General features: G+C 38.1%; 1 protein-coding gene across 3 annotated transcripts; it reads right to left on the minus strand.

The window, feature by feature from the left end:
• Positions 1–21,212: 21,212 nt before the first annotated feature.
• On the minus strand, positions 21,213–48,640 carry UBXN2B (UBX domain protein 2B). Of its 3 annotated transcripts, XM_046023908.1 has the most exons (8): positions 48,528–48,640; positions 42,571–42,674; positions 38,566–38,716; positions 35,803–35,886; positions 34,663–34,772; positions 31,253–31,390; positions 26,329–26,490; positions 21,213–25,328 (listed from the first exon to the last, which is right to left on the minus strand). In XM_046023908.1, the coding sequence occupies exons 1-8, from the start codon at positions 48,606–48,608 to the stop codon at positions 25,166–25,168; spliced, it is 993 nt and encodes a 330-aa protein (XP_045879864.1). In that variant the 5' UTR covers positions 48,609–48,640; the 3' UTR covers positions 21,213–25,165. The 3 variants fall into 3 exon arrangements, with proteins under 3 accessions (XP_045879864.1, XP_045879873.1, XP_045879880.1); XM_046023917.1 differs by lacking the exon at positions 31,253–31,390; XM_046023924.1 differs by lacking the exons at positions 21,213–25,328; positions 26,329–26,490; positions 31,253–31,390 and adding an exon at positions 34,310–34,367.
• Positions 48,641–72,089: the final 23,449 nt, after the last annotated feature.

Consider the following 72,089-nt stretch of genomic DNA (forward strand, 5'->3'; position numbering starts at 1 on the left):
TTTTTCCTCATTTTCCTATGTCCATCTTTGACTCACAAAAGAGTCAAGAGTTGCTGAGAGTTCAGCCTGCCTGGACATGGTGCCAGGAATGGTAATTTATGGAGAAGAAAGACCTAATCGTGCCTTCAAAGAGTTCAGAGTTGAGCTCAATTGTTTCAGAAGTCCAGACAGATCAAATTTCAACATCACATATACCTAAGAGTGGGTTTAAATAACATGATATATTTTTTTGGGGGAGGAGCAGGTATTTAAAATGTAACTTCTAATTTCCAAGCAAACGGACTCCATCCTATATCAGAGGATTTCAAGTGGCAGATGGATGAGGCTGTCTTCCTAAGGCCCGGCAGTCAGGCCTGGAGACAAATGTCCTTTGGAGGCTGACCCTGTTTCAGGGACACGAAAGTTGCCTCTTCTATTTGACTGCTCACTTACAAAACAAGCCTTTTGCTTTATTCATCAAAAAATTGTTTGCCCTTATCAACCCTCATGTGCCATATAAATCCTGTAAAGCAACCCTAGGCCCTCAGTGCTCCAAACTAACAACTTTCACTGGACGTCTTCCAATGCTGTCTCATGGTGTTTGAAATTTTGGCAGGAGATGTAGGGTCAACAGTTGCTTGCGAAGTATTCACCTTGGTTACTCTTGGTGAAATGATGTAACCATCGCTCTATCTTTGGTACATCGGCTTTTTTTTTTTTTTTTTTTTGTAAGTAGGCTCCACACTGGGCGTGAACTCATGACCCTGAGATCAAGATCTGAGCTAAGATCAAGAGTCTAACACCTAATCCACTGAGCTACTCAGGCAACCCTTGGTAAATCAGCTTTTGAATCTAAAGTCATTTGAGGGCAGTGGCAAGGCTGATGGGTAAGAACGTAAAAAACTGAAGCCCTGCCCCAATAAGGCATGGTTAACACACATGTGCACACATATACAATTTAATTAAACTTTTGCATCTTCTATTTAAAAAGAGCAACGAAAAAGAATTTCCATAGAATGAACAATCTCCAGGCTAGATGGCAAACTAAACATGATCCAAGCCAAAGGACTTTGAGGATAAACAAGAAAACAACAAAACCAAACAGGTTAACTGGCCCCTTGGTATTCAGAGATGTTTCTAAGACCACATCCACTTATAAATACCACTGCCACATAGGATTCCTCTATAAAATATGCCTGCTGCAAAGCATTAAGATATTGATGTTGGGCTGATGTTCAGGTGTTCACCACTAGGTAAATGCCTTGCTCCTGCACAGAATATCAGTTGGCATAACCACAATTACTAAATGTTCTGGATGGTGGAGGGGCCGTCCTGGATGTCCAAAATTGTGATGGTAAATTCTCAAAGGAGGGGATTCTCTCATGATTATGGGGCAAAGACTGAAGGAACGGAGGCTGATAACTCATGGTTCATATACATCCTTGGCTTCTATTGATAAATACGTTAAAGAGTTTCTTAGCTCAAATTCATTAACAATATGTACAAATCAGATGGACAAGACCATAATAGTCCCTCACCATTTCTAAGCTAACCTGATAAATACAAAAAAATTTAATGAACCTGAATGAAAATCATTTGATCATTTTGTAGGAATTTAGGGGAAATTTTCAGGTCAGAATATGTTCATTGTACCAGATGAGAAGATTATAAATAGATATCCTGTACACAGTCACACACACAGATTCACTCACTCAGACACACACAGATGAAAAAGAAAAAAGAAAGTGATAAATGAAACAAGATGGGATTGGGAGGGAGACAAACCATAAATGACTCTTAATCTCACAAAACAAACTGGGGGTTGCTGGGGGGAGGTGGGATTGGGAGAGGGGGAGCGGGCTATGGACATTGGGGAGGGGAGGCGAACCATAAGAGACTATGGACTCTGAAAAACAACCTGAGGGTTTTGAAGGGTCAGGGGTGGGAGGTTGGGGGAACAGGTGGTGGGTAATGGGGAGGGCACGTTTTGCATGGAGCACTGGGTGTTGTGCAAAAAGAATGAATACTGTTACGCTGAAAAAATAAATAAAATGGAAAAAAAAAAAAAGAAAAAAAAAAAAAAGAAAGTGAAAAAAAAAAAAAAAAAAGACACTGAAAACACCAGATGGGAAAGGCCAGGCTGGGTCCCCCTACGGGTGATTCTTCCTACTACACAATCTCATGGAGCCTCTACCATCCTCAGTAACCAAAAGTTGTCCACAGAATCCCAGTGAGGTAGGCATGACAAATGGGTTTCTTTGAGAGAGGAATTCAATATCAGGAAGCAGTGAAGAAATTTAGAATTTCAGAGTCTTTGATACATTTAAAAAAAATCAATCATGAAGTTGTTACAGAAGTAATTCTGCTTAAATAGGAACAAAAAAAGTTGCTTGGAATAAGCCATCAGTACAGGCACCACAAATAGCTAAGTGCTGCTGCTAACTACAGGCTTTTTTAAGAAAGGCAAATTCTCTTTGTGTATGAAGGAGGACACATGTTGCATGGAGCACTGGGTGTTATGCACAAAAAATAAATCATGGAACACTACATCAAAAACAAATGATGTACTGTATGGTGACTAACATAACACAATAAAAAAAATAAAAATTACAAAAGAAATACAAATTCTCATTGTAATATCTCGTATTATTTAAAATTACAAAACAAAACAAAAACCAGTATAGTTTAGCAGTTGTATTGTTGCAATATAGCAAACTACCCCCAAACTTAGTAGCTTACGATAACAAATATTAACTCACAGTTTCTACCGGCCAGGAGTCTAGACCTCTTAGTGGGGTACCTGCGGCTCAAGGTCTTCCCCAAGGTTGCATTCATCTCAAGGTCAGACTGGAGCTGAGGAATCTGCTGCCAGCCTCACTCCCATAGCTTGGCAGACTTTACTCCTGTGGGCTTCTTTACAGGGCTCTTGCTGCCATGGAGGCTGGCTTCCCCTGCGTGAGTCACCCAAGAGAGTGAGAAGGAGTGCCCCAAATGGAACCTGCCGTTGTTTTATATCCTAACCTCAGAAGTAATATCTCGTCACTTCTGTTGTTCTATTTATTAGAGGCAAGTCAAAATCTTCAGCTCCCACATAGGGGCATGAAGGTCAGAAGGCAGGGATCATTGGGGCCATATTAGGGGCTAAAACAGGGGCTAGCAGTCTGATTCTGGAACCAGGATACCTGCCTTTGCTTCTCAGCTTTTCCACTTACTAGCCTCATGATCTCAATATCTCTGTGGCTCAATTTCCTTACCTTTGAAAAGGGGATAACAAAGCAGCCACCTCATAGAGGTGCCATGAGTCGTCAGTGAGTACTTAAAGCACTGCACCGCAGCCCTAAATGAGCCTTACAGAAATCGAGATTATAATTACAAGAGATTGCTTAATGCTCAAGGTTTCAGAATGTTATGGGAGATAAAAATGAGAACTTCCTGTATGGTTTTTACATAGTAGGTAATATATTTGTCATGTGCATTATCCACAGAGGGGTAGCAGTGAAAGAAAACCAAACTGGCAGAACTATAAATGGCTGCCCAGGGAGAGCATGGCCAGCGTTCCACTCTCATGGCAGAGGGCCTTGGATGGAGAGCGAGATGTGAATGGGATGAACCTAAAATCTTACTATGAAAGTACCACAAGTTGAAATTCTCAGAACCTGCAGAGCAGCAGCTTTGTCCTGTTTCTGATGGTCCTCTATCTCTATTCCTAAGAGGAGGACAGGGGATGGGGAACCTCTTGACTTTGCCCTTCAGAAAAAATATATTTGAGAACTGCCCAAGGTTACAGAATTCCAATAGAACTAAAGTCAAAGTAAACATATCTTTGCAAGTCATTATTGATTTTAGGGTACAGGTATGCCTCCCACCAGCCCTGAAAACCATGCAATTGCCAGCAGAGAAAACACTCTTGTGATTGACCTGTAAGGCTGGAAAGTGTAGGAACAAGAGAAATCAGAGGTCAACCTCCAACTTCTTAATAAGGGTCATCTCATAAGGCACAGAGGCACATCTCCTAGAATACATCTTTTTCAAGTCATAGCTGGAATGAGAACTCCAAAGACGTTCCAACCCTTTACTCCAACCCCCAACCCATGAGTATATCCAGGAGAATGGAATCACCTAGAAGTAATTACAATTCATGAAATTTAGTGACAGGAAGTGACATAGGAATTCTATTAAGATTTTCATAGATCACATCTCTTGATTTATTACGTCAGACTGAACTCTCCAGTGTCTAATTCCACCCAGTATTTTGAACTGGGACTACTCCTAATGGTAAATGGATAGCCTGCTTACTATGGATTAGACAGACACTGCACTGTGGGCTCTCAATGACTGCCTCACCTATCTCTCTCGATTGCTGCATGAGGTTTATATTGTTACTATCTTTTTTTTTTTTCTGGGTGAGGAAACTAGATTGAGAGAAATTAAGTGACTCATGGCCAGGAATGATCTGCACCCTGAAGGCCTCAGCGCAAAGCCCCAAAGACCTGCTACTGTTGGGGAGAAGGGAAAGGCAGATGAAGTTTAGGAACAGCTGTTTGTGGGATGGGAGTGTGCTGAGGATGGATGATTAATTTTGGATGTTCCAGCAGGGCCAGATCACAGCAGACCAGCACTCACATGCTAAGGATGTCGGGAAGCCACAAGCTACGTCTCAGCTCACTAGCCCTTGATTAGATGGCGAAGGAACGCTTTCTGAGGAAAGAAGGATCAGAGGCATGCCAGCTGGGTTTGACAAAACAGGTAAGGGAAGACAAGGTGGAGCACCCCTTTCCCTGCTGTCCCAGCCCTCTGTGAGCAGGAGGGAAGCAGGACAGGGGATGGAGATTGGGACAGGGGAATCAGATACATGGAGCTGTATCATTGGAGATACCGTGAGAAGATGAGACCACACAGAGTCACTGGGCTCTGCTTGTGTTATGTTCTGGCTGAGAACGTGGCAGGCTTGGTAACTGCAATAAAAACCCCCACTCAGAAAAAGAGGAAACCAAGCAGCCATTGCTTCTCTACAAAGATGGAATCTCTCAGGGCAGGGGCTGTAAGGATTGTGTGTCTGGTGGTGTGTATGCAGCCCCTCAAGAAGACCTTGATCATGTTCTCTGTGGAGAATCCCTTGTCTGTGTTCTCCAGGCCCTGGGATCCCACCATGACACGGTGTTCATTGTCCTCATGGTTATATCTGAAGTGGGCTCTGGGGAGTCTGGGTTCCCTGAAGGCTGCTAAAGCCAGTGAGGAGCTGAAGGTTGTTCAGTTATGTCCTGAAGTGACTTTACTTCCTGCCATGTGGAGAAGGCCAGGATACAGAAAGAGAGAAGGAAGAGGCTGGCAGACAAGAGAAAAGTAGGTATTCAAGAGAAAGTCTTGGTGCCATTTGACTTCCTGGTCCAGCTGCTCCTGCAGCTCAGATACATCCTTCCCTTTCTACTCCTTAGATTTTCTTTAGATTCTCTGAGATGTCCCGAGGCCTTGGCAACCAAGAGTCTTCTCTAATATAATCCTAGAATGAATCCAACCATCGAGGTATTCCAACCAATGTCATAGACACTCAACTTCTTTGGCCTGGACTAGAGTTCTAATAATTTTTGTCCCACTTTTATTAGATAATACCCATTAACATTACCAAGGCAAGAGCAAAAACAAACAAAAAAGTGCCCTCTCAGAAAAACCCCCAATATTGTGCAGTTGTATTTACTTAAGAGGGATAATAAATGACAATAAGTCATAATGCAATGGCTCTAGATACCCTGATCTTGCTCCAGAAGGTCAGGTAAATTTGTATCAATAATAAAAACATGCATAAAAGCATAGGTAGGTTAAACAAATGTGGTAGACACATATGATGGAATACACTCAATTTTTAAAAGGAAGGAAATTCTGACACATGCTACAACACATACGAATCTTGAGGACAATATGCTAAGTGAAATGAGCCAGTCACGAGAAAACAGATACTGTATAATCCCACTCACATGAAGTACTTCGAGAAGTCAAATTCAAATAAAGGCAGAAAAGAGAATTGTGGTTGCTAGGGACTGGGGGAGGGGGCCATAGGGAGTTGTTGTCTAAGGGACACAGAATTTTAGTTTTGTGACATGAAAAGAGTTCTGGAAATTGGTTGCCCAACAATATAAATGTACTTAACACTACCAACTGGGCACTTTAAAATGGCGAAGATGGTAAATTTTATTGTGTATTTTACCAAAATTAAAAAAAAAATCAACTGGTGAGACAAATGTTCTAGAACCTTGCTGTTGTTAGAAAACAAATACATGGGGTGCCTGGGTGGCTCAGTGGGTTAAAGCCTCTGCCTTTGGCCCAGGTCATGATCCCAGGGTCATGGGATCAAGCCCCTCATTGGGCTCTCTGCTCAGCAGGGACCCTACTTCCTCCCCTCTCTCTCTCTGCCTGCCTCTCTGCCTGCTTGTGATCTCTGTCAAATTAAAAAAAAAAAAGAAAAGAAAACAAATACATTTGTTGATAAATTAGTCTAGATATTAGACTAGGTGACCTTCTAACCTGGATGCTTAAAAATGTGATGATAGCTATTAGCCAGGCTGGTCATTCTTAATTTTTTTCCCTTAACATGGTACACATAGAAAAATTATTCTATTTTAGACACATGGGGGTAACTGGAAGGGCCTGCTTGAAGCTGGAGGTCATTGGTCGGGGAGTCGGGCTGAGGGCTCTAACTGTTCCAGCACTCTGCCAGCTTGCCCAGTCCTGTCTATCTTTGCACTCCAATTACCTATTCGTGGTACACCTGCTGGGCAGCTCCCATTTGTGGGGCCTGGTCACAGAACAATTACCTCTGTCAATGGCTAGATTCCAAAGGTGACAAATCAAGTTTGTGTAACCTGTAGCTCTGAAAAGATGGAACAGTTCTGCACTGGTTGTTGTTGTTTTATAGCCTGCTGATTTTATCTGCAAAGCCTTGAACATCAAAGCAATGTCCTCAGATGCTACTCTAGACTGAAAATAAGAAGGCACCTTAGTTGCTTATTAAAGTCAATAAAACACAACTACCAGACTCTGAGACATGATTTTTCACATTCAATGTGACTGTTGGATACAAACATAAACATTAGTTCTTTTTGGAAGAATTTTTATTTCTTCCCCCTATCCAACCACCCACAACATTGATGAAATAACTTATCCTAACCTGGAGTGGGAATTTTCTGAAGCCACATTAACAAGGAAAGTGGATCCTTAAAATAGGGCATTCACATTGTGCTATGTTATTTCACATTATATTACATTAGGGTATGGTTAACTCCAAAACAAAGATACAATTTCTCTGTATCTTAGATCAAATCCTGCCTGTGTTACTCTTCCAATCCATTATGGCTTTCTGAAATGTCATTTGAGGTAAAAAGGTTTGAGAGTGATGTTTCTGGAAAATGAACTTGTGGCCGACTAAAGATGATACTCTTTTCTTTGAGAGGTGGAGTCAGTTCCCCTCCCCTTGAGTCTGGGTGGGCCATGATTTGTTTGGCCAGAAGTGAAACTGGGTTATAAAATGCTGGGCTAGAAGCAGTGTTGCCCTCACAGAAAGCCTGCTTTCTGCATACAACAGGTTACGTCCATCTATGAGCTTGGATATGCCCAAACAGTTCTAAGATAACTCATTCAAAGAAAAATTCAAATAATTCTTTTTTTTAAAAAGATTTTATTTATTTATTTGACAGACAGAGATCACAAGTAGGCAGAGATAGAGTGGGGGAAGCAGGTTTCCTGCTGAGCAGAGAGCTGGATGTGGGGCTCGATCCCAGGACTCGAAGATCATGACCTGAGCCGAAGGCAGAGGCTTAACGCACTGAGCCACCCAGGCACCCCTCAAATAATTCTTAATTAAGGATATAAATGACTAACATGTTGTCTCTATATTTGTTTTCTCTCTTGCCATTATGATCACAATCCTCAAGAAATCATCAAAACATTCCAAAGTTGGAAGAATCCTCAGGAAGACTGATCTTCATAGATTTCCTATTTCAGGAGAAATCAGTAGGCTTCTAAGTCAGCATGTTATTATTATGGTCGAATGTTGACAGGAGCTTTGGAGATGACTCTAAGATCATGACAGTTATCAACAGAATAGCTTTATTTTTCATCGAATTCCACTTATTTAAAAAATACTAGACCCCTTAAGACGTAAACAAATTTTAGAAAAACTAAAAAGAATGATCCCTATTTCACAGAGAATGGTCAGGAAAGCAAGAAAGGCCTCAAGTCAATAGACAGCAGAGGCATAATCATTTCTTATGTTGCTTAACACTTTAGAGGGATGAAGTGATTTGCCCAGTGTCCCACTGATGGTGAGTGGTGGAAAAAAGACAAGGCTGCAGGTTATAGTCATTTCCTTCCCCTAAGCCATGCTGTGTCTATATACCACATTGCCTCTACAGAAACCCATATGAGAGGTGAACATTTGAGAAACAGATAACTTTAAATTTAAAACACATAACCCAACAAGCTCATTGCCATGGTGTTAATCTACCAAAACTTAATTGAAAAACTGGTTCAAGCATCTGAAGTCACAGGACATGCTATTTCTGTTGGTTGCTTAATTGAAATTCAAAGAAAGATAGCAAGAACTTTCTCCACACCCCAGCCTCCAGTTCACCTTGGGTTCACCTGATATTGGTCACACATTAGGTACTATGTGTTTAAAAAAATATCTCTCAAAGGAGGACCCAAAGGTGGTTTTATTGAGATGATATTATTTGAATTGATATTATTTCCCTCTCCTTGTTCTGTTCACCTTGAAATGGCATACTTTTCAAAGCTTATAAATAATAGACTTACACGGGGCGCCTGGGTGGCTCAGTGGTTTAAGCCGCTGCCTTCGGCTCAGGTCATGATCTCGGGGTCCTGGGATCGAGTCCCGCATCGGGCTCTCTGCTCGGCGGGGAGCCTGCTTCCCTCTCACTCTCTCTGCCTGCCTCTCTGCCTACTTGTGATCTCTCTCTGTCAAATAAATAAATAAAATCTTTAAAAAAAAATAATAGACTTACACAAAAGGGTAGTTAAACTCATAACTCTATCTCTTGGGACAAAGAATCAATAGAAGTAAAGCGGGCATTGTATGTATATTAGAAAATTTGGAAATGGCAAGCATTTTGTCACAGAAGGGGTATAAAGCTTCCAAAGTCAACATAAGCCAGGGGTTATATACATAGCCTGTTCAACTCTGGACCCAATAGCCAAGATCAAGGCCATTTACTGATAAGAGTAGACCTTGAACAGTATTTATCAAGGTCTCCTCTCCCTCTTTTTAAATCACTACAGCTATTTGGGAACATTGAAACCAAACTGCACTTGCACAAAACCTTGATCCCGTGTGTTCTACTTCTTGTGTTTATTTTGAGGTAGTTCTCTATTCTTAGGTCTATAAACTCTAGGTAAATGGCATTTTTAAAAAAAAACCTGATTCTGTAGCCACCCTTTCATTAAGAACTCAAACCCTTATGTAATGGATAGGGAAAATGCTATCTACAACTTCCAAGGAAAACAAATCCTATGGGATGAACTCCTCACCCTTTTCTACTAAGGACCTCAGTTGGCTTGGTGAAAGGGCTAAATATGTGATTAGACAAAGAAAAGAGGGAACTGGCTCTACCTGGAGAGAAAATTTGGAGTCGCAGGGAGTGCTAACTTCCTACCCAGAAGGAGAAAGCTGGCACGATGGCATAAGTCTGGAGGTGTAGCACGGGACAAGAGGGCCAAAGAACCTAGGGATGGATGGTGTAGGACTTGCTGAGTGCTCGACTGAAGTTGTTGCATTGCTGTGATATTTCTCTCCTCTCCCTCTGCAGTCCTCTTTTTATTCAAGTTGGCTGCCAAAGGAAAGGCTTGCATTCGGGGTTTTGTTTTCCCTGGGCTTTGGTTTTGGGTGAGGGTAGGGTGGGCGATGAAACCATGGCAAGTGTCCAAGTTCGACATCTGTGTCAATATCGTGTAGAATAGGAACCACTTATGAGGACCAGTGGGATGGCTGTTCATAAGTCGAACTGATTAATTAGAAGCAAGGAGCTTAGAGTAAGTATGCTCAAGAAGATAAAACCAATGTAGCAAAATGTCGGGAAGGGGTTTTGACTTCCATAGATGTGAAATAGAAGTTAGAACCAATCTCACGTAGAAGTTAGAAGGATGGGAAATCACAGTTACTCCTGGTAGAAGGACTTTACGTGTGTCTCTTGATTGCACTCTCTTTCTCTCTCTGAGAGGGGATGTTTAACGGATACATAACTATTTTTACATAACTTTTAATTATCTTACCCTTTGAGGGTACTATTCTACTATTCCCTTCTTTTTGATTTTACAGATGAAGATACTAGAGCTCTGAGTCTCTTTTCCGGGACCACTTAGGAAAAGCAGGAGTGCAAGGGATGAAGTTAACACCTGACCCCATGGGAATGGTGAGGGCACAGGGAACCAGAGCACAATAACACGCACCCCCACCCCAATCACTAAACAGCTGGAGGTAGGGAGATCTCTGGTGGCTTGTGATCTAAACAGCTCGGTTTGTCATGTATTAGTGACTCTAACTATATACTGATCTATATATTCAGATCCCTAAAGAAACAAGCAGGAGCTTTTAAAGGAATGAACTGCCTTTACCATAACATCATTTTCATTTAATCTCTCAAAGTGGGTTCTTCATCAGAATTGGTTTTCTTGGGTGAATGTGCTCCAGAAAATAGAATGTTTCTGTTCTTTGCACAGAAATTGAAGAACAGAAAAATAAGTGTGATGAAAGAATGGGAAGGAATTCCTCCTTTGCAAATGAGGGACAGGTGGGAGAGGGGGGCAAGTAGCTGCAACCAAATGAGATAGTTAAATACATCACTGGAAAAGCAAGCAAGCCAGTTATATGCAAACTAAGATCCATTCATCACAACCTTGAGAGACTGAAAAGCCTGAAAATTAGAGATCACAACAAGTATTTTGGATTTAGTTAAGAAAGGAGAGGTTGGGGCGCCTGGGTGGCTCAATCGGTTAAGTATCTGCCTTCAGCTCAGATCAAGATCCCAGGGTCCTGGACTGGAGCCCCTTACTGGGCTCCCTGCTTGGAGGGGAGTCTGCTTCTCTCCCTCTGCTGCTCCCCCTGCTTGCGTTCTGTTTTTCTCTGTCAAATAAATACATAAAATCTAAAGAAAGAGAAAAAGAAAAGGAAGAAAGAAAGAAAGAGAAAGGAAGGAAGGAAGAAAGAAGAGGTTAAGAAAGACCTTATCATGGCTGCTTCTGATCATTAAGGGTAACAAAAGTCAGGGCCCATGCTTGGGAGAGAATTGGAGAGTGGACAGCAAGGTAGTTCAAGGTTTACACAAAGCACGCTTGATTCAGTTTCTCCTGAAGAGCAAGATAAAGGAGTCAGGAAGACAAGAGAAGTATAGGAATGTTCCAGGAGAAAAACTGTTCTCCCTTACATCTCTTTCATGAGACAGAAAGAAACAGAATGAGAAACAGTGGGAGGGGGAGAAGGGGAGAGATTGAACAAATGGATGGGAATAAATCAGGCAGGACTATTTTAGGAAATAAACAGCTGAAGGACATTATGAAGAGTCAGTAAGAAAAACGATATTGTCCTAAATGAACAGTCACCAAGTGACACAGTGGCAGGGACTGTTGAATTCTTCAGTGACAAAAGGTCCTAAGAGAAGTGAGTGATTATGTAATCAGAGTACTCAATGGTGCAGAGATAACAAAAGATAATTTCAGAGTCCTCACAGTGCAGAGGGAACAAAAGAATCTGGAGTGGAAATCAGAATGAAGTCAAGTGTAAGCTTACAACAGGAACAAAGAAGAGATTTTTGAAAATTTAGGATAGAAAAATAGATCAACCATCAGGAAATTAATGGGGAAATTGCAGTAGATAGTTGTTAAACTATGCATCATCTCATCTCATATAATTGCCATTATAACATAACGAAGTAAGTCAGGCATAGAGTTTGCATGCCTTGACCAGCTGGTAAATGGTGAAGCCGGGATCAAACCAAAGCCTATACTCCGCTACCATTACCATTTTTGTAATTAATGAGCATTAACATTTTGAATACCTTAATATGGATTAAAAGTTTTTTCTTCATAGCTAAGAATATTAATCATATTTCATAAAACTAATCATAATTTTCAATATGCCCAGTCCATATTTCACAAGTTGCCCTCAAAATACCATTTAGAGTGGGTTTATCCAAATCAGAATCTACTCCAGTGCACATTACCATAGCTGTATACTTCACCCCTTCTTTACTCTAGAAGAATCTCTTCTTTTCATGATATGGATCTGTCATGTAATACTTTTCATCTTCTAGATTTGTCTGATTCCTTTATTTGGGACAACTTTTAACTTATTCTTTTATATATTTCCTGTTAAGTGAAAGTTACATATAAAGACTTGACAGATTCAAGTCAAATATTTTAGTTGATAGTACACCATGTGTAGACATATGTCTACACCACAGCCAACCCACTAGAAGATGTGTAGTTCCTAGTTGTTCCATGACTGGGGGCGCTAAATTTGGTCAATGAATTAGGGTGATGATGGCCTTATTCTCCATTGTACAATCATGGTTTCCCCCTTGTGATGAGAATATATTATTTTTTGATGTGCCCTGGGCAAACAACATAGATCAATCATTTGATAATTTTAATACCAGCTGATAATCCTTGTCTGAGATAGTCATTTCATTAGGGACTTCAATGTTAAAAAATTTTATATTTCTATCATTATCAACAGTTATTAGCTGGAATTCTTCTGTAAAGTACAGCTTTCACTTATTGCTAGGACTACTGGTTATTAGAAATAAAGGTCTATGTGAAAGGTAGAGTAAAAGTGTAATGTTTCCCTTTACTTACTTCCCTTTACTTCCTCAAACTGAGGAGTTGGTTTAATGGCTTCCTCAAATGGTGACAAAGAAGTTTTAATGGCTCACATGGTGGTCATGAAGGACATAGGAAATCTTTGTAGACCCAATGTCTTTTGGTTAACTAAAACTCCCCCACCCCTCTTTTTTAAAAGATTTTGTTTATTTATTTGACAGAGAGAGAGAGCACAAGCAGGGAGAGCTGCAGAGGGAGAGGGAGAAACAGACACAGGATTCAATCCCAGGACCCTGGGATCATGATCCAACCCAAAGGCAGATGCTTCACTGACTGAGCCACCCAGGTGTCCTCAGTTAACTAAAATCTTGATGCGATGTGGTGTCAGCGGGAATCGCATCAGCCTGGCTCTTAAATCCATTGGTCATTGAAAACTTCTTTATTTGTAGTCACAAGATACCCTGGACTCACCTTGTACTTCCCCTTTCCTGAACCTGGAACCAGCCATTTCTTGAAGGGGGCTCTGGTGACTTTTAGTGAGGAATAATATTAGAGACTAAAATTTGGATAAGAGATGAAAAGAAGTTTGTTTGTTTCTATTTCCTAAGTAAATCCTATGGTATTTCCTGTCATCCTATGGTAAATCTTTTCTAACTTGACATTATTCTTATCATGAATTGTTCCACATCATTAAATATTCTACATTTAAAAAATGACTGGTGTTTTATGAAGACACCATCATTCTTGTTGACTAGATCTGTACAGTTAGACACTAACACATTTTTTTTTAAAGCTATTAAACTAGAAACATTGTATTGACCTATAACATTATCTTTAACCTTTTGTTAACACTATACTTTACCAGCTGGTCTATCATATTACTAGACTAAAAATGCTTTTAGTAAGAATTCTCAAATTCTTTTACCAGTAGGGTAGTGCCAGAAAATCATTCCAAAAGGAAGAGGATAAACAACACATGCTATATTTTCTATGGATTTACTACTGGTTTCCACTGAGTTGTATCATTTGACCATCTTTACCTCCATGATACCATCTTTGTTGGTCAGCATGTTATGTTGGTCAGCACTTAATTCCATGGAAAGAATCAGAATTAAGAACTGGAGGATCACGTTCTACTCTCCCTGTTCTGGAGATAAGAAAATTGGGACTTAGAGAGTTGGTGGTGGAGGCAGGATGAGAAGTTTAGCACATCCAACTCTTAGACCAATCCTCTCCATTTTAATTTTACAATTCTGCCACTTTCTGTTTCTATTAGTGGGCTTGGTGATCATAAAGTTGCATGCACAATTCTGGAAGAACTGGTGACTGTAAGAATTGAAATTTAAGTAATCAGAATTTAGCCAAGGAAAACGGGAGGGAATATGATGTGGGTAAAAGAAAAAAAAAAAAAAAAAGGACAAAACTTGTAGGGCAATGCATTAAAATGGAAAATGCATTATCAAGGGAGCTATGACACTTGGGGCATTTTAAATACTTTCCAGGGAGGATGGCCTATGGACATATGATAAATTGTTGAACATCTGAGCACTATCACACTGAAAAAACCCCAAGACCTATTATATGACATTATCAATATTTTTCATTTCATATCATTACATTTCTGAAAATGTGAATTATATTTAGCCCTGTATTCCCTATGTATACTACAGGTCAGAAAAAGCAGTGCTACATGATATTGATGTCTGGGTAATTCCCAGTTCTTATTTTAACAAGTAAATTGTATATTACTCTGTCACTTTATTTGAACAGCTAAGGGAGAAAGAATGTTGTAAATTTCTTTCCAGGGCCTATACACCCTCTGGTGGAGACAATAAGTAACCAAATTCCCACATACTGATGTAGTATTAACTTGTCAAGAGTACTATAAGATACTGTTTTAACAGCAGCACTTTGATCACTGTGAAGATCAATGGGGACTGTGGCCTTAGAAATTTCTTTGTCAGACGATGACATAAGGAAAAAAAAATTCTTCACTCACTTTTCTACTTCACATGGCTCCTCCTCCAGACATATGTGTTGGTGGGTAGAAATACATTTCTTCCATCTTCCATGCTGAGTTTTTTGTAAGATTGGAGTCGTTTTGTGAAAGTTAAACTGTAATCAACAACAGCATTTTTTATTTTATTTTTTTTAAAGATTTTATTTACTTATTTGACAGAGAGAGATCACAAGTAGGCAGAGAGGCAGGCAGAGAGAGTGAGAGGGAAGCAGGCTCCCTGCCGAGCAGAGAGCCCGATCCGGGACTCAATCCCAGGACCCTGAGCGAGTCCCAGGACCCTGAGATCATGACCTGAGCAGAAGGCAGCGGCTTAAACCACTGAGCCACCCAGGCACCCCCATCCATGCTGAGTTTTTTGTAAGATTGGAGTCGTTTTGTGAAAGTTAAACTGTAATCAACAATAGCATTTTTGATATTGTTAGTTGCTGCCAGGCAATGATAGGTGCTATAGTAATCTCAATTCTTTTCTTATATAGAAGGTAACCATCTACCAGCACCCAGTCCCCACCTTCCTGTCATGTTTTTTGTTTTTGTTTTTTTTAGTACCTAAGATTTTTAAAAGCCTGTATGAAGAACTTTTCAGATTTCTAGGTTTATCAGCTTTTTGGCTTTCAAGATATTCTGGCTTACAGCTGAGTAAGGATACCAGTATTCATTCACTAGATCAACATAAAAAAGAATTTGACATTCTTATCTTCAGTTAAAAAAACAAACATATTCTTATAGTAATAGAGTCAGAGCCCTTCAAATACTCTGCTTTTCTGCCTTATGATTCTTTTTAAAAAGATTTTATTTACTTGTTTATTTATTTGTCAGAGAGAGAGCACAAGCACAAGGGGGAGCATCAGACAGAGGGAGAGGGAAAAGCAGGCTTTCTGCTGAGCAAGGAGCCTGATGCATGACTCGACCCCAAGACCCTGGGATCAGGATCTGAGCCAAAGGCAGATGCTTAACTGAGCCATCCAGGTGTCTCTATGCCTCATTGAGTCTTGATGAATAAAATTGCTAGGGAGACAGCAAGCACTGAGGAAAAATATAACAAAACTTTGAACTGTATTTGAATATTCCACACAAAAACTTACATTGCACAAAAATTACCAAATCATCATAGATTAACATTTTGTCTGAGGATGGTTTTGGTGGTGAAGTTAAGAGTTACCATATTTGCCGAGTATCTTTTAGAGTCTTACTTAACATGCTGAAAATTACTTCAAGTACTGAATAGTTGCCACATTTGCTAAATAGCCTTTAGAAAATGACGTAATCCTTTTATCAGTCATCTATAAAATGAGTGTCCTGCTATCTCTGTCTCTACACTGTAGATGATTAGTAAGAAATGAGGACGATGTTTCTTGTCGACACTGCTGGACATTGGAAACAGAAGCACACCAAGAGGAAGGAGACACTCACTGGCTTCATCTGTGCTCACAGTGTGATCTTCCCAAGTCATTTCACTTCTTTCCCCATGACGATGATGGGGATAACATTGATTCTGCTTGTCTCCCAGTGCTCATGAAGGCTTGCCCCAACTCATCTTCCCTGCACTTTTTTTTTTTTTTTAAGATCTTATTTATTTGACAGAGAGAGACACAGTGAGGGAGGGAACACAGCAGGGGGAGTGGGAAAGGGAGACGCGGGATGCCCGCTGAGTAGGGAGCCCGATGTGCGGCTCGATCCCAGGACCCTGGGATCATGACCTGAGCCGAAGGCAGAAAGTTAACCGACTGGGCTACCCAGGTGCCCATCTTCCCTGCACTTGACTCTTCTCCCATTTGAGGATGGAGAACTTCTTGCTCCAAGGAAGCTCCCAGTAAGTTAGAAAGTTTAGGAAGTAGTATTTCAAAGTATGTGGAGAAAAAAGAGAAAACCTGGTAAGAGAATGGCAAGAGAAATAAGAATGGAAGTGAAAATCTGTGTGTTGGTTGGAAAACACACACCACCATTATTCTCCACCTCCCCATATATTTAATATGAGAACTTTTTAGATGTTTTGGTAGATCCTCTGAGTCAAAGTAAGCATTGACTATTGTTTATAATAGGAAGAACAATGAGGAAAAAACCAAACATGCTTTTGCAATTAAATGCAGTTATTCTGGGGCGCCTGGGTGGCTCAGTGGGTTAAAGCCTCTGCCTTCGGCTCAGGTCATGATCTCAGGGTCCTGGGATCGAGCCGGACATCAGGCTCTCTGCTCGGCACGGAGCCTGCTTCCTCCTCCCTCTCTGCCTGCCTCTCTGCCTACTTGTGATCTCTCTCTGTCAAATAAATAAATAAAATCTTTAAAAAAATGCAGTTATTTGAATAAATATCTTAGCCTTGATTGGAGACCCATCCAGAAGTGGAATTAGGGGACATATCTGCAGGTATGAAATGAAAAACTTTGTCATAAACTTTACAACTTTTAAAAATGCAAACATCTTTCATAACTTTTTTCATTAATAGATTAAGGTAGATCATCTTATTCAAAATAATCATTTAGAGAAAGAAAAAAATAAATACAGTTTGTGAATCATCTAGTGGTCCTTCACATCTGAGGAGATAAGATCAAATGAATATATGCCACACACCCACTGAGTCATGTGTGTGACTTGGAATCAAATCTAGCCTCTTTGCTATTTTATTACATCTAAAACAAAATGATTAAGATTCCTAGGGATTCAATTCTATGTTACAAGTCATTTATTTCAAGGGCTGCACATAAAGAACCCTTGATCACTTATAACTATGAGCTCTAGTGCCATTTTAAACGTCAAACATACTTAAGATTTGTATTTATATTAGGTTAAAAATATGCCAATTAAATTAGTAGGTACTTTAATATACATAAAATGGTGCAACTAAAGAATATCAAAATTAGAATTTTAAACATCATTTTCTCTCTGAAAAATAATTTCAAGAACATTGAAACTCATACGTGTTTATTGATATACCTGTCTGTTTGTAAAGGTTATTTGGAAATTTGTAACTCCAGGTCATTTCTGCTTTCTTTACTTGCGTGGAAGATTGGGTAATGGGAGTTAATTTAGAGAACAAAAACAATATAAAGTGACTAGTGAGAATTTTTTTTTGCAAGTTCAGCCAAATTGAGAATCAAGCCAAAGTCAACAGTTCCTCAAACTAGTTTCATTTCAAAGGCACGAGGGATGTTTAAGTAAAGTCTCTAGTATCATCTGACTTTCTGCAACTTTTCAGTTAACTAGTTTACATGTATTTAAGCATACTCCCAGTTGATTGATTAAATTTCATTTAAATCAACCTCCTTCTTTGAGCTACCAGTATTAAAGTGACAAATGATGAGGTGTCACATTCTAAAATAAAACATTAATGGCTAAAATGTTTAAATAAATGATTTGAAGGTCATATGATTAAATAATAGCTACTATGAGGCTGGTGGTGTTTTTATCTCTGATAGAAAGATAAAATCCATAAAGGAAATCATATTATAAACATCAGATCACGTGACAAGTAAGCAGCATACCTTTCTGAGTAATAGAATAGAACATCATGGGTCGATGGCTCTCTACCATGTCTCTAGAACAACGTTCTTCCTCATCCTTAAATTTGTAGAATCACAACACCTAGTACTGGGATTCAGACAATCTTGGGTGTTTTTCATAGTTGGGAGGGCATTCTTTCCCTCTCTTTACCCCAGTTCTACCATGGGAACTATCAGGATCATTCACTTACAGGCATAGGTGTTACCACTCCTGGAAATGAATCAACTCTGCCTCTTATAGAACACTTTTTCTTCTCCCTCCTTTAAAACCCAAACAAGTATAAAAATGTTTTCTATCACCAGTATCAACCCTGTTAGCATTTTGGTATCTCTCAATTTTAAAACATTAACGCATACATTCTTCCAACATTCAGAGGGTCCCATTCTTAATTCACTGATTTATTAGTGATTTATTAACCAACCAAGGATCCAGCAGTGGATAAGAAAAATCTCTGCTCTCACAAATGCACAGTCTGAGGATCTGGGGTGTTAAAGTTAACTGATGGCTTGGGAGCCACAAAATGTAGGATGGCCCAGTGGCCTGGCCTGTCACAATCTGAAACCTTTATGGGAAGTACCTGTCAAGGAAACAACACGCACCAATCCCAATGCTCCAGCTCAGCTTTAGCTTGCTCACCTCACCCTGGGAAGCAGGCCCTGCTAGCCTGATAAGGAAACCCTTGTACCTCCTGGCAATCATGCACTTCCAAGTTGCCTCTTCTACCGGCTATAAAGCTTTCTTGCCCCAGATACCTTGGCATCAGTGCTCCAGTGCTCGTGAGGCACTGTATTCCCCCAATCCCTGGATTGTTTTCCTTGGATAAGGGACGTCAAGCTGTTACTAAATAGTTTTACTTTCATCATTTGACAGGGGGAACAGGAAAGACTGTCTCCATGTTAGATGTTGACAAAAGTCAAACAAATTCACAGGAAAGTATCAGGCATTGCTAACGCCGTAGTAAGCAGAGTAATGTGACGAAGAGACAAGGGCATGATTTTAGATTGAGGCCTCATGAAAGTCCTCTCTGAAGTCACACTTACACTGAGGTCAGGGTGACAAACTAACAAAGGGACGCTGACCGTGAGTAACATGCTGCCTATCAAGATAGGATCCTGCTCTTGATAAGCCCTCAATAAATGTTCAACCCAAGTAGTTAATTATCTAAGATACAGTCCTTATTACAAATTAATCACACACATGCTTAATTAAAGAATATAAAGTCAGATTCATTTGAGTTGCCATAGAATACCTATGTACACAATGTTTCAAACAGTAACATCTACTTACATTATGGACATTTATGTTTTCAAGGGGAAAAAAAGACCTAGCCTTCATGTCATCGTGTATTTTATTTTATTATTTTTTAAAGATTTTATTTACTTATTTGATAGAGAGAGATCACAAGTAGGCAGAGAGGCAGGCAGAGAGAGAGAAGGAAGCAGGCTCTCTGCTGAGCAGAGAGCCTGATGTGGGGCTCGATCCCAGGACCCTGGGATCATGACCTGAGTCAAAGGCAAAGGCTTTAACCTACTGAGCCACCCAGGCGCCCCATCACATATTTTATAATAGACATATATAGACCATTGATTTGCATATAATTTTACTGTATTAATAAAACCAACTCCCTCACCTCAGGGAATGTTAAATCTGACTGCACAGGATGAACATTTCTTTCTTTCTTTCTTTTTTTTTAAGATTTTATTTATTTGAGAGAGAGAACACAAGCAGATAGGGGCAGAGGGAGAAGCAGACTCCCCACTGAGCAGGAAGCCCAACGTGGGGCTCGATCCTGGGACTCCAGGATCATGACCTGAGCCGAAGGCAGATGCTTAACCAACTGAGCTGCCCAGAAGCCCTGAACATTTCTTTTTAAAAGGTGTTACTCCACCCTACTTCCTTATATGCTCAGAAGCTCAGAGCTGGCTAAAAATTCCAGGCTGCTGGGAACAAGACCTCTGCTCGTCGTACTCGACTACGTTCATGCTTTCACTATCAAGCCTATCAATGTTCTATTTGTAGTGTTTATAGTTGCTACTTTTTAATCAACATAGATTCTGAAAGAAAACTAAAAATCATATTTTTTTACCATTCCCGATCCTAGGGTTAAAAATGATAAAAAACTGTTAACATTAGAAGAAACAAGCCTTTCCCACAAAGACAAAAATGAAGAACAAAGACGGGAAGCTGTTAAATGTGGGAATGACATGGGACACTTCATAATTAACAATGTTCTAAAAAGTACAATGAAAGGTACACTACGTAGATAAGGGAAATACGAACCAAAAAGCAAATACAAAGGACACATACTCATTTTAAATACTGTTCTATTCCCAATCTTAAGGCAAGAAAAGTCACTGTCTTAAATATGATTATGTTGCTACCCATACTAATTTTTGTGTGCTATGTGGGGAGACACACACACACACACACACACACACACACACACACACTGTTATACATATGCACCGGTCTCCTTTTATAAATCATTTCCTTGGAGTTAAAAGACACTTTAACTTAAAATTGTACAGAAGATGACAGAAAGTATTTCTTAGCCTTTATGACAATGTTGGACACATACATGATATATTAATTTGTATCACTGAACGGGACAAAAAACTCTTTAAGGGGAAAATAATGACATACTTTACCAACACATGTTGAGACAAGGTTTTCAGAAATCCACTGTGGCAGTAAGTTAAGAAAAATTTGCACCTTTATTTTGGTGGAATTAAAAACAGCAAGAGTAACAGGAAATAGAGATAACATTGCTACAATTCAGTTCTTTTCAAAAAGATGCATCACAAGAAATTAAACCACAGGTAATGTTATTCATGCTTTAAAAGAATCCAGTAAGTCCTTGAAATAACACTGCAAATCAAGGAAATTTTGAGAAGGATTTTCAATGACTTTCAGTGAAAATGTTCTTTATTGGTAAAGCAGACACTTAAAACTTTTTGATTACATAGGTCATGCAAAACAATTGACCTCACACATGGTTGTCTACCTGCTCATTGTAACATAATCTTTTTGGGATGATTATAAATTTCATAAGTTACAGTGACTGCAATAGTAGAAAGAATTCAGGAAAATGACTCTAATGAAGGAAAACACTATGTAGTACACGTGAAAGTATTATTCTGAATGTTTAATTCTCCCTCCTAATATAAATCTCTACATTTGGAAGACTATCATATACAAAAACGGCAGTCACTTTTGTATGTGTGTCTATAGGCACTCCATCTAAATGATAAAAAGAAATTACAGGAGTAACATTTCAAATACTTTCACAGGGTGTGGTTAATCCCCTCACCACATTTTGTTAATCCAAAATAGGGCAGTGCCCTTTTATTTAAATTGTTCATTTGTTTGAATAGTGTATTTCCTAAGGAAGATGATTTTGCTTCTATGAAAATGTATTTTATCCCTGGTAACATTTATCCCTGGTAACATTTTAAACTGTTATTATTTATATAATCTCCAAGTTGTCAATTGGTGGAGAGGCGCATGGCATCCTGTTATTAGGAATAATCTCACTCTGCATTGTGACACTGAGATCAAGTTTCTCTGCCCTGGTGAGATCAACACTTTCATCCTGTGGAAGTCCTGAGAGCATTGCCAGTAGGAAAACCTCTACCACAGGTCAGTTCACCTCCTTGTAAGCAGAGCTCCCAGAGAAAGTAAATTCCAACTCTCCTATTGGCACATTCAAGTCAAGTGGCAGTGAATAGGCATAGTAGACTTTCCCAGATACCTGGATATGGGGTGCTGCTGGAACAAACACCTAAAAATGAGGGGATAGCTTTGGGATGAGACAGTGGGTAGAGGTTGGAAGAATTTTTAGGATGGAAGAAAGAGGCAGGATTGCCTTGAACACTGCCAGCAGATCTATGGATGTTAATGCTAGTGAGGGCTGGAGGAAGAAAGGAGCATGGTAGAGAGCACCTAAATTGCCACAGAGATTATGTAAATTGTCGTAAAGACTGTTAGAAGAAAATGGGACATTAAAGGTGCTGCCAACGAGGACTTGGTAGAAATGAGAACTTAGTCGGAAATGAGGAACATGCTGTTGGAAAGTGAAGGAAAAGAGACTCTGGTTATATAGTGGCAAGAAGCTTAGCTGCAATGTGTCTGCAGTTTTGTGGAAAGCAAGTTGTAAGGGATAAACTTAAGACATTCGGTTGAAGAGACTTCTAAGCAAAGTGTGCAAGGTGCAGACTCGTTGCTTCTTGCTGGTTATAGTACAACATGAGTAGAGATAGACAAATTGAGGAAAGAACTGTTAAATATAAAGAAAACAGGACTCGATGACTTGGAAATTCATGGCCTACCCAAAGGACAAAAGACTTTCCAATTCAGGGATTCACTGTCAGGGAAGTCGGCTCTAGGGAGAGATGAGGGTACAGCTTTACAACCTTTGGCTAACAACTGAGGAAGGCCTGAGTTTTCTGTCACACCACAGATCCTTGAAGAGATACAGGGTGTGACTCAAAGATCTTCCCCGCCTTCGCAGAAGAAGCCAAAAAGAGAGATGAGATTACCTATGAATGCTTTGCACTGGGGCCTCTGGTTTAAGAGCTGAATCCCCCTAATAGGCACACAAGATCCCCAAGTTTCTGGAGAATGTTAAACCAGCAGACCCTGCTACCTTAAATTGAAAAGGATGGAGATGGTTTGAAATGAAAGATAGCTGGACTTCCCACAATGCCATAGTTAAGAAACAAGCTGATAAAACTACTCAGCTGCGAACCACTGCTGCCTTTCATGAAAGAGGAAAGAGGACTCTGACAGGACATCAGAAGCCCAGGAGATAGTGCTCCGGACCACAGAGATGTGACACCTAATGGAGTGTGCATAGTTCCTTTTCTCATTCCATTGTTTGAACAGGAATGTCTATAAACCCCAGTTTATGTCTGTCCTACCACTATATTTGGGAGGAGATAACTGTTTTTCTAGGTTCACAGGTACAGAGATGGAGAGGAATTGTGTCCCAGGAATCATACTCAGACCCTCACTCATACTTGATTTAGATGATTTAAATGAGGTTTGGGACTTTTGAGCTGGTGAGATTCAGATAAGGTTTTGCACTTTGATGCTGTAATGGGTTGACACTTTGGAGCACCTTTGGATGCGGTGACCTTATGTCACTCTTTGGGGCAGCAGTGGACTGTGGTAGTCTGAATGGCCTCCAAAATATTCATGTTCTAATCACCATATCTGTAAATTTGTGACCTTACACAGGAAAAGGATTTTGCCAATGTGATTAAGTTAAGCATTTTGAGATGACATTTTTCTGGTAATTATCACAAGGGTCCTTGTAAGAAGAAGACAGGAGAGATACAGTTGGTAGTAAAAGATGTAAGGACAGAAGCAGAGATTGGAGGGATGAGCTAGAGTGAAGAGATGAGAAGAGCCTTGGAAGAGGCAAGGAACGGAGTCACCACCTGTGATATGTCACTTTGCATGGTAAAAGGGACATTAAAGAGGCAGCTAAGGTTACTACAGACCTGATGACAGGCAGATAATCTAGAACTAATGGTGGGGCCAATCCAAACACCAGTCCTTAAAAGCAGAGAACTTTCCCTGGCTGTTGTCAAAGAGATGTGATGACAGAGAAGGGTCAGAATGTAGTATTACTGCTTTGAAGATGGGAAGGGGGGCCACAGGGAGAGGAATGCAGGTGGCCCCTAGGAGCTGGAAACACGAGGAAATGATTCTTCCCTAGGGCCTCTCAGAGGGAATACAGCCTTGTCAATGCCTTATCTTAGCCAGTGAGACCCATGTTGGACATCCAACTTACAGAATTACAAAATAATAAGTTTCTGCTATTTTAAGCCACTAAGTTTATAGTAATTTGTTACAGCAGCTATAGAAAATCCACCAGGTGTGGTGACCAAAGATGAAATGGTATCTGGGAGAAAGAAAAAGCCTTCCTATCATTCTTGATAGAGCCTACTTCATATAGGAAATACCTGGCTTTGGCAGAAATGCAAATATTTTGGCTGGTAATTCTTTAGATCCAGTCTGGATGACAGAATTTACATTTCTGAATTTGTACACTCATTTTGCCCTGGAGTAGAATACATTCTGGACTGAACACTTAGAACAGTGTTCAGTATAAATAGTGGGTCCCTTAGAAAAATGTGTTGAATAAATAAATGAATGTGATCAAGGCAGGCTCTGGGATGGATTGTAATTACTCTATTTTAAAGTGCTCTTTAACGGATGTTCTCAAGAACTGCTGACCTTTCTGTCCTTGTTTCTGGCTTATGATGGTCATAGTTCTGTAAAATACAAGGCCAAACCGTATTTTTTGACACTAGTAATACAGCTAAATTAGTAAGTAAAAAGGACGCATACAATCTTAATAGGAGAAATAATTATACGATCAACATATTTCAGAATCAGAATATAGATACTTTTCGGCATATATCACAGAAAAAATTCCAATTTGATTAGAGGATTTCTTGATGGCTGTTGATCAATGCACCATCAAGAAACTTCAGTGCAAATTTTACCAAATGCATTTATCAAAACAGGGTTCTGTTCATTGCCTCTGCAAACAAATGTTGTTACAGTAACCCAGAGCATGTTAACAAATTGGTTTGCCTGAATATTTACAAGCTATCAACATAAACCAGCCCTGCAACTAAAAATTCAAACATATTTATCTCAAAATCTATTCCTGGTTCAAATTCATCTGGACTAAGGCTGGAAGACAGGATAAGAAAAAAACTCAAATTTATCTGTATAAATAATAAAAATAGTTTGTTTTCTTAATGCTCTAAGTATTTTCCTTATTATTATGGCACATTATCTTTCCTACATGGTATTGCATGGATAGGAGCAGTATTATTTTAGTTGCTGGAGTATCACAGTGTTAAGAATATCTGCTTCTTGTAGTGTCAGGCTTTCATCTGTTAGCTCTTTATTTGGAAATGAAGTCACAAGAATAAAGTCAAGAGTCGCAAATTCAGGACGGGACTGTATAATAAAGTCCCGGACATCCAGGATCCTGAAGAAATAAGATAAAAATAATTTGTGATATGAGAGTTTTATTTTCATGTAAGCTTTTAGCTAACATTAGATGATAGTAATATAAATCACAATTCTAATTCTTATTTAAATGTGTTGTAATTTCTTAAAATTTACATTATTTCAATGGATAGATTTATATTGGATTACAGATAAAATGTGAGCTTTAACTCTGGAATGTAGCTTATATTTGCTTTTTCTGTAAACAGAGACAATCTTTAGGTGAGTTATGCATAAAATAAATGACAACAATGTTATTATACTAAAAGTGCAGGTTCTACTTCTTTCAGAGTATAAAATATCTTAGCAGCAGGTGACCCAAAAGAAGGTACCCCAGATTGGCCTGTGTCAAGATCAGTTTATAACTATGAAAGGTTTAAGTCATAAGGACACTTTTTAAAAATTATCCTTGTTTAAAGACCTTCACATATGCCTAGCAATTCAACTAAGATTATAAAAATACATCCCTTAAGGAAAAAATAAAATTGGTACATTATTAGTACAACAAATGTATAAATGAATGTTAAAATGACATTTTAAAAAGTTTAAGTACCTGACAAAAAAAATACAGTACTTGACAATAGTATAATCATACTTTATCTACATTACAAATTTATATTGTGAAGAGTATGCTAAGGTAGAAAGTTAATTCCAATCGGAATTATCATAATTCTCAAATGATTAAAGTCCAAATAAGGTTTCACTATATTTACCGTATTAAGCCAAGTTTGATCCCACTTCACATGGTTTTAGCAACAGAGCAAAAGTGCAACTTTTAACAATCTTATTTTTGAATGATAACTGAATTTGCATTAGTATGTTCAAATGCTAAGTATTTCACACAGCTATTATGCCTTTGAAGTATTTTTCTTCTCTCAAAAACTTAAGAAGTGTATGTAAAGAATTTCTTATTCGTCATTACTCACTCACATAGTTTCATAAAGATAAGTGGCCATGTGCGAAATCACAAACGAGCTTACCTGTGTGTACTATTGAATCTTTGTATCAAACGACTCCCATCTGCTAATCTGATTTGAATTTTTGTTGTTGGCACAGAATCATCAATGAGAACAACTGCATTAAGTATTGATTTATCCTCTTCCTCTGGGGATGAAGGCGTACTGACTATTTCAGGGGTAAGGCTAAGAAAGAAGAACTGAAGAATTAGAACACGAATCTGAATACATCAGATGCATACATATCTGAATACATAAGATGCAACCAACTGAAGATGGTGGAGTAACCACTGAATCCATCACTGATTTTTAAGTGTTCCTGCCTATGACTTCTGGACCAGGAAAAACATGGCTTCCTTTGAGTCTCCCATACTTCTTCTAACATCTTTTGTTATATTAAATTTTTCTTTAAAGATTTTATTTATTCATTTGACAGAGAAAGACACAGCAAGAGAGGGAACACAAGCAGGGGGAGTGGGAGTGGGAAAAGCAGGCCCCCCGCTGAGCAGGGAGCCCAATGTGGGGCTCGATCCCAGGGTCCTGGGATCATGACCTGAGCTGAAGGCAGACGCTTAACAACTGAGCCACCCAGGTGCCCCTATATTAAAATTCTTTTGTAGCCTATGATTCTAGTTTAGCTTATTCAATCTCTTTCAAAAGCTTAACTTTGTATTCTTTCCTCCCTTATCCCTTTGAAATTCCATGAAGCTGTTTAGCACAACAATCTTTACTCAGAAATCTGAGCAACTCTGAGTTAATTTCAAAGAATGACTATGAGTACAGGCAGACTTGGTTTCAAATCCCAGCTATGTCAACTGCATAAACTTGAGGAAGTAAATTAATCTCTCTGAATTCCAATTTTATCATGTATAAAATGGGGAGGGGAAATAATATGATGTTATATAGGTTTCCTATTATCAGTAAGTCCCATAGTGCCTACAATATTTCAACAGGTGCTAGCTATTTTTGTACACATCAACACTAAACTATTGGCTTAAACTTACCTAATATTACTTAAAAACATCTGATTTATGTAGTTACTGCTTTATAAAAGAGAAGTAATTTCTATGTGCTAGTGAGGAATGAAGTTTTATATATAGTGACAGATTTATTTATTTTTTAAAAGGTTTTATCTTAGAGAGTGCGCACAAGTTGGAGGGTAAGGGAGGGACAAGCAGACTCTACAGTGAGCACAGAGTCCAACACAGGGCTTGATCCCAGGACCCTGAGATCACGACTTGAGCCAAAATCAAGAGCTGGATGCTTAACCAACTGAGTCAACTAGGTGCCCCTTCGGTGACTAATTTATCATGAAACTTATTTGATAGGACATCTTACCATTGGAACTTGATTACTAATGACCTTAGCACCACTTTATCTTGGTGACTTCTAATGCTAGCAGAATGAACTGTAATTGTAAACTGAAAGTCAGTGTCAAAAAAGAAATCCTTTTGGTTAAGAAAAGAGAACAAATTAAAAACAAATTTAGCCAAATTCTTCATAGACATTTGTCAAATCTTAATCTTCTCTAAGTTACCTAAAAGGGATTATTTAATAGTCTAAATGTCGGGGCGCCTGGGTGGCTCATGGGTTAAAGCCTTGGCCTTCGGCTCAGGTCATGATCCCAGGGTCCTGGGACGAGCCCAGCATCGGGTTCTCTGCTCAGCAGGGAGCCTGCTTCCTCCTCTCTCTCTGCCTGCCTCTCTGCCTGCTTGGGGTCTCTGTCTGTCAAATAAATAAAATCTTAAAAAAAAAATAGTCTTAATGTCTATTTTTTCAAATACCGAGTTTCAGATGGCACCCCACAAATTATTTTCTTTCGAAAAAAATTAAGAATATATTTATTAGCATATAAGTTCTAGGAGCATTCTTTGCTCATCTTGACTCTTATTCCCATCAAAGTTTATCAAAATATACAGTAAGGTAGAAAAATTAACTTGTACTTATTGCTAACACTTCCCCTTTCTTTAGCTTTTTCTTAATACATATTTTAGAATCAACTTGAGAATATATATGATAAAAACATAAAAAAGAAAATGATGATTTGCAATCATTGATCAGGTAGTCTTAAGGAATTTTCTTTCGAGTTTGGAACTGAGGACTTAAACAGTTGACCAGCAAGATGATTCACTATGCCAAGGGTCCGTGTCCCTTACATAGGGAGAGGTACAAAAACCAAAGGGAAGGGACACTAAATGCAAAGGACTTCTATCTTCCTCTGCCTCACTGAAAACTAGGTATATACATCATCATCGTCATCACCATCATCATCATCATCATCATCACTACCACCATCACAGCCACCACAGTGTTTGTCAGTTCATTTAAATCATGGTATGAATGAGGGAACTGTGACTTAATAATTAACAGCATGGATCCAGAAGCCCGATTCCAGGATTCTGACTCAGCCACTTGCTAGATGTGTGACCCTGGGCAAGTCACTTAACACTGAGTTTCTTCATTTGCAAAACAGACAACTTGGTAGCACAGTTGTAAAGATTAAGTTAATGAGGACATAGAAGCATTGCAAACAGTGCTTTTCTATAGTTGAAACTTCCTAAAAGGCAGCTATTAGCATTGTAATTCCTATCCTAACAACAACTAGGGAGGGAAAAGTTATCTCTATTAGATGAGATGAGGTCAGATGGTGGTTTATGTACTTTAATGCTTTCTATTTAAAACAGATTCTGACCAGATAAGCTTTCAAAATATAAAAAGAAAGTACCAAGTAAGGATACTAGGTAAGGAAAGCTCTTTCATGTGTTTCTTTATAAGATGTGTATATGTCAAAATGAAATTATATGGAATAATAACATTTGAGGACAGGAATGTATTTTCAAGATAGTTTAGGCCAACCATATCATTTTATAGGAAAACAACAGAGTCAGAGAGATTTAAAGACAAGCTCAGAGCCACAGAGATAGGCGGTTGAGCAAGTTGGTTAGCGACCAATGTATAAAAATACATTTTAAAAAGTTACAATAACTTTACTATTTAGCCTTCAAAGTTATACCTGCTTACTACTTAAAACTTTCTCCTTATTCAACTGATCAAAATACAATGACATTTTCAAAATACTGTTTGTATGTTTCAAGTATCATATTAAAATAATTTTTAAAAAGAAGGAATTGATAAAACAAACTTTCTAGGCAAATTGGAGGAAAAGAAGTAGGGTGGTTGTAAGAAGAGTGAGTCCCTTGACCAGGAAGATAAACATCTTCTAACTTAAGAGAGGGCAGTAAAGATGGATTTAATAAACTTCGAGGCTAAGAGGAATGTATTGGAAAAGTAATTCTTGTCAGGCTCCATTTTCTCAGGAAAGCTGGAAGCAAAAAAATCTGCTGAGATGAGGGCAGGGAACATTTGGGATCAGCCCTTCGAGAGTGGGAGAGGCACAGTTCGCATTCTTAGCGTGGGATGCGAACATCCCCAACAGCACTGAACAGCACAGAGGCAGACAAATCCAATGGCTGAACAGTAAGGCAAAGGGCTGCATTACTGCTGCAATAAGAAAATGAAGCAAATGCAAGAAGGAAGGAGTTGTTAGGCTTTAGAGAAGAGGACCCTTAAGGGTCCAGGGATCAAGATGAAGTCAAAACTCTGGCTTAGTGGCCAGAATGGGTGAGTGGCAAATGGAATCTTTTGGATTGCACAGTATGAGAAACGGGAAGCGACTGTTCTTAAACAGAGACACTTGCTTCCTCTCGCGATCTGTATCATCATATGCGAAAGCTCAAAAGCCTACAGCAACAGTCTACTTGTTAGCCCTGCTTATCAAAAATGATTCTGGGGGCGCCTGGGTGGCTCAGTGGGTTAAGCCTCTGCCTTCGGCTTGGGTCATGATCCCAGCGTCATGGGATCGAGCCCCATATCGGGCTCCCTGCGTGGCGGGGAGCCTGCTTCTCCCTCTCTCACTCCCTCTGCTTGTATTCCCTCTCTCGCTGTGTCTCTCTCTGTCAAATAAATAAATAAAATCTTTAAAAAAAAATGATTCTGTAATTTTCTAAATATGTTGGGCTCTATTCCAGCTCACTGTGCTAATTTTTATGCAGTCGTAACATTTATTGTGCCACTGTACATTTGCAGTTTTGTCCCTATGATTTGCTTGTTACTATGATACTATATGAAAGACCTGGGTAGAATTTTTGTTGCATTTAGGTTTACCCCACAATTATTTGTAATATTACAGTAAAAAATTAAGTTAGTTTCTATCTGTGTAATGTTCTGTTTGCAATAAGACTGCCAGCTATGGGAGAAAATGGAATTATTTCAATTTCTGTTCTGTTTGCTCCTTTTAAATTATTTTTCTATTCAGTAGTTGCCTAGAAATCTTGGTAAATGAGCCATTTCAGAAAGTTACTTTCTGAACACATGAAGGTTTTGTTAAGTGTTTTATGTGCTGGTTTTCCCTAACTTGAAGAAAGAGCTCGGCGGCTTACATATTCTGAAAACAACCAACTTTGCTCTTGCTGCAATTACTTATGACAGATAGGCATGCTTATAGCTGTGATCTAAGATGCCTATTGTTCAGTCTAATCAAGAAGCTTTTACAATTTCCCCCTTTGAACCCACGTAATCAGAAAGAGGCAGGATGGCACAATGGTAAAAAGCAGTGTGTGAGTCTGAATCCCACAAAGTAACTGCTCGTTAGTTCAATCACCTAGGGCACAGTACTGCGTTAGGGAATGAAGTAATCACAGGATCTACATCCAAGAGTTGTGAAGATTAAGTGAGTTAACGGCTGTTTAAAGTGCCTACAGGGCCAGGAATGTGATAACTGCTACTGAAGTATTCGGTACTATGTTATCACTAGATTTGCGTATCCAATTCCATCAGCAAGGTCTTCATGGTTTCTGTTTTAATCTTTCTAGGTTATTTTGCTTTTTTGATTCTCAAAGAAAAGTCACACTGAGCAAAGACAAGTATTTTTCTCACTTTAGGGTTTTACCTTCCAAGTTTTTGTCCTTCTCCACTAAAAGCCTTGAACCTCAATCTAGGTTTTATGTACTCTTGATCCTGATGGTCCTCCATATCCAAATTCACGTGGCCACCATGAACAAGCCGCTGTAGCTCCAAGGGAATCTCTCTTTTAAAAAGGGGAAACGTTTTTAGTTAATGTAAAAAAAATTAATCTACACTGTTGACATTACTATAATCAAGTTGTGAGCTATACGGGAAAACGGCAACTTTTGCTTAAATTATAATATGAAAATTTCCATGACGATTGATTAGTCCCTATAGATATTTTCTTCTTCAAGTTGCATCAAATTATGATACCTCTAACTTTTGCTTTCCTTTTTCAAAATTGCTTTGGCTATTTAAGGTCTTTCGTCATTCCATACAAATTCTAGGATTGTCTGCTGTAGTTCTGTGAAAAATGCTGTTGGTATTTTGATGGAGACTGCATGGTAGTATAGATATTTTCATGAAATTTGTTCTTCCAACCCATGAGCATAGAATGTCTTTCCATTTCTTTGTGTCATATGAGGTATCACCTCATACCTGTCTGAATGGCTAAAATCAAAAACACAGGAGACAAGTGTTGATGAGGATGTGGAGAAAAAGGAACCCTCTTGCATTGTTGGTAGGAATGCAAACACTCTAGAAAATAGTATGGAGGTTCCTCAAAAAGTTAAAGCTGGAACTACCTTATGATCCAGCAATTACACTCCTGGGTATTTACACAAAAAATACAAGAACACTAATGCAAAGGGATGACATGTATCCCTGTATTTATAGCACATTATTTACAATAGCCAAAATATGGAAGCAGCCCAAGTGTCTGTTTGATGAATGGAAAAGACGTGCCCCCCCACAGGAATATTATTCAGCCATAAAAAAGAATGAAATCTTTCCATTTGCAATGACATGGATGGAACCAGAGTATAATATTAAGCAAAATAAGTCAGTCAGTCAAAGAAAGACAAATACCATATGATTTCACTCATATGTGGAATTTAAGAAACAAAACAAATGAGCAAAGGAAAAAAAAGAGAGAGAAACCAAGAAACAGACTCTTAACTAAAGAGAACAAACTCATGGTTATCTTAGGGATGGGTGTGGGGGAATGGGTTAAATAGGTGAGGGGATTAAGGACTGCCCTTGTCCTGATGAGCACTTGGTGATGTATAGAATTACTGAATCACTACATTGTACATCTGAAACTTATATAACACTGTATGTTAACTATACTGGAATTAAAATTTTAAAAAAAGTTGCATCACCTTATTCCTAGTGATTCTCACTACAGTGACTTTTTGCTGTCACAATGATCTTGGGAGAGCTTCTAACATTTAGAAAGCCAAAGTGCAAGATAGCAATTTATACCTAAATAAGTACTAGAAAATTCCTATAAGGACATAACAGTTAATGCAGATATTTATTTCTAAATTCTGCGGAAGAAGTTTTGAAAATTGATAGGTGGTCTTTGATCGTCATGTGATTCATGAGTGCTGCTGTCATTCAGGGTTGGGATCCAGATACAAGAAGCACTGCCACTGGGATTCATCTTGCCTAATTAAGTCTTGTCTTGGGTTCCACAGAACCACCGAATGCCCTGCTAGAGTGTCTGTAATGTCTGATCCTAAAAATTAAAGCTTAGAGTCTGTATTCCAAAGAAGCAAAAAACCTTTTTTTGGTGGGGGGGGCATTTTATTAATACAATATAAAATTTTCAGGAATACGTGTACCATATAAACTGAGAGAAGACTGCACTTTGTTTTGTTTGGAACATTATCAAGTCCCTGACTGCAACACCACCAACAGTAATTACTTTGCCAACCTCACATACCTCATTATTCTGTTTTTATGTCTGTCACATTTTTCTTGAGAAATGCTAGACTGCACATAGGTGCAAACTATCTGATTACTTTTATTATGTTCTGGTGTGGTCAGACCAAAGCATTTATAAACTGAAATATATACAATTTTATGATAAATTATTTTATTTCAATATATTTAAGATAAAATTTTTATCTTTTTTTGGGAAAATAATATGCATGGACAGATTATATTATCAATGAGTTCTTCGAGGACAGTGAAGAGGGCGTTACTCAATATTTGTCATAAGTACAGAACAGTGATTCTACAGTTGACAACCACTATCTGACTTCAATCATTTTTTCAAGGAGTTTTTTCAAAAATTGTTCTTGATCATAATTTATACTCCAGGATATAGTAAAAAAAAAAAACCAAAAACCAAAAACAAAACCTTTTAGGACACCAGGACTGTTTGGACACTGCCCACAAAGCTTATGGCTTATTTTCATTTAAGAATAAATGAGTTTTGATCTACATTATAATACATCCATCATCAATATGCTCTTGTCTTCTAACATCTTGAAATAAGCATCAATTTCAACAGCAATGTTGATCTTCCCTTAGCAGATGAACAAACACCTCCCTTAACCAGTCACTCCCAGCTCTTCCCAGTGACTGCACGTTTCCAAGTCTACAACACCGACTTGACTTAAACTATTATTTCCTTATATTTACCACCACCACATACTGCCTCCTAGGACAGCTTCCCATCTTTCTCAAATGACTTCAGCGTACTGCTTACAGCATTTCTTGCCATTTTTTGGTATCTTGACCTTATCTTTGTAGAATTAAAATCCAGATTTTATGCTACTGTTTCACCTCCACTCCACTTCAGCTACTCTCCTTGGATATATTTGCATCACATGGAAAAGTCCCAGCTTCAGTTCCTGAATGGAGTATAACCTTCTATTCTGGTCCCTTCACTGCTTCTTAAATCTCCACTTCATCACCAACTTTCTGTTTGGTTGTATTTCTACTTAGGAATGATTGCATTGTCAGCCAGTGAAAGCATAATGCAGAAAAGCTTTATTATAATCCTAACAAAATCACTTGATTTTTCATCCTCTAGCAAGAAGAGCTGAGCTATGACGTTCTTTCCATCAGTCAGAGCACTGTATATGTGGTTGACTTTCACAAATAGTAACTTCAAACTAACCTGAAATCTTCTGCCAGCAATCATGCCACTTTAAAAGATTTCTAATATAATGTGCTGAATTTCAGGCACACACGCAATGAAAGGCATCCTGTTAACAGTGAGTGGGACAGTGGCTTAGTGGGCAGGCAGCTATAGGCTAATCAACTTTATTACATGAAGATGTTTCTTCTCAGAATGGACCATTGCTTGATCATATTTTAAAAGTGACCAGTGTCTACTGTCCCCTCCATCAAATTAAGAGCCAAACTTATGAATAGCAACATATCCTTTAGATACTTAAAAATACCCTTGCCCCCAACAATCACTTATAAAATATATTCCAGTATCTTAAGAAAAAAAGTCCCACCCTATGTAACGAATAGAATACAAGTAATATATCTTACCCTCTTTTAACAGACTCCAGAAATTGAGCATTTGGTGGGTCATTATAAGGTCTCAGTTCTCCATCATCTAAACTGAAACCATTGCTCCATAGTTTAAGCAAAATCTGAACCTTTTGAATATAGGAAAAAAGATAAAGAAATAAAAGAATCCACCTGCATCAAATAATTTTAAGCTTCAAATTTTATGTGGTATTTCACAACATATTCACAACATAAACCACTTACTTTATTTAAAATGCAGTGTTATTCATATTACTTTAGTTACTGTTAAAATAAAGACGTAAATGAAAGCAAGTGTATTTGCTCAGCAGATCTGTATGTGGCTTAACAAATGAACAATGGCTGAAATGCCAAAGCTAGATCCTGGCCTTGATGTACAATTATTCTGGTTCATTGAGAAAAATGAAAGCAATGAGAGCATCCAGCTGCTACTCCACATCCATTTTTCTCTTTCAACTGTACCTATATTCTTGTCTGCTACACAGGGCTTAAATATTTATGCCAAGGAGTAAGCCAGAATTTCTAGTGACCCCCCGCAAGGCTAAAGTAAACATGTTTAAATGAAATTATAACTCCAAATTTTAAAATGCAAAAACAAAGAATGACCTTAGGAGTTTCCTTGTTTATAACTCAGCTAATTTTCTGACAGTATACTACTTATAATAATTATTACTGCATGGAAATAAAGCTCATTCTGACAGTGAATCATATATTCTTTTAACATATAGAAAATATTTACAATTTAAGTGCAAGGCACAACTGAGATGCAAAATATAAAAGCTTACACATTAGTCATTTTAAAATACATATTTCAAAAAATAACAAAAATATATATAGATTATATTTATTTTATATCACTAATTTTTATTTTTTAAAAGGTTTTATTTATTTATTTGACAGACAGATCACAAGTAGGCAGAGAGGCAGGCAGAGAGAGAGAGGGGGAAGCAGGCTCCCTGTGAGCAGAGAGCCCGATGCAGGGCTTGATCCCAGGACCCTGAGATCATGACCTGAGCCGACGGCAGAGGTTTTAACCCACTGAGCCACCCAAGTGCGCCTATATCACTAATTTTTAAATTTAAAAACAGTAATAATTAGAGGCAAATATCTAAAGCTTTTCATTTTGGTTACTGTACCTACATCTTGCAATTGATTTTCTCCATAGATGTATTCAGAGCGCTTACAAAAGGAATTACCCAATCTGTATCCTCCACCTGTAAATGACTGAAATAAACAGCAAATGAGTTAAAAATTCACTATGGTTTATAGGGCAAAATGTTATGATAATGTGTGATACATTTGAAAACCAGATCAACTACAATTAGCCAAACTAGCTTATACTTTCCAGGAAAATTTTATATCAAAATGAAGGTTTTATGTTACAGAGGGGTATACTCAAGGAAGAAACTATGCTTCTCCCCATAAAAACATTAGTGACTCAGAAGTTGAAATAATTTAGGCCATTCTTAAATTAAAAAATACATTCATATACCAAAATATATAATTTAAAGTATAAAGAGATTTTAAAAAGCTACCACTAATATTTTATGATGTTTTATCATAAAAATTATGTTTAAAACATATTTCACAAAGTAAGTAACAGTTACACAGTGTAAAGGAAGAATTTTGTAAATAGGTATAAAGTACCCTGAAGAAATACTCCATAACTATTTTATAAGCTGGTTTTATTCAACTGGAACAATCAACCACGATTGTACTTTTTGTCTTACTATACTGATCACAAGGTCTTCTATTTTTCAGGAAGGTACCTCATGAGGTAAAAATGCCATTCCTTTTAATCACCATGCATATCATAAATGAGCTTTTAATGATCATACTGCTTTCTTTTCTATAGACTAACTATATCAACTAAAAATATATCAATATGTCAATTCCACATTTTTCTTACAGAATTGGAGAACCTGCAAGAACACAAATTACCTTAGACTTAACAGAAAGAGAATTGTAAGCTGTTAGTCAATAACAAGATGAAAACTAAAATTTATGTTTCATTAGAATAGTGATTCTCAGCAATGGTTCTCAACAGTTGGAGGTCTGTCACAATCACCAGACAGGATTTTTCAAAAGACACAAGCCTAGGCATACCAGAAACTTACTGAACCGTAATACCAGAGGCCATATGTTAAGTGATTATGATGCAGAAACTTGGGCTGAAAATGTTAATTTTAAGAATATTATGACAATTACACACAAAAAGACACTTGATGTCTTCATAGCTTCCTCAGTAAACCAGTACTATGTCAGTTGATAGTTATAAGAGCTGTATAAAAGATGTATATAATTTTATGAAGGCACAAAAGCAATTCAATGGAGGAAGGAGAGCCTGTTCAAAAAATGGTGATGTAGCAAGTAGACACCCATAAATAGAAAAACAAACCTTGATGTAAACCTTATGCAAAATTAACTCAAAATGGATCACAAGTTTAAGTGTAAAATGTAACACTATAAAACTTTTCAAGATAACAGGAGAAAACTTTGAGGCCTATGTTTAGATGAAGAGTTCTTAGGTAAGAGAACAAAAGAACAATCCATAAGGAAGAAAAAAGATAAACTGGACCGTATCAAAATTAAAAACTTTTGTTCTGTGACAAACCCTGGTAAGAGGATGAAAAAAACAAGCTACAATCTAGAAGAAAATATTTGTAATCCATATATTTGATAAAGGACCCAAAACTGTTAAAATATATAAAGAATTCTCAAAACTCAACAGAAACAATCCAATTTGAAAATAGGCCAAAGTCATTTTACTGAAAGGGGTAAGAAAGATAATGGCAAATAAACACAAGAAAAGATGTTCAATATCACTAGACATTAGGAACACGCAAATTAACATCACTGGCCATTAGGAAAATGCAAATTAAAACCGCAATGATTTATACCTACACACTTATCACAACAGCTAAAATTTAAAATAGACAATACCAAATGCTGGCAAGAATGGAGAAACTGGATCTGTCACTTACTACGGAAAAGAGTTTGGCAGTTTCTAAGAAACCGACGTATACTTAGCAAATGACCCAGCAACTGGACTCTTGGGCATTTACCCCAGAGAAATGAAAACTAATATCCATACAAGAACCTGTATACGGTTGCTCATAATAGCTTTATTTGTAAAAGTTCCAAACCAGAAACACCTCTAATATCCCTCAATAAGCAAATGGTTAAACCAGTTGTGTGGTTCATCCATACCAGGGAGTGCTATCAGGAATACAAAGAATGAACTACTGAGACACTCAGTAATTCTGATGACCTCCAGGGCATTAAGCTGAGTGAAAAAAGTCAATCCCAAAGGTCATATACTATATGATTCCATTTGTATAACATTCTTAATATTACAAAATCACAGAGATAGAGAACAGATTAGGATAGCAAGAGGTTAGAGATGGTGGGGGAGAGGGCTGAGGGTGTGACTAAAATGGGGTACACCATGAAGGAGATCTTTGTGATGACAGAACTGCATCTTGATTGAGTTGACAATTATATAAATCTATGGATATGAGAAAATGACAGAACTGTAAATATACACAGTAACAATGTCAAATCTTGGATTTGATACTGTACTACAATTATGTTAGCTATAACCGTTAGAGGAAACTGGGTGAAAAATACACAGGACCTGTGTTCTTTCTGCAATTTCACATGAATCTATAATTATTTAAAAAAAAAAAAGGTAAACAGAAAGGTTTCACAGAGATGTAAAAAATTGCTGCAACTTTCAATCATTAATAGAAATACTGTAATCTTATAAAAACAGAGTGAATGCTTAAAATAGATATATAGTTAGAAAAACAATGTCTGCAAATAATATAAAAATCAATAGAGAATAAATCTATATATCTATATCTATATATATAAAATTTAGCTTTAAAATTTAGCACTTACCTTAGATTTGTTATCACCGGAGGCCCTTGTGGCTTCATTCAGAGGGACAGCCCCATGTTCCCTTGCCTCTTTGAAAAGTTCATTGACAATTTTCCCAGTTGAAGGTCGAACTATATGTAATCCACTGTATTCATGTTCACTTGAATAGAACCTTTAAACATTAAAGTTCATGAACAGAAACTTAGAAAACAAACATAACTCCTTTAAAGTAAAAAGCTACAGTGTCTTAGGGGATAACTTTATTTAAAAAGAGCCGTATCTATGACTTCTGTGGAAATATTTAATTTTCAAAATGGGATTAAGGAATGGAATAGTAAATAGCTCATACACTTTCTCATGGAGTTTGTGGAAGTTATGGCAGTTAAGTTCAGCATTCCACATGAGAACTGGCTTGTCACTTCTTCCCTTCCTCTTCTGTAACCGCTTATCAAATGCATCTCTTGTACAATTTAGGCACTTTTGGTGTTGTGGGCAAAGCAGTACTGACAAGCAGAAATAAGTCTGTTCTTCTGAGGAATCCATATTCAGTAGTGATTTAGTTAGTAAAGGGCCACAATAGTGGGTTTATTCCCTAGAGATTTTTGGATTCAAATATATAATTTCCCTATGTTAAAGGTAAATAATTTAGACCACAAACAATTTTTTTCAGTGTATTAGCTACACAGTGACTAATTTCTAGTCTGACTCCAACTTCATAATGGTATTAGGGAACATAAAAATTCACCTAATTTTTTTACATAAGATTTTATCTATTTTTATCTTTCAAGATTTTTTTCAGTTAAGAACACCAGAAAATATAGCTAACAAAATATCAACATGGAGACTGCCAGAATAAGGTAACAATCAAAGCTCATATGTTTAATTACCTATACTCTCCAATCCAGTTCCAAATTTGCACTGAACTGTCTCACAAAACGAAGAGGGAAAATTGTATCAGCACCAGAGACTAGGAATAGAGATCACCTTCAAGACTTTCTGCAAAATTAGTACATGCAAAACTGAACAGGAAAGAGGGAAGGGCGGGTAGCTCTCAATTCAGTGTAAGTGAAGAAACATCCACCTGGAGAACAAATCCACATGGAGAACAAATCCAACAGCAGAACCCTATGAACATAAGACTAACTCGTAACTGCTGGGGGCAGGGGTGGGTGGGCTGGTGTCCATCCTGGTAGTGTACTGGGCAAGTACAGAGGTGAGTTTACCCAAAGCAGGAGTCAGCGGAAGTCTTCCTACCAAGCTTAGACTCAGAGGGCCTGATGTAGCAAGCAAGGCAAACAATACCATAGCTGCTTCTTAAGAGAGTGGCAGTATGAGGAGGAGCTCTGGTGGAAGGCAGCTATGAGAAAAGGGAAGAGCAAGAGGAAAGGAAAACAAAAGGAAAAGCTTCCTGCTGTAGCTCTTTCCCTCCTTGTCCCATGTCTCTATTCTGGAAAGTACAACTATATAGTTCCTTTTCACATCAGCCATGGTTAGAGACCTTACAGGAAAAATCTGACATGGGAAAAGATTTACTAGCTCCTTTATGGCTCATGATATTATTTCCTGTTTAAGAAATGTTTGCCTACCTGAAGGTCATGGAGATGCTCTATTTTCTTCCAGAAGTTTTATTGTTTTCTTTTTATATTACATTTTACTGTTTTCCTTATTATATATTGTTATCCTATTTATATTTCCTTTTGTATTTAGGTACACAATCCATCCATTTCTCCTCTTTTATAATTAAGTAAGTACGCATCTATCCTTGACCCTTGCTCTCTACTTAAACTCCTCTGATCATCAAAACATTTGTGCACTCCCACATATAACAACCTCCTCTGTGGATGACTCTCAGATATGTTTTTAGTACCCTGTGACTTATAGTCAGGTGCTCAATTAATTAATTTTCCAAAGATTTATTTATTTTAGGGAGAGAGAGAAAGTGTGAGTGAGCAGGGGAAGAGCAGAGGGAGAGAGAGAGTCTCAAGCAAACTCCCTATTGAATGTGGAGCTCAACGCTGGGCTGGATCTCGTGATCCTGAGATCATGACCTGAGCCAAACCAAGAGTCAGAAGCTTACCCGACTGGACCACCCAGGTGCCCCATTGAGGGACTCGATTTAAAAGCACCCACTGAATCAAGTTCATCTCTCCAAAACTAAACCTGCATTACTCCCATAACCTTCCCAATAATAATCACACATTTTCCTGCACACCAGATTAAGAACCTTTAGGTCTCAATTTCTCATTCACTTGCTCTCTATATCCCATGTCATCAAGTTTCTAAAATAAATACTTTGGGGGTGCCTGGGTAGCTCAGTGGGTTAAAGCCTCTGCCTTCAGCTCAGGTCATGATCTCAGGGTCTTGGGATTGAGCCCCACATTGAGCTCTCTGCTCAGCAGGGAGCCTGCTTCCCCCATCCCACCGCCTGCCTCTCATCTCTGTCAAAGAAAGAAAGAAAGAAAGAAAGAAAGAAAGGAAGAAACTTTATAAAAGAAAAATAAAATAAAATAAATTCTTTGGAGGTGTCCCACACTGATTTCAACTTTTTCCTTCATTCCATTGATGCAATTTTAATCTAAAATTTTATCAGCATATTCTTTAGATTATCACAATTGTTTTCTTCTTAATTTCTCTCCTTATCTTGTTCTCCCCATTACTATTAATTTTGCACTGTATCACCAGTCCTATTTTTCTAAAAATATGTAATAATAATAGTTAATACTTTTGAAATTCCTCCCCAGTAAGAAGATTTGCAGTATTAAAAAGACATTAATAGGGCGCTTGGGTGGCTTAGTTGGTTAAGCTACTGCCTTTGGCTCAGGTTATGATCCTGGAGTCCTGGGATCGAGTCCTGCATCAGGCTCCCAGCCATGAGGAGTCTGCTTCTCCCTCTGACCTTCCCTCTCATGCTCTCTCTCATTTTCTCTCTCTCAAATAAATAAAATCTTAAAAAAAAAAAAAGACATTAATGAAAATATTCCAAGAATTTTTAATTTAAATTATTTAAAGAAAATTTTCTAAGAAAATTCATTGTAATAAAGTATACCTGGCTCTTGAATCCCCATTGCTGGCTCTCTTTCTAGTTCAGGAATTTTAACAATAGCAAATACTATATAGAGGTCACATATTAGATGTGTCATCATTTAGTGAAAACACAGACAGGTTCCTGAAGTTCTAGATTCCTCTTTTTTTTTTTTTTTCCCCAGATTTTATTTATTTGAGAGAGAGAGAGAGAGAGCCTGAGTCAGGGTGGGGGTTGGGGGATGCACAGAGGAAGAGGGAGAAGTAGGCTCCCCACCAAGGAGGGACATGGATGTGGGGCTCAACCCCAGGACCCTGGGATCATGTACTTAGCAAAGATAGAGGCTTAACCGACTGAATCACCCAGGTGTCCCAGGTTCTAGATTCTTAAATGGAGGGCAAGAGGCACATAGGGGCTCCATGAGTGGATTTTCAGAAACACAAATCCTTAAAAACAATTGACAAAATTGTGCATAAATGCTGTTTTGTGGGGAGAGGGGCTGCAGCTTTTGTCAGATCCTCAATGCATCCTATGACTCAAAAAGAACCACTGTGTCTAAGAAAAATACTATTCAGTGTATGTGTCTTTATGATGTCTACCGAAGTTTTAGGTATTTAAGATAACTTTTCTGTTTCCTTCTTTTTCTTCTTCTTCTTCTTTTTTTTTTTTTTTTTTAAGATCCTACTTTTTTGTCAGAGAAAGAGAGCACAAGCAGGGTGAGTGGCAGGACAGAGGGAGAAGGAGGCTCCCCGCTGAGGAAGGAGCCTGATGCAAAACTTGAACCCAAGACCCTGAGCCACAGTCAGATGCCAAACTAAGCCACCCAGGCATCCCAACTTCTCCGTTTCTTTTAGCTTTCTGACTACTACCATTTTAGGAGTAGTATCTAAATAATATTTATTTTAGAAATCATAGTTTTAAGAAAATTCTCAAGACCATTTAAAATAATTTAGAATTGGTGAACTAAAAAGAAATACAGTGTTTACAACCAAAACAAAACTTACCTCTGAGGTGGTGTTCGTGGGCTTTTGAAGACTGTAGCTTTAGGTCTATCAGATTTGGAAGATTTGCATTTCACTTCATCTTCATATAATTCTGCCAAGGCCAACTATAAAATAACAAATTTGTTATAAAGTATAACAGTAGGATTGAACTATTCTATAAAAGTAGAAATTATGACTAGAACATGTGATTGTGTAGTATAAATTTCTAATGAGAAATAAAGGGCTGTTTCCAATGACCCTCTTCCAAAATAAAACCAATGTATCTCTCACTTGATAAAATTAACCAAAATACTGGAATATATTGAAGTTACAATAACTGCTTAATTATTTTCAATTAATTATTTAACTGTTTCAAAAACTGTATTTTGTAACAGATCATTTTGAAAGTTGAGCCTATAATTTTCCTAGAATTAAAAAAAATAGTTGAAGATGTTTCACACTAATGTCAGCCTGCTCTCATCAAATCTCATAAATTTTTTCATTTAGCTGTTCAAGTTTTCAAAACCAAGCACATAAAATAATTTCAAAATTATTCTATTTAAAAGTCTACCTGACACATAAATTTCATCAAGTGTAGGAACATGAACTTTTAAAAATATAAGACAATATGTTATATATATGGTTTATATAGGTTTTAGAAAGTAATATTACCAAATTATGCATTCTAAATATATGGCTGGGTACCTTTAAAATGAAATAAACACAATACAGTTCTTGAAACTGGACTTTTGAAAAGTCATCCAAATATTTCAGCACTAAGTTATTTTGTTCCATCTTGGACAACAATTCAAAAAATTCCCTCAAATGCTCCCGTAATTGGCATGATCATAATTTCCAGAAAATCTTTTGGGAAAAAAAATAACAAAAAACATAATCCCCCCTAATAAACAGATAAAGTGCTCCTTCCAGAAATTCAAGAGATATGAAAACTACATCCAGGGCTTCTTTGCTTAGAAGGAAAAGAAGAATTGGGACAAAGTCAATTCTTTGAAGATTCTATTAGACAACTTTTAAAACATCCACACATGAAAAACAAAAACAAAAGAATTAATTTTCCTTCCTAATTCTTAATCTCTATCCCATTCCCATACACCTCCATCAACTTTTCATATTTTTCACATGGCAATTTTGTTAGAAATCCTAATCATGAAAGTGCTTTGTAATCTAAAAGAACTGAATTAAAATCCTAACTTGGGCTCCTATGGTGTGCCTTGGACATGTTATTTAACTTCTCTGAGCCATGGTTCCCTCATCTTTTTAAATGTCTGTTTAAAAAAATTATCTTAAAGTATCACTTTAAGGATCACAGAATGCATGTAAAGCACAAGGCAAGGGCTCTATTACTAGAAGATATTAAAAAACGTTTAACAATGACTATTATCAGTGTTTCATTTGCCTCAAGATTTCCTTCTTCAGTGTTATCTACATATTATAGTCTCTTCCCCACCCTAACCCCTTGAAAATGAAACAAAACAAATGAGACAGAGACGGACATTCTGCCTGACTACCTGAGCCCAAAGTTTTCAGAAATTTTACCTCCCTGAAATCTGTTACAAACAGTATTCCTTTATGGAAGTTCCTCCTGAGCTGATTACTTCAGCTCTATGAATTACTTTTATGTGATTTCTAATCCCATCAATGGAAATGTTACCTATATTGCAAAGGCACTTCAGCCATCCTTCACAAAGCCTTTTCTAGTTTTCTTAACTAAATATTTCTTTCCTAACTCCTCATAATATATGTTAGTCTATTATTAACATTTATATTAAACATTATATTATCATTGCTTATGTACTTTTCTCACTTTTATCCCTCCTATTATAATTTAGGTTCCCTAGATTGTTTCTAATATAATACTTCATGGATACCCGACAAATTCATGATGAGTTATGTAGATAATAAATAAAGTTGCAGGTTTTTAAAAATTTATTTGACAGCACGAGAGAGCATAAACACAGGGAAGGGGAGGAGCAGAGGGAGAAGCAGACTCCCAGCTGAACAGGGAACTGGACTGATGTGAGGCTTGGTTGAGATGAAAGCAGACACTTAACCAGCTGAGCCACCCAGGCGCCCCCAAGCTGTAGATTTTAAAGCTGAGATTACATCTTCTATATAGTTTTGTACCTTGTTTGTTTTTTGTTCAAGACTTGTACAAACCCTATCAATCAACTAATTTTCTTCTGTAAAATAAATTAATAAGGCAAATAATGTGTTTTGATTGGATGAAATATATATTAACAAAATATTAATATATATTAACAAATTAGGAATATGGAAAAAATTGTAATTGAGCAGGGAGTCCACCTAGTTGAAAATGTCTTAGTTATTAATGGTGCATTACTAAGACGAAAATGAATGATCTTTAAAGGGAATTAATGCTGGATTCATGATGTCCCTGCAGCATCATATGGTACAAGTTCATCAGTAAATATTACAAAGAAATTCAATTTATATTAGTTGACACAGCAAAGATACCACAGAAGAGGAAACGATTATTTAAACTGATCAAAATAAACTAAAGTACTGGTTAAAACAAACAGAACAACAACTAAATATTGGTCAAATAAAGATACAAGAATATGTGCATTGTGAAGTAATGAATCACTGTGAATTATCAGGACAGTGTGTCCCTTAGGTTAAACAATTAGATTATGAAGCTATTTCAATTACGCAGAAGGAATAAAGTACATAAGTACTGATAATCTTTGCTCTAGAATTCGAAATGTGAAGAACATGAAAAGAAACCTGAAAGCAAAGTAACCAAGAAGGAGAAAATTAAGTATATAGCAAAAGATTAAAACTACCAGAATTCTCATTCCTAGAGTGACACCTGCCCAGAAGGTATTATACGGATTTTTAAAAAAATATAGAATAGCAACATCAATGTCATCTGGGAACCTCTGAAAATGCAAATGCGCCAGCCTCAACCCAGACCAAATGAATGAAAACTCAGGTAGAGCCCTGCAATCTGTGCTGCATCAAGCCTTTCAGATGATTCCGATGCACGCTAAAATTGAGAACTAATACTGAGGACTACAGATGTCCAACACAAGGATACTCGTGGCAATTGTAACACAGTATCAGACATTCTTATTCTTTTCTCACTTACGGAATGCCATTGTTTACCTCACCCCATCCTAACCCTAATAAGTACTGAAGCCTATCACTAATTACCCACCAACTCCAACTTGTATGGAAATATAGAATTAAGAACAGAAATCTTTTCCTTTTGATATTACTCTGGAGGAAAACTGGGACAGAAGCATACAACTGAATATGTTAACCAACCACTAAACCCTTGTGTATAGATGGACTGAGGGGAACCAGGAGAGAGAAAGGTCTCCGAAAATGTTCAGAAAGACTAAAGAACACTTAGGTATTTAGGGTGATCACTGTCACTGACAATACCATCCTAAACCTTCCCATTGAATATTTCCCAATTTGGGGGGATGAAGCGAGCTACGATCTGCTCTTGGTTTGATATCCACAGATTTGTGCAGTTTGTAAGTCAGAGGCTCACAGTGCTGGGAGGCTTTCTGGGAGACAACCTTCCATGTTTCCTCCTGTGCTAAATGAGGATGTCTTCTGATTTAGATGCCGAAAAACCGTACACTGCCTAGCAGCTAAGATATACATACTCAGGGGTATCTTTTGCTTGTTCCAATTAGTAATACATCTCCCTTTTCCTCTATAATACTGTGAATGACTGACTCTTAGAGCAAGCTGTCCAGATAGAAGTATTTACTGAAAAGTATACTTACACAGGCTAGATGAAACAGTAACAAGATAATCAAATAGTAATCACTATTCAAAAAACAAGTCAGGGAGAAAAATATTATTCATTTCTTTTAAACCTACTCTATTTCTTTTAAACATACTTTATTTGTTCACACATCATCACTTTGGTTGTTTCCAGGCTTCTTAGCAAGTTCTTCAGATTCTTTTTAAATTCCAAAGGAAACATTACCAACACTTCAAAGTATCTGATATCCAAATCACATCTATAAGAAATTAGTTGTCTATCTACCAACCTAACTACTAGAAGTAGATAAGTAATTAAAAAAAGAAATCCCTGGGGTGCCTGGGTGGCTCAGTCAGTTAAACGTCTGCCTTTAGCTCAGCTCATGATCCTGGGGTCCTGGGATCGAACCCCACAATGGGCTCCCTGGTCAGCAGGGAGCCTGCTTCTCCTTCTTCCATTAAACCTGCTTGTGCTTTCTCACTCTCTCTGTGTCAAATAAATAAATAAATAAATAATCTGAAAAAAAAATTTCTATCCTCTAACTGACGGTGAAGAGGAAGGCATTCTCTCAATGGACATCTACCAAAATATCTCCAACCATTAATCATATATTAATTTGCTGGATTAAGTCTGTAAATTTGCCAAGCATTAGGCAATCACTAGCTAAGCTGTTCTCATTTCTTACATGAAAAGAACAGAATGAAATTAGACAAAGGATATTAAGTTATATAGTTTTAACAGATGCATCAGAATGGGCTAACCAGTTTAAAGTTACAGTATTTTCCTCCTTTAAAGAAAAGGAACCAAATATTTACCAAGCAAGTACAGAGCCAGGATAATAAGGGAGTGCATGGGTACTTTACGGACATTTCATCCTTGACACCACCAAGATCACCCCTAGTTTACAAATAAAGACACTGAGGATCAGAGAGGTTAAAACACTTCTCTTACATTCACAAGCCTACTAAGTGACAGGACCAAGATGCAAACAGAGGTTGGATCTAACCAGAAACTCCATTTTTTCCCAACCTGCCATGTTTCCTCTTAGTGATGGTAGTCTTCCATAGAAAAGGTGAGGCAGATGGTAGCTTCCTATTTCTTGAGTCTGTTTACAACTACTGAACTGACTTAAAGCACTGGAATTATTCTGCATCTGATTCATCTTTTAACTGACACTGAGCTCTCTATTCTTTGAATTCTTCATTTTATGTACTGCTTAATTTGGCATTCAATCATACTCCACCTTAAGATGTTATGGTCAATATAGTCATATATTATTTCTGCAAAAAAACAGATAGAAATGCCTTTACATTTCAATCCCCTTCCACAGTGTCCAGCACCAACTATAGATTTGATGTCCTATTCATCTCTGCATTCCTGGAGTTTAGCAGTATGTTGCATGGCAGGTGGTCAAATCTTGTTCAGAGAAGTAGAATTAAAGGTGTAACTGTAACAGTACTTTTCTATCAAGGCAGGTAGATTTTCATTTACTTTTAATTACACAGTTCCTTATGATTGTTGATTTTATCAATGGTCTTATGAGACAGGGGAAAAAAGCCTCAGTGAGCAAAGCAGTGTTAAGCATCTGAAAAAGCAAGATTTGCTGCATCCGTATTTAGCTCACCAATGTCACCATGAAATTTTATTTCGCTGTTTCTTCTGTGCAATGTTTCATAGACGGTAGCTTTGACAATTAGGCGTGCAGCCGTAGGATGGAATACTTTAGCTCACACTTTTAAAAGGGAAAAGCTATCTGATAAAAAGGAACCATTTTTATATAAAAGTGATCCAGACAGAAACAGCATCCAAGACAAGAAAGAGCAAACCAGCACACGTTACTGCTAATAAAGTGATCCTGATTTCTCACGGGCACGGTAAAGCTTTCTTCTACAGTAAGTTTCCTAAGGAAGTACCAACCAGTGAACCATTCAACCGAACCAACACAATGCCATTCTAAACGAACAGTTGCTTCTTAAAATGCAAATCGGGTGGAGGGGGAATGAGACCGGGGCAACAGAGAGTTGGGCTTTGGCACTTGTTTCCTCGAAAAGCACTGTTCGATGCACCGCCCTGAGGAGACCTGCGAAGCGGGAGTCACAATTCAGTCCCCAGGTGGGGTCTGGCATGGGCTCAGCCGAGGCCAGCAGCGGACTCCGACACGCACCCCTCCGCGCAGTCACCCGCCGCCGCGCCCCGCCCCGGCCGCTCGCCGAACCTGCAGATCCCGCGCGCTCGGGGGCCGCGGCCCAGAAGACCTCTCCTGTTCCCCCGGTTCGGGGCCGCCACCTTCCGCCATCTTTCACCGGCTCGCCGGCGCCTGCGCCGACGCATCCTCCGCGCCTTCCGGGGCCGGTTGCCTAGCAACCGCGGGAGGGGCGGTGCCTACCCCCATTTCCCCCCTTAAGGGACGCGCGTCCCAGTCTTCCGGCGCCAGCCGTCCAGGTCTGTATCTCTCTTTTCCTTAAAGGAAACTGGCTCAGAGAATTTCTCTTCAGGGACGCGTCTACGTAAACCTTGTGTTCTCTTTTCAGCACGCCTGAAAGCACTGTAGGCCGCTCTAGAGGGCAGCACAGACTTACAGGTTCTTATAACTCAAAAATGAAAGCATCTTCTGGATGCATCGTCTGATAAAAATTGCAAACTTATTTTTCTAGTCTTGGCAAAATTCTCTCATCTTCCCTTCCAAAGACTAGGTGGTACGTCGCCGTCAATGCGTGATCTGGTGTTGAGGATGGAAAACATCGTTAAAGCTCTTTGTATTCAGAGTTGGAGACTGCTTAAGCCCTCTCCATTAATCTGAGATTTGTTTAAACTCCTGCCTTATTCCAGGCATTTTTATGCCGCTGGAATGTAAAGGTTGAAAGAGGTAGCCCTGGTCATTATAAAGCTCACAATCTAGTGGGGAAAAGAGAGATGTAAAAGATAATAAAATTCAATTTGCAAGAGAGCTTTGCATTAAATGTTATGAATGAGATGTGGGGTGTGAAAGAGGATATTCTTTTGGTGCCTGCTGGGTGCAGGATGCTAGGTCCATTCCTGTGTGATCTCATCTATCTCCCTGTTAGTTAAGCATGGCTATGATCGTGTTATACCCAAGGAAATCAGATGTTAAGTAACAGCTAGATTCACCTGTTGTGAATGGCAGTATCAGATACTAAGCCTGGCATTTGTTGTCCCGGTATTCTTTTTAATACAACTTTCTGCCCTAGAAATCCCTGGTTCTTCTTTAAGTCCCACAGAGCCAAGACATTTTGTCTGATCTTAAAGGAAAAGTGTTTTCTTTTTTCTTTTCTTTTCTTCCTTCCTTCCTTTTTTTTTTTTTTAAACGGTTTTATTTATTTGTCAGCGAGCGAGAGAGAGAGAACACAAGCAGGGGAAGCAGGAGGCAGAGGGAGAAGCAAGTCCCTGAGCAAGGATGGGACTCCAGCCCAGGACCTGGGAATCATGACCTGAGCTTCATGAAGCAGATGCTTGACCTACTGAGCCACCCAGGTGCCCCAGATAAGTGTTTTCAGCAGACTTTGAACCAAAAGGGACCACAAGGAATGGCATTGGGTTGAGATGCCATGTCCTTGTTGATGAAGTACTATGTGGTTGAAGTTTAGAAGAAATGACAAAAGATAACAATGGGTTGTAGGGTACAGACCTAGATAGGAGATTAGGCTTAGGATAGATTCTGAAAGATCCTGCCTTAGTGAAGAGATTGAACATTACTTCTGAGCCAGTAATTCTCAAATGCTGCTGCACATCAGAGCCCACGTTAGAACTCCCTCCTCACCCTCCCCACCTAACCCCAGAAATTCAGATTTAATTAATTTGTATGGGGTAGGACTCAAGCTCATACTTTTTGTTTTAATTTTCTTTTTTTTTTTTTAAAGATTATTTATTTATGTGTCAGATTGAGAGAGAAGGAGGGAGAGAGCACATGCACACAGGCAGGGGGAGAAGCAGAGGGAGAGGCAGGATTGATATGGGGCTTGATCCCAGGACTCTGGGATCATGACCTGAGCTACAGGCAGATGTTTAACTTACTGAACCACCCACGTGCCGCAAGCTCATATTTTTAAAGATGCTCCCCAAGTAGACTTTGCTTCTAGCCATGAGTGTATCTGGTGGTACTAGACTTGTCTTCCCTCTCCCAACAATTAAAAAATTAGACAAAGTACATGAAACTATTGTTTTTGGATATTGAGTAACAGAAAGTACAGGTCTGTGATATCCCAAAGAAGGGAAATAAGCAAGATGAGCTGTGTTTGCTCTGGCTTTCTGCCTGGAACGCTCACACAGTACTGGCAGGAATGGAGAATAGCACAGCCCCTTTGGGAGATAGTTTCTTCTAAAGTTGAAGATTCGATTATAAGACTTAGCATTTCCATTCTTAAGATTTATGCTAGAGGAATGAAAACATGCTTACAAAAATATTTGCACCCAAATGTTCACAGAAGCTTCATTCATAATAGCCCCAAACAGGAGACAATCCAAATATTCATCAAAAAATGAATGGACAGCATTTTGATAAATGCACACAGTGGAATACTACTCAACAGAAAAAAGGAAGATATTATGGATTCACACACCATGGTTAAATCTCAAAGAATCTTGGGTAAAAGAAGCCAGATGCAAAAGAGTAAATATTGTCTGATTCAATGTATATGAAATTCCAGCACAGACAAAACTAATCTTTATGGGTAGAAAGCTGGTAGTTGCTTAAAGCTGTCTCTTCAGGGAAGGATAAGCTTGGGGAATTTGTCGGGAAAAGGACATATGGGAGCTCTCTGAGATGATGGAAATGTTTTATATTTTGTGCTGATTACACAGGTATATACATTTGTTAAAAACACACTGAACTATATATTAACCATAGGTATCTTTTGTTATGTGTAAATTATACATTTATAAAGTTGGTTGAAAAAAAAAATCATCCCAGATAATTCTTTTGTGCAGCCATGTTTGAGAACCACTGATCTAAGGCACCTGGAAGCCATTAAAGGATCTGTGATTTAGAAAGATCACAGAGGCATCAGTGTATAGGATGGATCATTGTTAGGAAATTAGAAAGTTATTACAACACGGAGACGTGATGAGACTAAAATTTTATCAGTAGCAGTGGGTACAGAGAGAAACAATAGTTGGTAGAGATATTAGGGTCAGAACCAATAGGTGCTGGAATCTACTGGAAAGGAGGAATAAAGAATGACATTCAGGGTTTTAGTTAGGTGGTTTGGTAAATGGCGCTACCCTCAAGTCACTGAGTTAAAAAGGAGAAACAGACTTCAAAAGAAAGAAACAAATCTGTTATGGACATTTTGAATTTGAAATTTATGTGAAACTCTAGGGCAAAAAGGCATCATGGAGTAATTGCAAATGTGCCTGTGGACTTTAAGAGATTAGGAGAGAATTGTGGTGTGGAGTTAGATTTGGTGTTGACTATCAGAGATAGGAGAGTAGATGAGACTCCCAGCAGCAGTGTGAAATATGAGAAGTACGAGGACTGACAGTACACAGAAAAGCCAACATTGAAGGATTTGATGGGGAAAGGAGAGCATTCAAAGTAGACCTAAGGAATCCTCAGACAGGTAGGATGAAGACAAAGAGATTGGAAAAACTAGTGATGAGGAGGTTTCAAGATTTCAAGGAGAAGACCAATTCTATCTATCTATCTATCTATCTATCTATCTATCTATCTATCTATCTATCATCTATCTATCTATAGATAATCAAGTAAAATTAGGACCAGAAGGTATCCACTGGATTAAAGGAAGATGAGATTGCTGTACCAAAGTTCACTACTAATTTCATACAGAGGAAAATCCGTATTTTAGTAGCTTGAGAGTGGCAGCTAGGACAGTGAAACCTATGTTTTCAATGTACTTAAAGTCAATGGTGTGCAAGAGGTGGCTTATACTGGCTTGTGAGAGCCCATTGTTACTTTTTCAAGAATTTTATAAGGAGTTGTTAATCATAGCCATTATTAAAAAGGAAATTACATAAACCTACAATGAAATCACATGAGAAATCAATGTAATAAATACTCAAAAATCATCATTGCCTTATTATTTAAATACATTTTATTATTACCCATGCTGTTGAGGTTATTTACATCTCTTACATCCATATCGTAGAGATACTATGTAATGACATGCTACTGTATACCTCTTCTGAACTCTATATGCATTCATCCACAGCATGCGGTAGCTTGAAATTTACCATGATGGCAGTATTTACTCCTCAGAAATTGGCAATACCACAAATAAAAATTTGATTTATTGCTTTATTCAGTGTCTACTCTAGGTTTAAAAATGTGATGGAGAAAGTGTTTACAATTTGGTTAAGACTTAAAAGTTTCCTGTGTCCATAGCAGTTTTATTATGAAAAGAAAAGAAAGAAAGAAAGAAATGACATATTCTTGCAGTATTTGAAAATTATTAGCTGATTTAGAAAGGAAGTTGCTCATGTCCTGTCATTGAGTTACTCCATGTGTTTGTGTTGTTTCCTATCTTGTTAATGTGAATAGAAGTAACAACTGACATTCACATGGTCACTTTGAAGTTTCCTCTCTTTTAGCTTGTGATGAAAATATAGTATCTCTTACCATTCTTCTCCAAATATGCTTATAAATACCTCACTACCCCTCCATTCTCTATTTTCTATTCTCTCTCTCTCTTTTTAAAGATTTTATTTATTTGAGAAAGACAGAGACAGAGATGTGATAGAGAGCACAAGTAGTAGGAGAGGGAGAAGCAGACTCCCTGCTGAGCAGGAAGCTCCATTAGGGGCTCAATCCCAGGACCCTGGGATCATGACCTCAGGGGAAGGCAGATGCTTAATGGACTGAGCCACCCAGATGCCCCTATTTTATATTCTCGAAGTGGTTGAGGGGATTCAAGAATCACGGCATTTATTCTATAGGATATAAAAATCCAGGAGCTTCTCTCTCACACTTGCTTCTGCATATACTATGTATTGTTTTTTGGGGTACTTAAACTGGAAACTTAATTTTATACCTTCTTATACTTAGTTTTTCTTTCCATTAGACTGTAAGATCATGGAGGCTACAGGGTCTCTTTATCTGTAGTGCCTTAATGTAAAACTTAGAACATAATATGAATCTTCATTTTATTTTTTTAATTTTTAAAAAGGTTTTATTTATTTATTTGTGAAAGCATAGGAGCAGGAGGGAAGTGTAGAGGCAGAGGGAGAAGCAGACTCCCCACTGAGCAAGGAGCCGGATGCAGGACTCGATCCCAGGACCCTGGCAAAGGCAGACACTAAAATGACTGAGCCATACAGCACCCAATATGTATCTTTAAAAAGTGTATAAATGAGTGAGTGAATGAAGGAAGGACATAGGGATCCATAACTCAGACTGAGGTTTGATTATCTCCAAAGACCATTTTCCATTCATGAAAAGTCAAGAAATAACAAGATATATCAACAAAGATCATCATGTATGGATAGGAGAGACAGAATAAAATGCAGGCCTCTCTATCTTGGACTAATAAACTGTATCCAACTGCGATTTAGCAACCTAAATGAAACATACACTTGTGTAATTTTACTCATCCTGGAACATAACTGAGGCCAAGATCTGAGGTCACTATAGTATACAGCCCTTTAAACATTTAATCTTGGCTTTTTAAAGTTTACAAGGGGTGCCTGGGTGGCTCAGTTGGTTAAGCAGCTGCCTTTGGCTCAGGTCATGATCCCAGAGTCCTGGGATCCAGCCCTGCATTGGTATATGTGCTGCCGAAGCGAGCACAGATCCAGCCCTGCATTGGGCTCTCTGCTCAGTGGAGAGCCTGTTTCTCCCTCTCTCTCTGCCTGTCGCTCTGCCTACTGTGCTCTCTCTCTCTGCCACATAAACAAATAAAATCTTTTTAAAAAACTAAAGTTTACAAAATGTGAAACATTTATAGTTGCTCTTTAAGCAATGGACAATGACCTTCTGTGTTAGTATTTGTCTTCATTCAACAGAATTAATTAAGGACCAGAAAAATAAGAATTTCTTTGTATCACCTAGCTATTAGGTAGCAGATCTAGGTTTTAAATTCAGGTCATTAGACTCAAAAGTATATGCGTTTCCTTTATACTATCTGTGTGTCTCCTGAGAGGTTTTTGTTTTGTTTTGTTTTGTTTTTGCAGATTGTTCTCTTACTGAAATAACCTCAGGGTACTTCTTGGCACTCTCTGCTTTCCCACCATTCCTTTTGAACTTCCCCTAACATTTTACCTTCTGTTCACCATCTAAATACTGGTGTTCCCTCAAGTTCTATCATCAGCTCTCTTACTTTCTTGGTGTATATACTTTCACTATTCAATGTCACAGTCTCATATGTATGATTATACACAGAAAATCCTCATTATTTGTAGTAGTTACGTTCTATAACATTGCCAAGAACATGGTATTGTTTCATTGCTCCCAGAGGAAACTCAAGATAAGGGTCCTATATGCTTCTGATTACATTTTCTTCAACCAATTGATACATAACCTTGTTTTCTGTTACTGTTACAAGACACCTTATTTAATATATATTGTTGACTCTTTTACCTTGAACTCACAGACAATAGCACCGTAACTCATGCCTGAAATGAAGCTCATTTAACTCATGTTATTTCTTCCATAAGGCAGATTATATAACCTTATTGTACTTCTGAACTTGGACTTAGGAATAGCAGTTCTGCATTATGGTTGGGGTCCTTTTCAACAGCAGAATCACCAATAAAATGCACAAAAATGCAAAAAATGTGGCACTGAAGAGGCCATGCAAAAGACATTTGTTTACAGTGTAAGAGCTGAAACAAGAAGGCAGAGCATTGCCTTGTTTGTCCTCAGGTGGGAACATGCTCATTGGGCAGTTCAAATATTTTGCTTCTGTGTGCATGTCTGTCAATGACCATAAAAGCCCCATGTGTATCGATTTGGGGTTATGAATAAATTTTACCAAGTAGGTAAATTTACAAATATGGAAATGTGAATAGAGGATTGCCTATATTTAAACCTTTTAAATCTATTTTTCTAATATCTAATTCTTTCCATTACTCGAGACCTGCATTTCCAATTGTCAACTGTAATTTTCATTTGGAAGTCTTAAAAACATTGCATCTCAAACCAAAACCTCTCTTTTTCCCCTCTTTTAAAGATTCCTTACTATTTTAGCATTTACTATATCACCATTTAGCAAAAGCTACAAATGGGAGTCATTTTAATTCCTCTTTGTTTTACTCACACCATTTATTGTTTACCAAATCTTTTGATTTCATCTCCAGAATATCTTTTGAGCATGTCTTCTCCTTTTCACCCTTACTTCCATTGAAATGATTCAAATTTTTTCTTTTTATTGAGGGATAACTGACAAATAAAATTGTAAGATATTTAAAGTGTACAATGTAAAGATTTGATGTATGTATACATTGTGAACAGATTGCCCACATTGGGTTAATTAACACACCCGTTACCTCAGATATATATATATATATATATATATATATATATATATATATATATGGCAAGAATGTTTAAGTTCTACTTTCTTAGCAAATTTTAATTCTACAAATTTATCAACACTAGTCAATAAGTTATGCATTCAGGCCTCAGACCTTATTTATCTTATGGCTGTAAGTTTGTACCTTTTACCAATCTCTGTATTTTCCCCATGACAACCACTTTTCTACTCCCTGTTTCTATAAGTTTAACTCTGGTTTTTAGAGTCCACATATAAGTGATAACATGCAATATTGTCTTTCTCTATTTTATCTGGCCTAATGCCCTCAAGGTCCATCCATGTTGTGAATGGCCGAATTTCCTTTTCTTTTAAGAGTGAAGAAATGTCCGTGAATGCCAAGACAGGACAGTAGAACTCATCCAGTGAAAAGAATAAAAAGAAAAAAAATGAAAAATGGTGAAGATAGCATAAGGGAATTTTGGGACACCAGCCTACTGACCAATATTATACAGGCCCCTCGAAGAATCATTATTTCTTTGAATAGGCCTATTTCCTTGGCCAAAGCAAATCATCTGACCATGCCCAACTCAAAGAATTGGGGAAGCACAATCCTACAGTGTACTTTGAAAGATGAGAGCTAGAATCTCAGTGAGTAGCACTGACTAATTCAATGTGATTTACAAATTAAGAACAGGGGAGTATTAAGGACGTTTCCTGCACTGGTCCTAGTACTGAATAGTCTCTTTCATCTAACTCTAACATTGTGACAAAGATACTATAGAGTTGTTGGTTCTTCACCCTCCCAGAAACTTCCTAAATGAAATTTGAAACTAGTCACCATATGTAGAGGACAGGCAGAGACCAAAGAGAAGAGTCCCTCCAGGCAGTTTTAATAAACAAAGGGAACTTACATAAAAGGCTTGTGCTGGGCGGTAGCAAGAGGAGTGGATTCCAGCACCCACCATCCAAATCTTGGAAGTTTATAAAAAGGCCTTAACTGGTTTCATGCAGGTGTTGTCAACACGATCATTATCTCAAGTCCGTGTTCTTGGAGCAGCCTCTGGGATCAGGAATGGCAAACCTGGAATAGGTGAGGAGGAGCTGAGTGCCCAGGGGTCCTGTTCTCCGGTCAATTGGTGGTCACATCTTTTTCTTTTTCTTTCTTTCTTTTTTTATTTTTTAACTCCAGTGCAATTAACACACAGTGTTATATTCATTTCAGGTGTACAATATAGTGATTCAACAATTCTATATATTACTCAGTGCTCTTCAAGATAAGCATATTCTTCTTAATTTCCTTCACCTTTTTCATCCATCCTTCCACCCACCTCTGGCAAACATCAGGTTGTTCTCTACAGCTCAGAGTTTGTTTTTTTGTTTGTGTCTCCCTCTCCCTTTTTTCCCTTTGTTCATTTTGTTTTGTTTCGTGAATTCTACATATGAGTGAAATCATATGGTATTCATCTTTCTTTGACTTATTTCACTTAGCCTTATACTCTCTAGCTCCGTTCATGTTGTTGCAAATAACAAGATTTTATTCTTTTTAAGTCTGAATAATAGTCCATTGTGTATATATATATATCAATGGACACAGGTTTCTTCCATAATTTGGCTATTGTAAAGGATGGTGCAATAAATAAAGAAGTGCATATATCCCTTTGAATTAATGTTCTTGTATTCTTTGGGTAAATACCCAGGCGTGTGATCGCTGAATCATAGTATAGTTCCATTTTTAATTTTTTGATGAGCCTCCATACTCTTTTCCAGAGTTGGCTGCGCCAGTTTGCATTCCCACCAACAGAGGAAGAGCGTTATTTTTTCTCCACATCCTAGCTGATGCTTATTGTTTCTTGTGTTATTCATTTTAGCCATTCTGGTAGGTGTTAGGTGATCTCTCATTGTGGTTTTTTTTTTTTTTTAAAGATTTTATTTATTTATTTGACAGACAGAGATCACAAGTAGGCAGAGAGGCAGGCAGAGAGAGAGAGAGGAGAAAGCAGGCTCCCTGCGGAGCAGAGAATCCGACGTAGGGCTCGATCCCAGGACTCTGGGATCATGACCAGGGCTGAAGGCAGAGGCTTTAACCCACTGAGCTACCCAGGTGCCCCTCTCATTGTGGTTTTGATCTGGATTTCCCTCATGATGAATGATGTTGAGCATCATGAGCATCATGTCCATTGGCCATCTGGTTGTCTTCTACGGAGAAATGTCTGTTCATGTCTTCTGCCCATTTTAAAATTGGATTATTTGTGTGTGTGTGTGTGTGTGTGTTGAGCTGTATAAATTCTTCATATATTTTGGATACTAACCCTTTATTGGATGTATCACTTGCAAATATCTTCCAGTGGTCATGTTTTTTGGATGACCTCTCCCAACAATAGTCAATTAGTAAATATAACTAAGAAAAAGATACATAGTAAATTGGGGTAATCATCACAGCAAGTTTCCCAGAAAACTGTTCTCTTTTACTTCTAAAAGCCCTGAGGTTTTCCCTTCATCACAGCAGTAAAAGATGCTAGAACTGTTCTCAGTTAGTGGTTTCAAGATTATGCAAACATTACATCAGTCTTACATATGGACTTTGCAGTATCTATTTTGTCTGTTCCGAGGCATTTTCTCCACTTTTTGCTTACCTCCCTGTTCTCAGCTGCATAATGTGTTACCATCTTTGTTTATTAGTGAAGTGTTCAGACAGAGAAAAGTAACCTTATAGAGTAAGCATAAGAATAAAGGAAGAGGAGCAGCCATCAAAATTGTAGCAGCAAATTTCTATCCACCTATGACTAAAAACAGAGTTATTGAGTAAACGCACACAGGATTTAAATGCCTGGTTGAAACTAGGCGGGTACCCTTCAATAAAGGAAGTCATTCTAATATGATAAGATGACACAGAAAAGGATGACCCAGAGAAATCAGTCAGAATTGTGTAAGACCAGGGGAAGTCTCAGACCTTGGCCATGACCAGAGGTTTATTGTCGGTCCTATTGACCAAGCCCCTGACATTTTAGCACCCCGTGTGCAGTCCACCTACTGCACTTCAGTAGTGTGGAGATACTTTGGTGCCCCCTGAGTCATGGAAAGCAACACAAGCTCTGAAGTCACCCTGAACAGTGCCCTGGACAGTCACCTCTGTCAGCAAGTTACACATATGTCTTCATTTCCTGTGCTGGGAAAACACTGACTTACAGCATTGCTTTTGACTCTTTCAACCACTTCAGCAGTATTGACTCAGAGGCCTTTGAGCATTTTGGATTTCTGTAGCTCTCCAGCAAAGGACCAGGGTGGTTATGTTGGGTTCCTCCATTCAGCTGTCCCTTCAGACAGTCACCTCCAGAACCCCCAATCACCCAGCACATAGAATTCAGCATCTTCACCATTTTCTGCAATAAGACCTACAAATCTGCTCTCCAGGGAAGGATTCTGCATTTCAGATTGCTCCAAATGAACACTTTACTTAACATGTATTTTCTGTGATCCCTACTTTTTATCATCTTTCACCATCCTCGGGGGGAGGATGGAATTTCTTTCTTCCCAATTCCCAAATGCAAACTACCCATCCTTTATCAATCAGAACAAATATTTGAAAAATAATTACTAATGAGCAGTCTCTTGGGGTTCAATCTGCCACTCCAAAGTCTTACAGAGCTCTTTCTTTTTAACAAGGGCCCTGCAAATTTTGGTGAATACAATCAGCTTCATCTTCTTGGATTCATGCATTTTTGGTCATGCAAGGATCTTTTGAGATTATATTCTGATTATTCTTGGCTTTTTGAGATGTTTCTTGGCCTATGAAGAAGTGCTCCTGGGGTTCCTGGGTGGCTCAGTGGGTTAAGTGACTGCCTTTGGCTCAGATTATGATGCTGGAGTCCCGGAATCGAGTCCTGAATCAGAGTTCCTGCTCTGTGGGGAGTCTGCTTCTTCCTCTGACCTTCCCCCTCTCGTGCTCTCTCTTTGTCATTCTCTCCCTCTCAAATAAATAAATAAAATCTTTAAAAAGAAAAAAAAAGTTCTCCTGCTTTAAAAAAAAAACAACAAAAACCAAACCAAACCAAGCACATGTAATGTAAAAAATGTCCACTAGAGGGAGCACAAGCACACAAGCTTGCCTGTAATTTGAGACTCCCAATTGTGGCTTCATATTCCTCCCTATCTGGACTGAACTGAGAAGGTGAAATTTTCAGGGATACAGTGTTATATAAGATATACATTAAGAGAAGATTAAACATATTGCTGTGATTGTTATTCTGTAGAAATGTAAAGCTGAATTTGGTGGGGAGAGAGAGTTGAATTGGTGATGTTAAATTTGCAGTCATTGTTTCCATTCATTGAAAAATAACCCGGGGAAAAAAGTTTAAAAACAATTATTTAGGAGGTTCCTTAAAAGATGAAATGTAGAAATGCCATATGACTCAATAATTCCATTACTGAGTATTTACTCAAAGAAAATGAAAACACTAATTAAAAAAGACATATGTTCTCCTGTGTTTATTACAGTGTTACTAACAATAGTCAAGATATGGGGAAAAGATTTCTATATGTATGAAATATACATATATATCAATATTACTCAGCCATAAGAAAGCAATAGATCCTTTTTTTTCTTCAGAAAGGATGAGATTTTGACATTTGCAACAACATGGATGGAACTAGATGCCATCCTAAGTGAATCAAGCCAGACAAAGAAAGACAAATACCATGTGATTTCACTCATATGTGGAATCTAAAAAAAATAAAAAAACAAAAAAACCACAAATGAATAAACAAACAAAAAGCAGAAGAAGATCCATAAATACAAAGAACAAACTAGTGGTTGTCAGAGGGGGTGGAGAAGGGGGAAGGGCAAAATGGGTGAAGGGGAGAGGGAGATACAGGCTTCCAGCTATGGAATGAATAAATCAACAAATCATGGAAATAAAAGGCACAGCATAGAGAATACAGTCAATGATATTGCCATAGTGTTATATGGTGACAGATGGTAGCTACACTTGTGAGCATAGCATAATGCAGAGGAATTGAATCACTATGTCATATACTTGAAACTAGTGTGTCAGTTATACTCAAAGAAATTGAAAAAACTATTTAAAGCATCTAGGGTAACCAAATTTTATTGATTTTATTGCAAACTTTAGCCAAGCTATTCTTTAAACCTTCATCTTTTTGTGGAAAGCACTCCCTCTAGAGATTTAACACCTATCCAGTGGGTTTTCTTTCCTATGGCCCCAAGCTCTTCCCAGCTCCTGCCCTTCACCTCTCTTCCTTGGCCCCATGACAAATATGTCAACTCACCGCTATTAGCAATTAGGACCAGAATTAGGGCAAGTAAATGTGAAAAACAAGAATGCAATAAATAAAATTTCACCCTAAATTCCTATGACAACACCAAGGATCCTCCCAAACTAAAGAAGTAAGCCTGATCTGAGTATGCATTTTGTAGAACCCCATAAATCATTCTTCATTCTTCATCACTGGGGAGCTCAGAGGTTAGTAATTGCTTCATGCCATTATGCTAAGTGAAATAATCCAGAGAAAGACAAATACTGCATAGTATTATTTATATATGGAATCTTAAAAAAAAAAAAAGTCAGACTCATAGAAACAGAGAATAGATGGTGGTTGCCAGGTGCTGGGGTAGGGGAAATGGATAGAAGGTATAAAAGAGTACAAACTGAGTTGCATGCTGAATAAGGTCTGAGGCTCTAATGCATTGCATGGTGACTATAGTTGATAATACTATGTTGCATAACTGAAATTTACTAGGAGAATAGTTGTTAAGTGTCCTCTGCCTCCTTAAAGAGGAAAATATGGGAGGTGATGAGTGTGTTAACTTAATTGTGGGGATCCTTTCACTATATATATCACATACACTTTAAATATCTCACATTTTTTTGTCAATCACATCTCAATGAAGATTTAGAATCAAATGAAAATTCATGTCAGGAAACAAACTCTGAGAGTTCTGCACCTTAAGGATACCTGAGTACCTTATAAACTAAAGAGAAGCATAAGGAAATAACTATTTTTGTTTCAGGAGGTTCTTTCACTTTCCAAAAGAGTATTTTCTGTGCGTCTTTTTTTTTTAAGATTTTATTTATTTATTTGACAGCGAGAGAGAGAGATCACAAGTAGGCAGGGAGGCAGGCAGAGAAAGAGAGAGGGGGAAGCAGGCTCCCTGCCGAGCAGAGAGCCTGATGTGGGACTCGATCCCAGGACCCCTGAGATCATGACCTGAGCCGAAGGCAGTGCCTTACACACTGAGCCACCCAGGCACCCTCTGTGCGTCTTTTAATAAAAATGTTTTCTAGAATGTTTATACATGTATAGAATGTTTATAAACTTTGTACAATTTTTTCCGAATTTAAATGCTGCTAAAGCGGAGATACTGTGTAAATATTTTTGTATTATAAATATCATGTTCCTTTTGAGGCACTTATCTAGCTTTGTTCTAAGTCTGCATGAATACATCACGAAAGTTAGATTGATGCATCCTGAACCCCATCCATCAAAACACTGAAGACCTGGAGGATACACATCTGTCCATACCCTACGTCCAAGACAACTTGGATCCTTAACCAAATGTGCTTCAGTTTGTTTGTTTTAGAAGGAGACCAGAAGGAGACCAACTTTACTCGCAGATAGATTAGAGTGGCTTGTCATTCAGGAAGGCATTTATTGACTCTGACCCTGGAACAGAGGTCACTGGATTGACAGCTGTTGTCCAAGCTTGGCCTCTCTGGTTCTCTTGGGATAAGGTGTCGGATTCAGGATTCAGATCTGTAGGTTAGACTGCCCCTGGGCTGGAATTAAAACATGCAAAGCATGGGGCAGCCATTTTCTGCCAGGGGGATAAGGAGTCAGGAGGAACGGCTGCGCAGAGAGAAATAAAAGAAAAAACCAGACCTCCACAGAGAAGCAGAGGTGACGCGGGCTCACCTTTTGGCTTTCTGATATCTGTCACTGCCTGTCCTCGGACTGGCTAGTAACGTCCCATGTTCACGTCAGGACTTTTGCGTTTATCATGCTGTCACATTCTCACAGCCTTGTGAGGTAGACATTATCATCCCCCCTGGCACGGGCACCCACTAACAAACATGCTCGGAGCAGGTGAAATACGGGGCCACGTTTGCCCAGCTGAAGAGACAAGTTTGACCGGAAGTCTCCTGGCGGCTGACACCCACGCTGCCTTCCGGCTCCTATATTCACACAGCGCGGCCTGTATTCCTCAAGTTATATTCACACAGCGCGGCCTGTATTCCTCAAGTTATATTCACACAGCGCGGCCTGTATTCCTCAAGTTATATTCACACAGCGCGGCCTGTATTCCTCAAGTTATATTCACACAGCGCGGCCTGTATTCCTCAAGTTATATTCACACAGCGCGGCCTGTATTCCTCAAGTTCCGCAGGCTTCCCTGCAGCACAGCCGGGGTCCTGAGCGGATCTGAGAGGAGGCCAGAGCAGGAAATGGTGAGGGTGCAGGGGCCAGAGAAGGAAGCCAGGGCCTGGGGGAGGTGAGAACACGGAGGGAGGCCTGAGGAAAATGCTCTCCTGTTTGATCCGTCTATTTTTTTCATTATGTATCAACCCTCCTTCTCCATAGGGGACATCCCAAGCATACATCCCTGAGATAATTTCTGGGACAGAAGAGTCCCAGATGTCCCGCCAGGTTACTACTCCCTCAGCACGAGGGGACCTGGGGCTCCTTAGATGGTCTCTTTAACAAGGGTGCCTGATACAGGCCCAGCAAAGAAGTGCCGGACCAGCTTGATGAAGGAGAAAGAAGGGTGACATGGCGTCCTGCCGTCTGTCTGTCTGCTTCTGTCTGACCATGAAATCTCCGGTGGGCATGAAGGGGGAGCTTGGCCGGAGCTGGCGTTCCAGATGCCCAAAGCACCCGATGAGGGACAAGCAGGACAGCTTGGGGGCTGGAATAGGCAAAGGCTTTTGGTTTGTGCAGGGATCCCCAATTTTTATCTCCATAATATTATTATGATTATTGTAAAATTTTGGACATAGGAGCTTCATTACCTGCCAGACCATCTAGACAGAAATATGTGGTAAATGGATGGAAACAAAAGTCAACAAACTTAGGAGAGAGGCAGGCATTTTTAGACCAGTTTAGGTGTAGACATTCACCAGACTGGACTGTTGCAAAACAACATAATTGGCTTCCAGAACTGTCCAAATTATTTTTTTAAACACAATTTAATTTTTTTCACATTACTTTAGGTATCAGATTTTCTTTGGCAAATTTACCCCACATCCAAATTTCATTTTAGAGCTTTGTTTATATTTACATAAATGATGTTCACCATACCTTTCTCTAAGTCCTAATGGTTTATATCTTCTTTTCAAATGTGTGAGTATCTTTTAAGTTGTCCTTGAAGACATTTGGAGGAAAAATTATGAACGAAACACCTATACCTTCTTCTTCATTTCCGTTATAGGGTGGCATCTTACTAGTCTAAACCACAGTGGCCCATCAGCTGAGGGAAGCTGGATTTCTTGTTCTCCTCAGACACAGTTGGCTGCATGTCATAAAGCAACAGCTGGCTAAAGCTTCTCCACTTCCTTATTAACAGCTGTAACCCGGTCACAGTCTGAGCCATATATTTTGACAAGTTTTAACCTCTGAAGAAGGTCTTCTTTTTTTGAACAGGCTTCAGCAATTTTGCGTTTCTTCCTTTAATCCTTGTTTGAGAAGATTCTCTTTTGCAAAATCCTTTTGGGGGCCGCTGCATGGCCTAGCATCAAGTGACTGATATACACATGCGTTAATATTCTTAAAGGTGTTTTTCACATATGTCTTTTCATCAAATTCACTGTGTGTTTAAAATTTTCTGGATATTCCAACAGTTTGTCTGGTTGGAGATACTGCTTCCTCTGAAGAAGGCTGATCATTTTCTTCATCCTCTACTTGATGATATTTTGCCACACTGTAGCAGGAATTAGACGAAGATCTTATTTTCCTGAGTTGTTCTCAAAGTGTTGCCCTCACAGGTGGTTTCCTTGAACAGTTTGTGTGAGGGGGAGGTGGATTGGCACAGGCTGTGGTGTGCTGAGAAAGTGCTGAGTCTGATGGATCTTTCTATCTTGAAAACGAAATCTTGGTTTACCTCACGGAAAGAGAGGTCTACTGGATTCCACAGCCACTCCCTAGGTCCCTGCCCCATGCCAGGCATCCAAGGGGCAGGGCCTCAAGAAGGCGTCTATGAATATTAGTTTCCTGGCCTGCCGTGACAAAGTATCACAAACTGGGTGGCTTTAAAGTAACAGAAATACATTCTTTCACAATTCTGGAGGCCAGAAGTCTGAAGTCTAAGGTGTTCCGAGGGTTGGTTTCTTCTGCTGGCTGTGAGGGAGAACCCATTTCCTGTCTCTCTCCCAGCTTCTGGTGATAGAATGTTGTGAACCCTTGGCATTCCTTGGTCTGAGGATGCAACACTTCAACCCCTGCCTCTATACTCACATCACATTCTTCTCTGCGTCCTTGGGCCTTTCCCTTTTCTGTCTCTTTTAAGGATACTATCTTTGGATTTTGAGCCCACTCTGATTCAAGATGATCTTATCTTAAACCTTGCCTTTATTACATGTGCATTATTTCAAATCAGGTCATATTCTGAGCTTCTGAATGGACAGAAATTTGGCGGGGGCACTATTCAACCCAGTACACTGCATATTTTATACAATTCTGCCTACTTGGGACTGACATGCCTTTTTAGGATCATCCAAACCACTTTGAGGTTGACTGCTTTAGCAAGGCCCATGACTTTTTGCAAATGGGAGACTATTTAGGTTGTGAAATACTTTTTATGGAAATGTTTGGTTAACTTGGAAATCCAGTCACATCACCAAAGAAGTTTTAACTTTACATTTATCGATGAAATAAAAGAAGAAGACATTCCTCTGAAAACATAGACTCTCAACTATGTTAAAATTTTCACATGGTTATAAAGTAACTAAAATTTTTTGTATTGTATTCTAGTGAAAATAAAGTTTCTCATCAAACGTGCCCATCAAGAGTTAGACTAAATCATTTCTTAAAAGTATTGATCAAAAACTACATGTAGCCATTTCAAGAATGAAAATCATATACTAGAAGTCATATTCATGATAACAAACGGAGAAACACATTAAATATTTGAAAATTTTTGAAGCTTAAATTTAATATTTAATATTTTTCTAAATACTGGAAATTGTGTGTTCTTTAAAGATTTTATTTATTTATTTGAGTGAGAGAGAAAGAGAAAGAGAGAAAGTGCACGAATGAGAAGAGAGACAGAGGGGGAGGGAAAGGGACAAGCAGACACCCTGATGAGTGCAGAGCCCATTGTGGGGCTCCATCTCAGGACCCTGAGATCATGATCTGAGCCAAAATCAAGAGTCAGGCACTTAACTGACTGAGCCACCAGCTGGACCTACAATTCTGTATTTTTATACAGGTAGAATGATAATACACATATAATGCAAAAACTGGCTCTTTCTCTCTAAGTATAATGTTTAGTCTTCTTTTCTTATAAGTATGTACAGAACCATGTTGTTTAAAAAAATGGCTGAACAGTACTCCCTATTGTATGGCTGTGTCAATGTTCTCTAATTTATCGGTATCCTTTTAGAGCATTTAATTTTCAGATTTGTTTTGTTTTGCTATGAGGAATAATATGGTTATGAATATTTGGGCAAAAATATCTGTGAACTAAATTCCTAGAGGCAGAACTGTGGTGTCAAAAGGGACGTGATTTACCCTTTTAATAGATATTGTGAAATTGCTGACAAACTTTAACACCAGTTTATTCTCTCCCAGTTTGAGAGGGAGCCTGTTTTCCTATATAGTTTCCAACAGTCTTTTAATTTGTAGTCTGAGAGTTGGAAAGTGCTATCTTCTTTTTTTTTTTTAATTATGGGTGAGAAAATAAAAGGGAGATAATGGGAAACCAGATGCTTATCCTAAATAATTTGATCAGCATTCATCTGTTGGAGAAAACCTAAGAACTCAGTAAAAATTTATTCTGAGGCAGTAGAAGAAAAATGGGAAATTGTGATAAACAATTTTGGTAGAAAAACCAACTTTGTTTTCACTTTAAGTGTTTTTAGCCTTTATTATAATGGACACTGACAACGAACATGGGGATTGTTGCCCTAGAAGGCAAGTTATAGAACACGGATGACTGAGGACTTGTAGAAATGGAGTAGAGTCTTATATTTAATTCATCTTATATTATCCTCTTATATAGAACTAGTAATGATTTTAGGCAGGCCATTGAATGTTTAGCCCTTATGTGTCTATTTTCACATGTGTGTAAAGTAAGGGGTTAAGACCTCAGCATCTTAACAAACCTTATGAATCTAAGAAGGGTCTTAATTCAGTAAGTATTACCATTTGATGAGGATTTCCAAAATGAAAATGTTCTAGTTCTAATTCTCCAGTAGATGGTGATATCACAACACTCAAAACGGTTTTTGATCTAACTGACTGCAATTCTCCTCTCAGAAGTCATTTCAGAAATATTCTTTGTCATTGTATTAGAATTTTAATTTACACAACAAGTACATTTATAAAATGTATTGTGTTACATTTAAAGGTATACAAAAAGTGCATTCGTAAATTTTTTATGTTACATTTAATATATTCCCTTAGGCTATCAATGGATTGTTAATTTGTTCCTTTAATGTCTATAGAAATAGAATTCTAAATACAGTTACTTCAGATGATGTGAGATGATGTGATTTGCTGTCACAATTTCTTTTTTTTTTTTTTAAGATTTTATTTATTCATTTGACAGAGAGAGAGAGATCACAAGTAGGCAGAGAGGCAGGCAGAGAGAGAGGAAGGGAAGCAGGCTCCCTGCGAAGCAGAGAGCCCGATGCTGGGCTCGATCCCAGGACCCTGAGATCATGACCTAAGCCGAAGGCAGCGGCTTAATCCACTGAGCCACCCAGGCGCCCCTGATGTCACAATTTCTGTATTTAAGTTAATTTTGTAAATATTTTGGATTCAGATTTACTTAATTAGAAGACTGAGGGGACGCAGATTGAGCTTTGCATATCTTAATGAAACTTTAGGGGCATCCAGGTGGCTCAGTTAGTTCAGTGTTTGCCTCTTGATTTTGGCTCTGGTCATGATCTCAGGGTCCTGAGATGGAGCCCCACATTGGGTTCTGGGCTAAGTGTGGAGCCTGCCTGAGATTCTCTCTCTCTCTCTCTCTTACTGCCCTTTCCCCCACTCACTCTCTAAATAAGTAAATAAAATCTTAAAAAAAAAACCCACTTAAAATATTGCATAAGAAGATAGTTAAAGGAAAGCCTCAAATAAGGTCTCTGGATATCTAGTCAGAAAGAAAGTCAACTTCTGCTAATTGTATAATTATACAAGGATATCAACCAAAATCTTAGTTCACAGAATGGCAAGATTTTAATATATTCTTCAAAAAATCAATTGGACACTTACATTAATGACACGTAGTTAGAAGATAAAATTAAAAAAGAAATAAATGTGATGACTTAGCAACAAAAGTCTTGCAAAAGTGGATAGTGATTTATCTTGGAACGTAAAATATATATTGATATATATAAGAAAATCTTAGTAGGAAAAATTAAGGAAGACACTCTTAATTACATAATTAAATACACTGCACATGAAAATAGTATTCAAGGTAAACATAGATGAAATGTAAATAGATGGTAAGAGCCTGTATGGAATATTTTACACAAATTGTCAAGTTAATAGTAAAAATATGCAAAAACCAGAAAGTAAGTACATAAAATTTTTTAAGATGCTAGTAATCAACTTACTCTATAAAACTTACAGACATTTTGCAAAACATTTGTTAAAATTAAAAGGTAACTGGAGAACAATGTTAAATGTTAAATAGAAAAAAAATTAAAAATGGGTAATTATACAAAGATGTTCTACTCCCCAAATATAGCATGTTTACAGGTCTTTTTAGCATATGAAGAAAGGTATGTTAACATGAATTATTTCTACAAGAATTGATCCTGATGAATGTTATCAATGCATGACCAAGTACTAGTTCTTAATATGCAGAGAAGAAAAATCTTAGAAATTTTTCTTTATCTTAAAAAACAAAACAAAACAGAAATGTAGGTTAGGAATAAAGAACCACAGAAAGATTTTTACATATTGTTTCCTTGGGAAGATATGTAATCTGATGTACAATTTTTAAATAGGACAAAAAAATACTCTGAGTTGATTTAGGAGTATTTCCTGAAATGAAGGCTAATGGATGAATTCAGAGCCTGCAAATTTCAATTTTCTTTTTTTTTTAAGGAAAGAGTGAATACAACTTAGCTATCAAAACTCTTCCTGTCTGAACACAGGAACCAAATAGACTTGGATAAGTGGTGTAAGTGGTATCTAAACTCTCATAATCTGGACTCAGGAACAAAGTGGATTAAGATAATAAGGGATACTTCTATATTATTAAAGAATTAAGCAAAATTGAAAAGAAAAAGGAATCTAAGAAAACCAGCTGTCAGTTTTGTCAAGTGCAGGTTATGAAGGCACAAAAGTATTTTTCTGTCTCTAGGGCACACAGCTAGAGCACTTCTCCCAGCCTGCCTTCAAGGTAGGTGTAACCATGTGTGTGCAAATGAGTTCAGTCTTCTAAACCAGACCCATAAAATTTTCCTGTGTGATCCCTCAAACTCTTCCTCTATTTCCCAGCCAAATGCAGAGGAAGGAATGGCCAACGGCTCCACAGCCCAGGTAATGGTAGAGTCACAGATGGAAGGAGTCTGGGTCCCTTAGCTGATGTTTACCTGAAATGTTTGTATTCAGCTTTGTATGAACAAAAATTAAACTTCTACTATGAAATTTTGGAATTTGCATTACAGCAACTAGTGCTACTTACTCTAACTAATACATGATACTGGATTTTAATTTCTATTTGAAATTTACATTCAAATAGAAAAAACTAGTTAGAAAGTTTTTCTTATACTTCTTATATTTCATATATCACATATAATCACATATAATTCACATATAAATCACATATAATCACATATAATTAAGGCATACATAATATTTTATGTGCTACTTTCTTCACTTAACATTTCCATGAACTTATATTTTTATGCAAGGAATGCTGACATGCCAGCAATCTTTAACAGCATATTAGTATTTTAACTAATTAGTATTTTAACTAATTGAGAGAGAGAGTGCATGAGCAAGAGGGTGAGGGTGAGCTGAGGGAGAGGGAGAGAGAGAAAATCTTAAGCAGACTCCATGCCCAACTCAGAGCTGGATGTGGGGCTGGATCCCACGACCCGAGATCATGACGTAAGCTGTAATCAAGAAGCAGACGCTTAACCAACTGAGCCACCCAGGCACCCCTAGTATTTTACATTGTTAATATTCTCTATTATTACTTATTCATTCTCATCTGTTTGGCATTAAGTTTCCAATTTTTCACCATAAGTTGTGTTGTTCAGTACCTCTGCACTAGTTGTTTTGGGGACTTTATTCAAAATCGAATTATCTGGTCAAATAAATAAATGGCTGAAAAGGGTAAATGTGGTCAGTGGCTCCTATATACTCTACAAATTCCTAAAAATCACTGAGATGTGCAAAATTGTGCAATAAAAAGTCATGACCCACAAAAGAAAAAATGGTTAGTTGGACTTCACAGAAATTAAAAACTTCTGTTCTGTGAAAGACACTGTTTAGAAAATGAAAAGACAAGCCATATTTTGAGAAAACCTTTGCAAAACACACATTTGATAAAAATCTGGTATCCAAAATATACAAGGAGTTCTTAACACTCAACGGTAAGGAAAGAACCCAATTAAAAAAATGGGAAAAATCTGAAGAGACACCTTACCAAAGATATACAGATGGGAAGTAAGGATGTGAAAAGATGCTCCACATCATATGTCATTAAGGAATTGCAATTAAAAAGACGAGGTACTACTATACACCTATTACAATGCCTAAAATCCAAAACACTGACAATATACAATGCTGGCGAGGATGTGGAGAAACTGGAGTTCTCATTTATTGCTGGGGGAATGCAAACTGTTACAGCCACTTCGGAAGACAGTTTGGTAGTTTTTACAAAATTAAACATACTCTTAGCATGACGAAGCAGAAACTATGCTCCTTGAGTTAAAAACTTAATTGCCCTTAAATGACTTGAAAACTTATGTTCACACAAAAACCAGCACAAATATAGTTATAGCAACTTTATTCATAATTGCCAAGCTTGGAAGCCACCAAGCTTTGGAAGTCTTGGAAATCTTCAGGAGATGAATGGATAAATAAATGATGGTACATCCAAACAGTGGGATATTATTCAGCAATAAAATGAAATAAGCTACCTAGTCAACAAAAACACATGCTAGAATCTTAAATATATTACTAAGGACAGAAGTCAGTCTGGAGAAGCTCAATACTGTATGATTGCAATCATGTGATATTTAGTAAAAAGCAAACCTATGGATAGTAAAAAAATTAGCAGTTGCCAATAAAAACAGACACATAGACCAGTGGAACAGAGAGAGAGCCCAGATATGGACCCTCAACTCTATGGTCAAATAATCTTCGACAAAGCAGGAAAAAATATATAGTGGAAAAAAGACAGTCTCTTCAATAAATGATGCTGGGAAAATTGGACAGCTATATGTAGAAGAACGAAACTCGACCATTCTCTTACACTGTACAAAAAGATAAACTCGAAATGGATAAAAGACCTCAACATGAGACAGGAATCCATCAGAATCCTAGAGGAGAACATAGGCAGTAACCTCTTCGATATCAGCCACAGCAACTTCTTTCAAGATATGTCTCCAAAGGCCAAGGAAACAAAAGCAAAAATGAACTTTTGGGACTTCATCAAGATCAAAAGCTTCTGCACAGCAAAGGAAACAGTCAACAAAACAATGAGGCAACCCACGGAATGGGAGAAGATATTTGCAAATGACAGTACAGACAGAAGGCTGATATCCAGGATCTATAAAGAACTTCTCAAACTCAACACACACAAAAAAGATAATCATATCAAAAATGGGCAGAAGATATGAACAGACACTTCTCCAATGAAGACATACAAATGGCTCAGACACATGAAAAAATGTTCATCATCACTAGCCATTAGGGAGATTCAAATTAAAACCACATTGAGATACCACCTTACAACAGTTAGAATGGTCAACATTAGCAAGACAGGAAACAACGTGTGTGGAGAGGATGTGGAGAAAGGGAACCCTCTTACACAGTTGGTGGGAATGCAAGTTGGTGCAGCCACTTTGGAGAACAGTGTAGAGATTCCTCAAGAAATTAAAAATAGAGCTTCCCTATGACCCTGTAATTGCACTGCTGGG

Source organism: Meles meles, chromosome 1 (assembly GCF_922984935.1).
Source record: "Meles meles chromosome 1, mMelMel3.1 paternal haplotype, whole genome shotgun sequence".
Lineage (NCBI taxonomy): Eukaryota > Metazoa > Chordata > Mammalia > Carnivora > Mustelidae > Meles > Meles meles.

Excerpts from the sequence above, each read along its gene's own strand:
- UBXN2B (XM_046023908.1), bottom strand. The coding sequence starts at position 48,608 with ATGGCGGAAGGTGGCGGCCCCGAACCGGGGGAACAGGAGAGGTCTTCT. Across the intron at positions 42,675-48,527 it reads CGAGCGCGCGGGATCTGCAG|TTGGCCTTGGCAGAATTATA; the intron begins GTTCGGCGAGCG and ends GTTATTTTATAG. Across the intron at positions 35,887-38,565 it reads CCGGTGATAACAAATCTAAG|TCATTTACAGGTGGAGGATA; the intron begins GTAAGTGCTAAA and ends TGTTTATTTCAG.